This window comes from Heterocephalus glaber, unplaced genomic scaffold (genome assembly GCF_053883595.1).
Source record: "Heterocephalus glaber isolate CG9 unplaced genomic scaffold, H.glaber_assembly_v1.0 deba00001577, whole genome shotgun sequence".
Classification (NCBI taxonomy): domain Eukaryota; kingdom Metazoa; phylum Chordata; class Mammalia; order Rodentia; family Bathyergidae; genus Heterocephalus; species Heterocephalus glaber.
In genome coordinates this window covers 24,006,079-24,074,754 of record NW_028258358.1, presented here as the reverse complement: position 1 = coordinate 24,074,754, position 68,676 = coordinate 24,006,079, and the positions used below count along the sequence as shown (strand labels likewise).

Here is a 68,676-nt window from a genome sequence, read left to right as displayed (position 1 = left end):
CTTTTGTTACAACAAATATTAGTTGATTCCCAAGCTGCCAACACTGTTGATTTCACATAGGAAGAATTTAAACAGAAGTCAGCTAGCAACATCAAAGGTTAGGCATGAGCTACCTCCATAATGATGGACAGGTATTTCCTTTAGGTTGGTATTGTTTTTACTTGTTCTTTTTCATTTAATTGGATTGTCTTGTTCTGAATTGGTATGCTAAGTACTTTTTCCCGCAATTTTCTACAGCAATTTCTTTTCTACTGACACTTTAACAGTTCTGACCTATACTTTAATCCAGGATATTATATAATTTAGGAAGGAAATAAGCAGGAAAAAGAGTGTGGAATTAGTTGAGGCTGAGAGATTTGACTTTAGCTCTTCACAGATGCTTAGAAAATGAGAATTCTATGACTTTGCTAGTGTTAGATACATTATAACTGTTCAGTGATTAAGTGCAGTGTTTAAACTGAGCTCTTAGTGTTATGAAAAATGTCTCCGGGGCAACTCTAAATTGCAGATTTGCCAGGCTTTTCTCTCTGTGAGATTCTGAGTTTCTTTATATAATTCCCTTTCAACAAAGCTTCTGTACATAATATCAATGTAAAAACCCATATTTGATGAAAAGTACAGTCACAAAAGTGCATTTTTAAAGGTACTATTTGGTGCTACAAATTTTATAAGAATTATCTAATCTCTACCAAACTCCTGACAAAACAAACTGAAGAAAGTATAGAACCTGACAGAATATAATGAGTCTAATAATCAGCACTAATGGTGTTCATATCAAGGTTCTTTGAGAACATAAAAGGTGCCTTTTTAAAGCACAGTAACTAAGAACCACAATATTTGGCTGTCATACAGTATAGGATGAAGTATATTTTTCCTTCAGAACTAAATCCAAAGGTGTTCAAGATTTTACTCGAAGTTTCCATTACTAGAAAATGCATAACCATTGTCTGACCACTACAGTAAGATGGTAATTTATAGAATGAACTACAGGTGATTTGAAGAGGAGCCTTTATCATAAGAATAAGTTCAGGATCCATGATTACTTATGAAAGTGTATTCCATTGAATGGATAAAGATAATTTGGAATGCTATTGACCTTAAATGTGAAGGTTCACTAATTTTGTTATTTGTGACAATATGGATAAACTTATAGTATGCTATGCAAATTTAAATAAGTCTGGTACAGAAAGACAAAAACTAGACCTCATTTATATGTGGAATCAAAATGTTGAATTAGTAAATAAAGACAGAGAAATGAGAGCTATCTAAGCAGTGGAGAGAGAATGAAGAAATATTAATCAAAGTGTACAAAGTTTCAATTAATTAAGGAAATAAATTCTAAGGGTCCAATGCACAGTATAGAGAGAACAGTTAGTACATTATATGTTGCAAAATTTCTAAAAGAATAAGCTTTAATTGCATTAACTGCAAGTTAATGATATGTGTGGAAGATGATAAATATATAATATCACATTTTACCACCTAAATATATACAAGTTTTGTCAGCTTAAATAAATTTTATAATTTGATATCCTTGACAGTAACTGTTTACTGAATAGTACAATGCATCTGGTGAAGTGTCACTATGTTTTTATAGCATAGATGAAGTATTTTATCTAAATTGAATTGTACAAATATATCCCTTTATAACAGTTAAAGATTTCCAAACATTATTCTCTCTATACTTGAAGAGGAAAGTTTATGCCAGTCCCTGTGCCCACTAGTCATTTTCCTTCTATGATTCAAATAGCCTGAGGTGAGTTCAAGATACTCTTTTTCTTTTAATAAAAATCCTGGTTATTTTGAAATAAATGGTGGGTGAAAAGAACTTTTAAACATTGTTTTATGGCAGAAAAAGTGTGTTTGTAGTTGACCTTAGAATGTACACTTAGAGCAACATTTGTAATAATGTGAAACAGTTTAAATTATATTGTGTTGTTTATATTTAATATGTATTTTAAATCTTTCATATCTGGCAGTTATTAAGATTTTGAAACACAAAAGTATGCTGGTATAACTATATGTAAATATATAAAATGGTAATAACACAGAACTATTAATTCTTTAGTGATTAACCTGTTTTTCATAGAAAAAAATCAGTTTTAAATTGCCACTTGATGTGACAAAATTTGTCTTATTCTATTTGGTATTCTTTTTGGACACTCAGAATTAAAACTTATTACACAATTTTTTAATGATATCAAATTTATACCTAGGAACTATCATCAGTACAAGTAACAATACTACTAATAATTTAAACATGAAAAAAAAGGAAATGACATATCTGAGTCAAACTGCTAGGTAACCAAAGTTAAACAGAATTTTTCTGCCAGGTGGGGAAAAATGATAAAATATACACAGAAGAACAAAGAAAAAATTAAGCTAAAATTTCATCAAAACATAATTGAAATAACTATTGAAAGGTAATTAAAAATGCAAAAAGGACAAAATATCAAGCAGTCAAGGCTAGAATTCTATATACAGTGAAAATATCTAGCAAAAATGAAAGCTAAACCCGGGCTGGTGGCACATGCCTATAATCCCAGCTACTTAGAAGGCAGAATAATATCAAATTCAAGGCAAGCCTTGGCAATTTACCAAAAAATTGTCTCAAATAAAGGTAAAAATGGCTGGGAATTTAATGCTGTGCTTCTGGAATTCAATATTTAATTCCCTAAAAAAGCTAAGCAAAGAGAGTAGCAAGGCTGAGAACTGGGAGAATGCAACTGCAATAGATTGAATCTTCAAAAAGTCTTGAAAAAAAAATTTTTCTGAAGAATTTAGTATAAAGATGAAACTTTTGACTCTGAATCTGTAAGTATTAAGATGCATTACAAAGTATTAACAGATAAATACTTGGGTAAGTAAAAAAGATTGAAAATATTAAAATACATATTTACTGATATATTAAAGTGAAACTAATAACATACTATGCATTTATATTTATTTATAATAAAGTATATTACCCTAAAGGTGAGCTTTGGATAAGAGACAGATACACTATTTCAATATTTTAACAAATTTCATAATCAGACTTTATAATGATACACATATAATAAGTTAATTACATGCAATTAAACCACTCTACAAAATATAACCATTCATTAGCAGACATAAAATAAACTACTACAGCACTCAATTTATCCTGATGGGAATCATTGAAGAAGAAAGTCAGAAAGCAAATGCTTAGATGAATTGTAAATATCAATAGCCATGGTAAATGTAAATATGCTAAAAACAATGACTATGGTAAATCTCAGAACACAGGTAGCAGAAAATGGTCCTTGGATATCGATAGATATCCCTATATATTATCTATAAATAATTGTTTTCTTTGATGTAGTTAGGTGATATAGTGTAATAGATAATTTTAAATACCAAACTACTTGTTCAAATTAAAATAATCTTCCTATTAATAATTATTTTTATTGTATTAATGGGTTCACTGGGATGTCAAAGTATTATTTGTATATATATTCATAAAAGAAGCATTACGTTTGTATTTTGTTACATCAGAGTTACATTAGCTCCACAATATCAACTGAAGAGAAAGTATGAATATTCTGAAACTATTTCTAAAAGTTTGAAAAAATTTTCTCACATTTATTCCTTATTTCTGAAAGAGGTTACATTTTATTGTGGTGTAGAATTTGCTAAATGAAAAATTCCTCCACAGCTATTTTTTGGTGTTTTTTTTTTTTCTTATCTTTTTAAACAATGAGTTTTGGAAGGCTTAACTAGGAGTAAATGAAATTTCACCTTGAAGTAGCCCAGAGCCCTTTATTTTAAGAAAGTGCTATCTATTTAGAGTTAATATTTTTCTTTTCCTTTTTTATTATCTGTGATTTGTAAAGTCATGATACTTAGGAATATCTTCATGAACTGTAGATGATTGAATTTCAATCTCGAAAGTAAAGCCTGAGTTTATTGTGGATTTTATTAGCTTTCCATAAGTATAAGAAAATTTTGAGATGTGTCATGAAGTAAAAAGATTTCTTTTGCCTCACAATTTTGAAAGTTTTGTTTCATTATCATTTGGTTCCATTGCATAGGGAGAGTATCATGGTGGAAGCAGATGCCAAAGCAGAACTGCTTACCTCACAGCTAGAAGCAAAAGACAGAGGGAGGGGAGAAGCATTCACACTGCTCTTTAGGATACAGCCCAAAGACCTAAAGGTGGCCTACTGTTTCCAACAAATCACAGTAGTGTCGTTCTGGGGACCAAGATTTTGCAACATGAACCTTCGAGGGGACACTTATATTCGAAACTGTAGCTAAGGCCTAGTATTTTAGAGGTATTTGGGTAACTTAACCTGTCTTATATAGTGTAGCATGTCTGCATTCCTCTTTTCTAGAATTATAATTGTTATGTTGAAATGGTGACATTGACTTAAATTTACAACTAATTTTGAAGCTCTGGCAAACATATATATTTTTATTGTCTAAATGTATATATTTTAATACTGCACTCAGCATTTATTTAATTTATTAAAAATACAAAATTTATAATAATTTAATTTACATATTTTATTAAGAAGCATCCTTTCATCCTAGAAGGTATGCATTTAGTACACATTTACATTTAAACTTTATTTTTGTGCGCTGTGTTTTGCTTTATTAAAAATGAGAGGAGAATACTTTCCTGTCGCCTCAGGAAAACAACTTCGCTCTAAATCGTACCATAACTAAGAAGCATCAGTTCCCAGAGGGACACATAGAAGGAGTCTGGCTTTTCTAAAACTATTTCCAATCAATAAGCCTGGAATAATATATATTCTGCTTCTTCCAAGAACATTCTGATAGCTTTATTTTTTTTCCTATTTGTGAAATTCTGAAGGAATAAACTGAAAAGCAGTATTAAAATGATTATAAAAATTATCTTAATGTTTTCTGCTCACACTGCCATTTTCACAATAGTAACTGGAATATCTAATTTTTAAGCCTCCCTTGAAGCCCTCAACGTTTGAGTAGTAAATGGAAAAAGAAAGGAAGATTTGAGATTAATACAAATATATTTCAGCCTAGGCTGAAGGATGTGATTTTCTTTTTTGGTACCAGGGATCAAACTTGGGACCTTGCACTTGCGCGGCAGGCGCAGGAACCACTGAGCTAAATCCCCGGCCAGATGATGTGATTTGTGAGATTTTTATCGCTACCTTTAAGGTAGTATAGCACAAAAGTTGATACAGAAGGGGCTGGGGATTTAGCTCAGTGGTTTCTCCGCCTGCTGTGCAAGCTCAAGGACCAGAGTTCGATTGCCGGTACCAAAAAAAAAAAAAAAAAGAAAAAAAGTTGATACAAAGAAGCTGACAGGAATTAATGACTCAATAAAATAACTCAGTTGAAAAACAAACAAAATCCATAATCCTATTTCCTGGTGAAGAAATAGGCATGCTTTTGGTTTTCTACATTTTTTCACGTGCTAATTTGTGTCAAAATATATATGAAGTAGGTATATCTTTTCCTTCTTCTCCAAACAAGTAGCTTTCCTCACTAGCTTTATGCCATACAATAAGTCAAGTTTTTGCTTTGTTTTATTTTCTTGTCTTTTCTTTCCCTCATTTATCTTTTCAGTGAGGGTGCTATATCTGAGGTCCTTAATTATGTTCCTATATCCTCTCATGAGACCGCTCATATTTAGCTTGGATTCTAGGTGTTTTTGTCTTTTTTTTTTTTCGTCTTGTATTCTTCAACACTCAGGTAAACATCACAATTTTAGAGCTCAAAAAATATAATTCTACTTTTTAAAAACGTTTGCTTTCATCTCACACTATATGGTTCCACATCACTTCGGGTCATCTCCTTGACATCATCTACTCATCTATACACAATTATTTTACCATTTTCTTGAAAGAATGCAACTAGCACATGTCCTTTGGAATCACTTGTATTTTCAATATTGGCTTGAATGTCACTGTTTCTGTGAGTTGAGGAAAATGATCTGTGTAAAACTCAGATATCTTCTCTTCAAAACTGGGTATTTCTGCTGACTTTTTTCCACAGCCTGACTGGAGACAAAGGCTTTCAGAAGTTAAACTAAAAGAAATATTTGGTAAACTTGACAAGAAATAATTAAGATATTTTCATGAGCGAAACACCATAACCAAAGACAAATGACAAACATTAAGACATCATTTTTAAACATATTTTAGATAATAGCCTAATATTTCAAATAGAATGCTTGTTACCAGATCCTGGGATGATTTGAAAGTGTGGTAGGTAGATATCATCAGTAAAAGGGCATAAAAAATACAGTTGAAAAGGAAGAATATGTTTACGAGAACTATTGTACAGCATGGTGACTGTGGATATTATTTGATATTCATAGGAATACTACAAGAGTAGATGTTAAGAGTTCTTGTCATAAAAATGATAATAATGTATAATAGATATATGTTAATTAGGTAGATTTAATCATATGATGTACATGTGTTTCAAGGCACCATGTTGTAGAGGAGAGATACTTATTGAGAGTTTTATAATTCAGCCTTTAAAGTTCAGTAAGGTATATTGTTCAGTGACTCCTCTGACCAAATTTGGGGAATCGGCCATTCTCCCTTGGTAAAAAAAATAACTGCTGAGAATGTGCACCCTCTCCTTTTGGAGAATAGAACTTCTCCACTAATGAGAAGGATTGATGTATTAAGTTTCGATACACATACAGGGTTTTTCTTTTGTAATAATGATTTCAAATATAAGTAGTGAGCTGAATATGGGAGCTGAGTAACCAAAAAAATGCTTTCCCTGAATTTAATTACATTGTCAGTTATCAACACTTTGCCTCTCAGTAAATGGTCTGGGATAAACAACAGAATTTTTAAAAATATTTCTCATGTGAAGTGAGTATGCTGTGACATTTTCTCAGGAAAAAGTTCCAAAGGGACATTGCAGGAGGAAGAAGATCATTTAGTAGTTATGTTTTCAGCAAAGGAGGGCTTGCGCCAACCTTTCTGTAGCCACTTGCACACTTGAAAGGCTTCCTGCTGAAGTTGCGAGCAGACACCTTTGCGATTACTCACTGTGAAGATCTTTGCCTACCTAGGCATGCTTAAGCCTGTGCACAGCCCACTCACCGTCTGCAGTCAGAACAACCACTCACCAAGTAGACCCTCTTTCTGCAAGCACCACTCAGCTTGCTTGCTTTGAAGGCCATCTGTACCCATGAAGGTTCAGACTCATGTTGCACACCCGCGACACCAATATGTATCCTCTCTCCTCAAACCTGTGCTTCAGAAGGTGGCCTACTTTTTTTTCCCCTGCAAAAATAAAACAACTACAACAGGCAAAACAATGTGAATTACATGTCTCAGTCCTCTCCTAGTCCCCCTAGGGAACACTGTCATATTGAGCTTCTTTACATGCTATCATTACTCTTTTATCAAGCTATTAATTTCTTAAACACTCCCTGACTAACCTACTCTGTGGATTCTATATCTTTTTGAACCCAGACTGATATACAAGGTTTGAATAAATTATACAAAGCCTAAGGATATTTAATATAAGAAAATGGGAACTCTATGAAAGTTGTTGTTTTTGTTGTTGCTTGTTAATTTGTCTTCCTTAGATAAAAAACTCAGAAAAACATTTTGTATCAGGTACATTTCATAATATTAATTGTAGTGGTGTCAAAACTTTATTGCATCCTACACCTGTGGGACTGGGGACACAGGATGTTTATTCTTATAAAGCAGTTTTGGTGTAAAGTTCATTAACATTTTTTGATTATTGATACACAGTTTGTACTGAGTTAGATAAAATCTGTTTTAAAACCTTCACTGAGAGAAAGAACTTGGACAAATTGCCAGGTTAAACCTCTGCATGAACAGTGTTTCTTTCAATAATCTATTTCAATGCTTACACAAGGGAAGGCTGATTAGAAAAAATACTAACTATAGAGATGAATACTTGTTATGTGAACTTTGTACTTTACTATGGAAATATTTTTCATGAACATATACTGAAAACTAATGAATACACCGTAATAGTAGAATACTCCATTGCGCTGCAAGTAAAACAAAAATACCTCCAAATTTTTAACATATTCTTGGTTCTGTTGCTGTAAACAAACGTATCTCTTGATGATGGTAAGAAAGACATTCAAACTATAATAGTTAGAAATAAAAGAAGTAAAATGCAGTCATTATAAAACCATCTGGTTTTAAAGGAATACTGCTTTAAATTTCAGTTAATAAAAGAGAATTTACTTAAATTCTTAGTTCTTTCTATACATTCTTAAAAGTTAAAGAAATTAAATACAATGAATACTAAAAATGGCAAATAAAGCCAGGCATTCTAGTCCAATCATATAATTTCAATTATTCAGGAAACTGAGGCAGAAGGATCCTGAGATCAAAGACTCTCTGGCCAAATGAGACTGTTTCAAAATAAAAGTGGGTGGGGACGTAGCTCAGTGGTAAAGCACTTGCCTGGCATGTCAAAGGGCATGGGTTCAAAATCTAGTGCTGTCAAAAAGGCTAATGAAATCACAGAGGTTTTAACTTTTTACAGTAAATTATTAGTAGAAATATTACATAATGGTGTCTCCTAATTTTATTTTATACCACACCATCAAGATACTACTAATATTGTCAGTTTAATGATACTTTTAGAATAAATTATATTAATAATTTATTAATATAAAATGTTCATTAACTGTGCTCTAGACAGAAAAGTCATACTGCTGTTCCCCCACCCTCCTCCACACACAAACAATCACGCACACACACACACACACACACACACACCCTTGGATACTAGGACGCAGGATGCCTGCCAACACGAGTCTTTGCCTGCTAGTGGTTGTTGTGAGAGGGAAGGTATTGAGCTATATTCCATGAAGCCTTGTAAGTACCAATTCTATTACTATCTGATATGTGAACCTGATATAAAAATGTGAACTGATTTTCCTCCAATAACTTAGCCACTCCTTTTAATTTAAATTTTTCTTTAATCTCACTTTAGGGAAATTCTTCCATAATGTGTCTTCTTCATAAAATTTAGTGTGTGGTTCTTGTTAAGTCAGTCAAAAGGCACAGCCTATGGATTGGGATATCATGCAGGCTAAGGGAATAATGCTCTTGGTGCATTGCCAATTAAGTGACTGAAAGAGTCCAGGAACAAAAGAATTTCTCTGTTGTAGTAACAGCTGTAATGTGTGGACCAGTTGGCTTATCTGTGTACATTTTGCTGTAGTTTCTGCTACTGAATCTCCCAGAGTTTCTTTGGTAACTGTCATTTTCTTAAGTCCAGTCCTATGTCTTCCTAATGATTCTAAGAAGCTCAATAATTTTCCACTATTTTTTCTTAAAAATACATAGAGGCATTCTGTCATTTGCAGCCCATTATTTAAGCTGCCTTGCTCTATTTGTCTGTGCATATCAGATACATAGATCAGTTCTTAACCAACACAAGTGAAGCACAGATTAGAGGATGATATAAATTATATTTATACTAATGGTTTGCTACAACATGTTATTGGTTCTCTACATTTTTTTAATTTTTGTGGGACTTCACTGTCTTTATTTAGCTGAGATTTTCTAGTGACTTCATTTTGCTTCAGTTACCAATATTTAAAATAGAAATTATTTTATTAGGTACTTTGAAGTATTTCATGATTTTATCTACAATCTCCAGACAAAGAAAGTTTGAGGCCAAAAACTTATGCTTTAAGGAATATTAAGTTCCCTTCTGCTTGTACTCATCAAGTTTGAATTTGTAATTTTACTTATACCTTCTTGAATTTTTAAATTCATTTATTATTTCACTACATAAACTATATGAAAGAGTGAGGGGGAGAGAAAGAAAGACAGAGAAACAGAGAGCTATGTTTGTAAATAAGACAAAGGAGAGATTAGTCAGTTTGTCTTAAATAAATTTAATTAATAGGGTAAAATCATTCTACCTTTATACATTAATTATTTATTACTGCTTTTGGTTTTTTAAACTTAAAATTTTATTATATTATTGAAATATTGTACCTCTGTTACATTTAAAATAGATGCCAGGTACCACAACAGTAACAGAACTTTGCTGTTTTCTGGGTATTTTACTTTTCTTTCTTTCTTTTTTTAAATGGAGTGTGCTGGATAGCTCTATAATTTTGTTCACATGACTGCAGAACCTAGAAAAGCTGTTGCTGCTATTGATGCATAACATACTGCTATTATTGGTCTCTTTATATAAATATAAATCTATATATACATATATATACAATTTGAATTTTTGGAAAGTTTAACTGTGCTGTCAACTTTGGAAAAAGTTATCCCAGTTTACTGTGTTGAGTTGGCATTGTGCAGAAATTAACAGCCATATTGGTCTAGAAATGTTAAACTTAATTTTTTTTCCATTTGTACAGGGGTCATACACTGTATTAAACATGTAAGGTCTTATCTACATGGGTTTGATTACAGAAACTAATAAAGTATTCTCCAAAATAATAAAAAAATAAAATAAAATAGATGAGTAGATCAAAGTTGATAGTTATAAAATGCTACTATGCACCTTCAAATAACATCACATTAAAAATGTACAAAAATTTTTGCTGAATATACTATATGCAGGTCCAAATCAATCATCAACTATGAGTCTCTCAAACAGACATCTGAAGAAATATCCAAGTAGATTTTTATTGCCTTAGAAATCCATTTGTCACTACTATTCAATGTAATCTCTATTAAACACATTGTTTTTCCATATTAATGTGTTAAGAGCATCAAAGTTTTATTTTATTTGTATACAAACATAGTGGCAAATCCAATAACACACACTTGTATACACATATATATTTAGTTTTTCCCCTCAGTGTATTATGATTTTTTAGTTAAGATACAAATGAAAGGTAAAAATTAAACAAAACCAAAGACATAGTTTTCAATCATTATACACTAACCTAGCAAAAATAAGTACATGAAATAATATGGCCTATTATTATGGCTTTTATCTAGATGTCCTCCCAAAGCCTCATGATGTCATAGGTGGGGCTTTTCAGAGGCAGCTGGTTTTAGAGTAAGTAATGCTGGGATTAAGTGTGTGATGCTGGGATTAAGGGTGTGTGATTACTAAATTAGTTTACTGATTGGTTCGGAATAGTTCTAGAGGTGGATAATGAGAAAGCCCACTCTGAGTGTGAGTGCTACCTGCTCTAAGAATATGCAGCCTGGATAGAAAGAGGAAATGAAAGAGATGCTGCCGTATTTTTCTGATTGGTGCTACTGCTGCCTTCTGGCAACCATGAGCTGCTTCTCCTCTGAGACTCCCCTCTGCCATGCCACCCTGACTTGGAGTCAGCCAATTATGGACTGAAACCTTTACAAACCGTGAGCCAAAATAAACTTTCCCTCCTTTAAACTGAGGGTTGGTATTTTGTCTCAGCATTGAGAAAAGCAATTATTATATCTTCTGACACTACATAAATGGCCAAATAGCATAAATACCAAATTATGTACCATGAACAAAAAACACATAGTGTTTGTCATTTATTTTTTACATTATATTATTGGACATTTTATACTATATATTGCATATTAGAAAAGGCCAATTGTAATTTCTTGGGTTTGATGTTAGTTACCTTAAGGTTTAATAAATCCTATGACAGGAAGAATATGAATCTGCCTTTGTCATGTTTATATTTCATATGTAAAGAAAAGCAAATTTTCTTCATCTTTCAGAGACATCCTGAATGAGGATGTATGTTTTACTCTGTTAGGCATCACTTGAGCTGGAGGACTTCCTGAAAGAAAGGATTCAGGACAAATGCTGATGGGGCAACAGTAACAAGTAATGCAACAGAAGGTTCTCTATGCAAGTAGAAGTTAGAACCACCTGCCAGATATGCATGCTGCTGATTATTTAAAGACAACAATTAGTGAACATGTGAATATCTCATCCAGATTCAGTGTCAAAGGCAATATCTATAATTTTTGATATAATCAAATCATGGTTATGGATTGTACGTGAAGTACTCTGTGTCAATAATAATGCCAACAATAAGTAGTACATATAGAATTTAAATGTTCACATTGCAGCAGTACTTGCCAAAATGAAAAGGTGATCATACAACTATAACAGAGGGATATAAAATCAGATAAAAGCATTGTAATAAAAAATTTGAAAAATTTGGGTGGCTGAGGATATCACTCAGTGGTGCAGCACTGTCTGAAAAATTTGGGGAAGTGGGGAATGTTTACTAAACAGAATTTTTAAAATAATCATTCAAACTACATGCATAGTTGAAATAACATTCTGACTTTGCATATAATATTGTCATATGTTGCAGATATTTAATTCTCAAATTAATCTTTGAATCAATATTCTAGCTGGGTAAAACACTTCAATATTTTTCTTTAAAAACATAAAAAATAATGATTCTGAGGTCAACTGACAACAAAACTGGATTTGCTTAACGGATAGATTAACATATACTACAAAACTATAATATACAATAAAATTTTGAAAAAAACAAGAAAAATAAGAGTTCCTTGAGCAAAATTTTTAAAAATGAAGAGAAAGGGCTGGGGATTTAGCTCAGTGCTTTCACCGCCTGCTGTGCAAGCGCAAAGACCCGAGGTCAATCCCCGACACAAAAAAAAAAAAAAAGAGAGAGAAAATTATATGAACAAGTATATATGTTCATGATGATTTTAATTATGTAAATGCAAATTAAAACAAATATGTGATACGTACAAAAATGGAAAACTCCTTGTGTTGATGGGAAATATGGTAACATAGACACCTATACCCTGAGAGTGGAATTATAGTCTTCCACTGTGGCAAAGTCATCTTTTTTACCAAAATCTTACTCCTATTTATGAGTATAAATCTTTCTGGAAAATTCTCATTTAAGGACATTTAAGAGGGAGATAATTGTAATGTTAATTTCTTAGAACATTTTGGAGGAAAATTTGAATTTATCACTATAGGAAAAGATTATTACAGCATTTTAAGTATATACCATGATTATATTACCCCAAAAATATGAATACATTTTAAAACTCTGAAAGTCAGAGGGAATTTTATGACTCATTATTTCCATATGAGCAAAATTTTAAGAAAGTGGACCTATATGGCAATTATATAATTATAATGTATTATGTATATCATGATAACAATTTGGAATATGGCAATTAATATTAAAAGTAATAACTGAAATAGGATGACATACAATGGGAAAAAGTTAGCTTCTTCAATAATTGATGCTGGAAAAACTGGATATCCACATGCAGAAGAAAGAAATTAAATTCTTATCTCTCCTGATACACAAAAGTCAATTCAAAATGGGTTGACGACTAAAGATGAGACCTGAAATGATAACCTATTGTAAGAAATCTTTGAGGAAATGTTCCATGACATTATTTTGAGCATTTTTTCCAAACAACACTTAATTCAGAAGCAAAAATCAAAAATATGTGAACAAGACTACATAAAACTGAAAAGCTTCTGTACACAAAGAAAATATTCAACAGAGTGGATAGACAACATACAGAATGAGAAAAAAAATTGCAAATAATGGATGTGAAAAAAGTTCAATATCCAAATTAAAGAAGAAACACTAGCAATTCAGTGAAAATTCCATTAATTGGATTAAACTGGAAATAACAAATGTAAAATATTTCTCAAAAGTCACTCTAGTGACACAATTATATGAAAACATGTTCAACATTAAATTTAAATGGCAAATGTAAATCAAAACCATAAAGACAAATGTAAATAAGAACCCTAAAGAGATAACACCTTAGTCCAATTAGAATGACTACTATCAAAGACAAAAAAAATATGGTAGGTTGAAGATGGAGAATGGAAATCTCCTATACACTATTGGTGGAAATTAGTAAAACCATGTGGAAAACAGAAGTTCCTCAATGTACTAAAAATATAATTCAAATATTTAGGGTTCACTAGGGGAACATATTATCATATCATATCAAACCATATATCATACTATACTATACATAAAGGATATATAAGGTAGGCCTACAATGGCTGCCTGTAGAGCCAGGTGTAGAAAAATACAAAATGGTCATCTTCATGCTGGAGAATCAGAGGGTCCAGTCAGAAGTCAATGGCCTGGAACTCACTGCAGAGTTTCTGAGTCCACACCTGAAAGTGCAAGGGTTTGTGATGGAAGCCTGTAAAAAGACATCCAAAGGGCTAGGAAAGATTGGAACCTTTCAGAAGAAGCAGAAGCAAGACTCCCTACTTTGTATTTTTATTCCTTCTAGGAATTCTTTAGCTTATTCTTTTGTGCCTTCCATATCCATGGTGGGTCTTCTCTTTCCAGTAAGTCAATCATCCAGACACACCCAGGAATTAATCCACTAGGCACTTCTTTTTATTTATTTATTTATTTATTTATTTATTTATTTAGTGGTACTGGGGATGGGACTCAAGACCTTGCACTTGCAAGGTAGGCACGACACCACTGAGCTAAATCCGGGCCCTCAGCATTTCTTATTCAAGTTGACACTACAATGAACTACCAAAAATGTGATCCATCAATTCTATCATTATGGATATACATTCAAATCAAATAAAATCAATGTACTGTAAATATATCTGCATTCCCATGTTTATTATTCACAGTAATCAAGATATGGAAAAAACTGAAGCATCCATGTACAGATGAATGGATAAAAAATGTTATATCTGTTTATTCAGAGAAATGAAAGAAATCCTTCTGTCATTTATCGTAACATGGATGAAACTAGAAAATATTATGTTAAGTTAAATAAGCCAGTGACAGAAAGATATATATTGTGTGCACTCACCCATAGTGGAATTTAAAGTAGCTAATTAGAAGAATGGTTACCAGAGAGGCTAGAGGGAGTAGAGGGAAGGTGAGGATAGACCAGGATTAGTCAATGATACAAGGTTACACATAGATACAAGAAATAAATTCTGTTTTCCTAAATCACAGTAGGGTAGTATGTTTAATTATATTGTATTTAATATGTCAATACAATAGAGAAAAATTTGAATGTTCTAACCAGAACTGACAAATGCATGAGGTGATGAATATGCTAACTGCCCCAATCTGTGTATTACACAATGTCCATACATCAAAACGTTACACTGGACCCCATAATTTACCCAGTTGGGTTATTTTTAAAATAAAATAATACATGAGTTGGAAAAAATAAAATTTCTATAATAAAATAATTATGAAAATTTTAAGAATTGTTACCTCTATTACAAAAAACAAGTCAAATACAAAGAATGTTTATCACTTTATAGTTTAAATCTTCTCTTTTCCTAATAGTAAGTTGGACAAAGATCATAGAAATACGGTATTCTGTTTTTATTTAGCTAGCTGGGCTAGTGCTGTCCAGAAACTGTAGACATCTTTGTGCATTCCTGTTATCCTGTCCAGCCTCCAGCTGCTGCTATTCCAATTCATACAATCACCGAGGGCCTCTGGGACAGTTCAGGAAGTCTGGTGTAAACTTGATTTGTGACTTAAGGAATTCAAAAATTTATATGTGATGCCAGACTAAATGCAGCATTTATGTGTTTGTTAATGTTTGACTGACTCTTTTCTTATTATCCTTATTCTATAGGAAATGTTTCCAATTATGCAGTGGTATGAGCTTTAAAAGAAGCTACATGTTTCTTCTTTTCAATTAGAAAAAGAGATTTTAATTCTCCTGATTTAATTCACTTGGGTTTGTTGAGCACTCAGCTGTCTAATGTTTCTTAAAAACACACACAATTTAAACAACTGAATGAGCAAAAAGCACAATCCCACCTGCACAAAAACTAGCTTATTCAACTTGTTGTCAGTATTACAGTGGAAATTGTGTCCTTTGTAACTTCAACATCTTGAACATTATATAAAACAAATATGACACTATTAGAAATCTCCCTTTAAAACATGTAGACAATAGGTAACTTTTATATAAAGCTAAAAGTATTAAACAATAAATGACAGAATACTGAAAATTAGTAAGAATTAAAATATTAAAATATAGATATAAAAATGTTACTGTACCACAAAGCCTCTTTCTGTCTTGCACTTCCTCATAAAATAAAGAAAGAAAAAATTGGAAAAATGCACAAAATGTAAATAGCAGATATACTTAATATAATATGAATGTTTCTGATTTTCCTTTTATATATTTCTGCACTTAATATTATATTTTAATGAATAGGATTCCATTTTTCATGAGAATAAAAGTAGTGAGATACAAAATGTATGTTGATGTGAGTCAAAATATAACATTAATTGCTCAATATCACATCAATTAGAAATTATAATTTGAACAAACCTAAATTTTTACTATAGTCATTTTAAACTTTAGTTTGGAAATAACAGATATTTTTATGCACTGATATATCAGTGTTTTTCTTTACTTTTGATTTATTTTTAGATAAAATGCTCTATACATAAAAATTTGTTTCACTATCATATCAAGATCATTTTTATTTCAATCCACTTCAATGTTATACTACTTGCTAACCCATCCTAATGCAAATTTAATCTAAACATTTACGGTCACTTCCAAGTTTTACAAATCAATGTGTAGACAAAACTATAATGATAGTTAAATGTATTGGGCTCACAAGTGTTATGCATTTTATATGGGTTTTGTGTATTTTTATATTCTCATAGTAAATATGAGGAAATATTTTTATGCTGACTGATTTGGAGGATAAGGAAAGAGCAGTATACACTGTACATCTGGAAGGTGGTAGAGCTGTAATTCCAGTAGACTATTGACTTCATGTCCATTACATTTGTATTTAGCTGTATTATCAAAGAGTTTTTTTCTGTAAGCAAGGTCTCCAAAGTGTTTATGTGATTTGTCTCAGTAACAATTTAAAAACTGGTTTAAATGTAATATACTTATTAAGAAGCTTATTTCAAACTATTTTTGCTACGGTGAGAATATGTCCCTTCCAACATTCAAGTCTTACCAATGCTATAATTTTAAATGGATCTTCAAGAAATGATTATGCAATGAAGGATTCTTCGTGTAAGTGGGATTAAGGCCATTATAAAAGAGGAAGATTGTTCAGGCCAAACTCACCTCTCTTCGCTTTCTGCTTTCCACTATGTAAAGATGCAGTCTTCCTCTCCTTCAAAAGATACAACATCGAGGTACAACTGTGGGAACAAAAAGTAACCCTCACCAGAAAATTGAACTTGTTGACACCCTGGTCTTGGACTCCCCAGTCTAAAAACTGTAAGAAATACGTTGCTGTTCATTGTATATTTCCTAGTCAGGAATATTTTGTTGTAGCAACACAAACAACTAAGACATTCCATGAATGTGATTGGAATAACAATTATTGAACAGCTCTTTCAAGGAATTGAGAGTCTAGAGAAATAAAAGTGGTAAATGTAAGTACATCTAATGCCAAATCACCAATGAGAAATAAATGGATCCATTGGATATCATCAAATTTAAAATGTTTATGTTTCAAAGAACTGCATAAAATGTAAAAAAACAAAACATACCACTGTCCACGTAAGAGAAACAATTATTTGGTAAATTATATATGCAATGGGGGACTTTTTTTCTATAATATATAAAACAAATCTTATAACCCAATAACAAAAAAATTAATTCCTGAATTAAGATCTGAATAGACATTTATAAAAATAGGACTTCAAATAGCCAAAAAAGTACATGTAAAGATGGTCAACATTATAAGCCACGTGGATAATGCAATGCAGTCTTCCACAATACCATTTCACAGCCACAAGGGGAGGTACAGGAGAAAATACAGAAAGTTACAAGTATTTAGGGGGAAGAGATGTGAAGGAATTTAACCACTCGTATGTTTCATATGAAAATGTAAAAGGATGCAACCATTTGGAAAACAATCTGATAATTTCTCACAAGATCAATGCTTACTATATGACCCAAAATATTTACATCTAAATATATACAGTGGAGAAATTAAAGAATACCCATTTCACCCAAAATAAGATCTCACTGGAAAATAATCAGCCTTCAAAACTACAGATCAAAAATGCTAGCCCCAATCACCTTACCTTACCTGCCATTACAGGGTAGCCAGGAAAAACAAAATAGCGAGGTTTAATCTGCATAACATTGGCCATCACCATGGTAAAGATCAGAGCTTATTTTAAAGTTAGGTCTTATTTGTGGAGAAACATGGGTAGTTTTACAGGAATATTCATAGTAAATGATTTGTATAAGCCAGAGTGAGAAAAAATAAAATAAATGATCAGCAGAGGAATGCAGAAGCAAATGTATAATATACATAGGATATTGTTCAGTCAACAAACTACTGATGCATTCTACAACATGCATTAACTGCGGAAACACGATGCTAAGTTAAGTCTGTTACAAAGAACCCTGCAATGTACAATTCTGTTTCCATAAAATGTGCAGAATAGGCAACATTGAGCAGATCTGTGCTTTCCTAAGACAGGAGAAGTAAAATAGAGAGAACTGACTGCTAATGGGTTTAGAGATTCAGGGTGATGAAAATGTAAACATTTTGAGAATGATAATTGCAAAAACAATATAACTTTATAAATTCTTGTAAGAAATTGAAACATTGTGTCCAAATCTAGATTATACAAACATCAACATGATAATGATAGCTAAACATGTTACATATACCGAAGTACACGTTTTTGCCTATGTTTGCATTTCCAATGGATAAATTTTATGGCAAGTGGATTATATTAATAAAATTACAAAAAGAGAGACAGACAAAGAGACCAATAAATGGAGTGTGTTGCTTAGTTTGAGGCTTTGTTCATGGTGAGCAGGACCCCCAGTAAAGTCTGTGCACAACGCGGCAAGGACAAGGTTAGACTTCTCCATTTCAGCATAATTTCTGCCTAGTGATTCCTCTTCCCAGATCCCATCCATCAAGGAAATGGTTATTTCACTAACTTTTATTGCCCCCATCCCCAGAAGAATAGTTCTGAGAATCAGTTGGGTATAACACTGAACCCCAGCCAAGGCCAATGAAAACACCATCTGTTGACCGATTAGAAAGGGAAATAATGTAAATAAAAAGACTAAAACATAGTGAGTTATAATAATACTTCATTGCATAAAAGAAAAGTTAATTATTTGAAGGCAAATTTCCTTTAATTTATAAAGTCTTTATCCTTAACAAAAAACAAACTCACAAAAGAAATATGGTAATACAAGTATGAAATGTAAGAAGAAAATTTGTTCATATAGATTTACGTTAATAACTGCCATTATTACTCAGATCAAAAAAGTGGACTTGACTAAATTATTTAATATCCTGAATATTTAATAAATGGAACCATCATTTTCTCAGTGATGATACAGAAATAATAAAAGTACTCTACTTTCGTATTTAGTGACAACAAAAGTTGGATCATTAATGAAATATCTAGCAGAGGCATAGCACATAGACAAAAGTAATATTTTTGGTCCATTTCTTTTCTTTTTTTTCTTCCTCTTGACAATATTTATTATACCAGTTTACAGAAGGAAAGGTAATAGTTAAGTGAGGTATTTGATATAAAGATACATCACAGGTAAAAAATATGAAATATATATATATTTTATATATATATAAATATAAATATTTTCCCATATATATTTATAGTTTAAAGATCCATAACCAATAGAAAGTTTAAAAAGTGTCAAAATATACTTCCCTTAACTTTTGCTCAGCATAGATTCACATCAACAGTGTGAGTATATAAGGTAATTGCAAATGAGAGAAGAGTAGTGAATCTAATAATTTTACCTATCAAATCATGAACTTTTTTCAATAATCCACTACACCTGGTTTATCCCTGAATGAAATATAACTAAAATTAATGTTTCCTTTGCCTTATCTTTCCAATGGGGACACCTTGACGCTCATGTAAATGTGTTCTACACTTTCATCAAATTTCAAACCATCAGTAAATTCTTAGTCTATTTTGTTACCAAGTAACTCAGATATACTGAATTTACAATTTTGTAACACCAAAAACAGTTTAATGTGAATTCCCTGGACACACATTTTAACATCAAATCAAATTTGATTCACAAAGAATGATACTTTGGAGTGAAAATCCTATAATTTAAAACATCTATACACCTTTCATAATATCATTCAGCTTGTTTAGTTGCATATAGCTTTGAGCATTGGTTAATAAATACAGTGGTAATCTTATAACAGATTGTCATGTTTTATTTCACAGAATGCAAACCTTCACTGGCTTATTTAAAGTCTCAGTCATATTAACTCCACTGCTTTCAGACATCACTTCCACCAAAAAGATTGTAATATGTATTGTTACCTTAAATATGGTTTAAAAATTACTTCTTAAAGCTATCTTCCTGAGCTTTCTTTGCTGGTTGTATTCAATCTAAACACAGAATTTCATAGTATTTTCCAAGGTTTGCTAAAATTGGATGCTGTAACTAACATTCTCTCATCTCTATAAAACTGTGTTTCATGCAGATTTATCCCCAAAGGGTTCAGGATTCTGAGATTTTTTCCCACTGTCAAAAGTAATAGGACTTTCATTTATTATACTTGCATATATATCCTATTGAGAATGAGATCCTTATTTCACAACTTTTGCATTTTATTTCTTTTACATATTTTGCCGTGTAATTATAATTTGTCATTGCATTGAAATTTTAAAATATGTCTATCAGTGCAATGGCTTTGGGAAAATATTATTATAAGGGCTTAACTAATAGCTTGCATTAGAGAGATGAAAACATTTTTCTCCTTGAAAATATATTTGGTTAGAATATCTTTTAAGCCTCTCATTATTCTCTAATGCTGTGTCTAAGTTATTTATATCACAAGAAGATTACATCTAAGGTGTTTCATTTGTTGTCCCTGCTTCAACTTCACAAAAATAATTTAACCAATTTGAATAATGGCTTTATTATTTGTAATTATGAGTTATAGTAAGGTTTATTTTATAAACATATGCAAACTACTGAACACACTACATGTATTTATGATGGAATTTAGGTATTCTCAGATGTTGGATATTTTCAATTTGATTTTACATCTTCCTCACTTCATCTAAATACACAAAGACAAAGTATATAATGAAGCCCTTACCCGATGATGCCATTATAATACCATAACATACAAGTGTTTTCAGTGTATTAACTTACAAAGCCAACAAATCAAACTGAATATTTTAACATCACTTATAAGATTAAAGTTTAAGAGATGTGATGAGCAAAAATATTAGTGAACAAGAGAAGTAACAGCAAATACCTGCTCATGTCTATCGAATTCTTGCATTATTTTGTGATAACTTTGTTGTAATTCTTTATATGAGTAAATATGTGACCTAGTAAGCATCCATATTAACATTTCTATGTAGTGACTCTCAAAAAGGAAAAAATAAACTTGAAGTCTTTGCTAAGAATTAATGTCATGAGAGTTAGCTATGGAAGGTGTGACTAAGGAAAAAGATGATTCACCTCTGTTAGAGTGTACCAGTAAATTATGATAATTTTTTAATGGGAAAAATAAAATGAAATACAATCACTGTTTTAACCTACCAACAAATTTTAATTATATGCTATTCAATTTCCTACTATAATTCAGTTTTCCAACTACAAAAACCATACTTAAGACTTAAAAAGCTTTCATTACAAATTCAAGTTCAAGGAGAAAAACGAATCACGATAGAATATTAATAGCAGTTTCTCTTTTATTTCTGTCATACTTCCGATTGAATAAGTATTATGTGAAATGACTATTTTTATTAGAAGACATGATAATGATTTATTAAAAGAAGAATTCTATCAGTCACAAAAATAGATCACAGATCTCACAGTTTTGTACTTAGCTCCCATATAGAGTAGAGGAGTATGTTCTTCTTGCAATTTTTATTATATAAAAATGTCAGTAAAATTACTAGTATTTTTTCTTATGGTCTATGTAATTTTTTCTCCTTATATTTTTTATAGGATAATCCTGGTGGAATTATGCCTCTATGACTTAGAAAGAGCATATTTTCTTTCTATATGCTTAAAAATAATTCTGCTTAAAAAGCACACGAGAAAGGAGACATGTCATATATTAATTAAATTTTATAATCATTATAAACAGCAATATTTCAAAGTGTAATAAATGTAAAGAGAGTAAATATAATGATTTAAAATCACATAGACAAACTACCTACAACTTAGGATATAAATTCTTAATTCTGAAATGCTATTTTCATTCACCTTCAACTCACAAAATACAATAAATAAAACCACATATCCACTTTACAGGAAAAACGTTTTTCTAGATAAAATCATTTTTGAGATCTTTATTCATTTATCTCACAATCTACTCTTTGACAGACTGTAATTGATGTGGAGATGAAGAAATGACTGATCTTTAGATAATTTTAGAAGGTGCCTTTATACTGAAAAAATTTATTTAGTACAGAGAAAAAATACATGGTGAAAAAAGAAAATATTTACTGAAATGGAATGCTGTGGAAAGAGAGGAGGTGTCTGGACTAAAAGGAAATGAATCTTCTCCAGAACAGAACAGAGCATATTGAAAGAACAGACAAATCAATGAATACAGCAAAATACTCCTAGAATAAGTATATTAGCAAGGAAAAGTGAAGAACATCCTGTATAATAATGAGCCTATTTTTTTCAACAAGCTCATTCAGTTACTCATAAACATGCTTTGGATTAACACTCTGGAAAGAAAGGAAGAAAGACAGAGAAAGAAAGGAGGACAAATTGCATGCAATGCAATTCTAGTTGGAGGAGATATAAAATTTAAATAACATATAATGGTACTTGAGCTCATTAAAATGTGAGAAAAACAAATTTCGGCTAAAAAGACCATGCTAAAACTATTATTTTATATATAATGTTTGAAGATGGCATTTGAGAAGCACTGAATGAAAAGAGAAAAGTCATGGGGTTATCTGAGGACACAATATTTAAGGGGAGAAAATAACAAATAGAATACTGAGGGCCAGCAGTAGGTTTCCAGATAAGAAAGTTCAAGAAGTGAGGTAATTGTGTTTTCAGTGGAAGGGGAAATTGGAAAATATGGTAGGAAAGGGAATCAGAGGAGTTGTAAGAATTTCTTTCAAAGTCTTACAGGTCAGGCAGTTAACTGCAGTATTTAAAGTAATGTAAAAAAAAAAATTGGAGCAAAGTAGTGAAACACTTTGATGCACTTTAAAAAATAATTTATATGATTCATGAATGAAAATTTCTTTTAGGAAAGAAAGCTGAAGTCCAGTGGTGAATTGTTGAGAAATGAGGAGCAGATAACTAATCAAAGAAAGTAGCTATAAGTAGAGAAATTTATGAAATCCAATGGCTACACAAAGATATCTCTTGTGTTTGGCAGGAAGTGTTGCCTGATCCAGTCATGTGGAGACATAGGGAAGGAAAGATGGATTTAGAAATGTATCAGTTTGGGGTTTTGAAAAGTGAGATAATTCCTTCCTTTTACTCTTTTTTTCTAGCGTAACTTTTAAGGTCACCAATTTCCATTTTGAAATGTATCTAGGTCTAGAAATTATTTCTGTATACATTGTCAAGACTATCAGCAAATAAACACAAGTCATTTTTATAATAAGAAGCAAAAAAAAAAAACCATGCTAATATGTGTTACACTATATTTCTTTTTGTATTTGTGTATGTAGAATGTATTTTAAAAGAAATTGTGTACATTGTACAATTTTGGAATAAATTTTGGTGAATAGTGCAGGTTTTACAGATAGATGCATATCTTTGAAGGAATATGTGCTGCTGGTCTATGTTATTTAAAAATATTTTAAATCAAAGTATGATCATAACCAAAAATATAGTTCAAGAATTTGAGAGCTAATATTACTAATGAAATATTATTTTTAAATTACAGATAGGAGGAATATTCTTTCCAATGTGGTTATTTTTGTACATCTCTAAGACAATTTATTTTAGTGGACCGATTGGATGAATGAGTTCCTCTTTTTCATAGATGTGGACTTAACTGTACATTTATTGAAACATGCATTTTTGAAAATCATTTATATTGACATTATTTGTGTATTTTTTGTTCATTCTGAAATTTTATGTTTTATGGACCTATTGCAAAAACTTAACAGGTCTTCAGTCATCAATTTAGGATGATTTTTGATTTATTTATCTCCAGTAGTAATCACTGTTAATACTAATTCCAACATTAAAATGACTCAACAAAAGCTTTAAATATTCTTTTATTTAAATTAGTAAGCTTACATGTCAACATTATGTGTATGTGATTATGCCTATAACTGCTTACTAAAGAAGAGTAAACATTATACAATATATAATAGAATTCTATGTGTTAGACATGATTAAATTTATTACAACATTTTCAGTTACATATTGGCGGCATCTGCTAGTACATAAATAATTTTGTACTCATAGTGAAGTAGCTGGAGGGAAACAATCTGCAGACTTAACTATACACTAAAGAACACATTATAAATATCAAAGGCAGAAGTTGCACTGAAATCAAGAATAAATAAGCCTTTTCCAAAATTGACTACCTAAAAAGAATATATTTTAAGGAGACATTTGAAGAAATTGTTACATTTTTATGTGTGTTTGCCTAAAACTACAGTGTATGAAAATGCTCAGAATCACAAGAAAAGCTCTGATTCTAATATACAAAAGCAAGATACATTTGGAAGAATGTATCTTTTGGAACAAATTAAATTGTGTATGAATAAAGAAAAGAAATAGTTAGAAAATATATTTAAAATCTTCCATGATTACTATAAAGTGTTTAATATAAACACACCTGTTTTGCTAAAATTAAGTGGCATATTCTCTTTGAATAGTGGAAAACACTTCAAAATATATAAAATTTAGTACCATAGCATTTCCTAATTTCTGTATATGGCATTAATTGTTGAAATATACGAGATGTATGTTTGCAATTCTCATAACTAACACTGAGATTTGTAGCACTTTTCATATGATGAAAAGTATAAAAGAGACTTTATTTAGGGAAGCACAGACGGGTATAACTGGGCTATGACAACTATAATAACATTGATAATTGAATTTTAAAAGATCCATTTTGAAAGACCAAATTTAAAAGAATTAAGAACAAAACATCCAGATTACTGGTTCTGAAATTTCTATGACATATATGTGATACCTAACCTGTACTTTTATCATTATCAAGAAAGAATGTCATTTATGTGGAAGCATAATTTTAAGGAGTGTTAATCTACTATAGTTTCTGAAAGGGTGTGCTTCTTTCTAAGACATTTTTCATAATAGCTAGCCTCACAAATATTTTTAAATGTTCAAAAGTGAAAAAATATTATTTATAGGACAAAGCACTATCGGTTCCATGAAGTCTAGTCTTCAATACAATTAATGACAGCATAGGCAAAAGCTAATCTTTTTATATTTCAGAATTAACAAAAGTTTAAAAATCTGGAGCGCATTTATTCACAAAGCATCAACTAGCAACAAAAAGCAAAATGAAATGTATAGTGAATTTTGCAGCTTTTAAATTTGTGTATTCTCATACAATTCTTTTTAGCTCCATGGAACCATGCAAAACCAGAAGAAAAACAGCAGCTGTGAAAACCAACAGCCTAGTGACAACTGGGTCTGGGTGGACAAATGGTGTGCAGATCACGTCTGAAGCACTCCCAGAAGCCCTGGTACCAGAGTGATGTCCATATTTGATAAATATGACTGCTGTCTGGAAAAGTACCTTTTTAGGGGCTTATCTTTATTTGACCTGACTCAAAGTTGAAAGAATTCAGTGGCTATGGTTTACTATCAGAGGAATATAAGACTGGGATAATCGTTTAAAGAATTAAAAGGTTTGCCTAAAATTAAAAAAAAAAAATTTGAAAAATAGTGTTGAAAAGTTTTGACATAGTCCTTGAGATCCAAAAGTCTGTGAAAGACCTATAATATTCTAATGTTAAATATTTGGTTATCTTTGGTGTTCTATATAAGTACAAAGTTAAAAATAAGGAAGAGATACAAGTACCAAAACACTGAAATAATTTCTCAGCACGCACTCATGGGTGCTCTTGGCAAGGACCATGAGATTTGTTTTTTCAATACTTGAAGTGACTCTTTGTCCAAACATTAGATGACAATTACTCTGACCAAAAAGCTGGAATCAGTGCCTGCATATAAAAATAATGCATAGTTTACAAAATTATTCCATGAAAATTGCTATTAACATAGCCACAGCAGCACATACTGAGATTAGGAAATAGATTTTCTGACTTAGATGATTATATTATTTAAAACGTCTAGCTTTCAACTATAATTGATAAGAAATGCAAGAAAACGATGGCCCATGTACAGAGAGATGGAGCAACAGCAACAACAAATGAAACTTATTCACAAAGAAACCAAAGCAACAGTGCACAGAAATTGAGGAAGCCCAAATGTTGAACTTGTGAGACAACAACTTTATATAAGTCATATTGAGTTTAGAAAAAAGTAAAGCAAACCATGACTGAAGAACCAAAAATGTATGAGAATGATCTCCATATGGAGTAATAATAAAGTGACTGAAAGCAATATAAAGTCATAGATAGCGATTTGAGAGTTAAAAATATCACCAATATGAAAAACCCACTACATTGATTCTACCTGAACTGGCAGAAAATCAGAATTCAGAAAAATGATCCAAAGGAAACTGACCATTTTCTCTACCAGGAAAAAGAAATGAAGAAAAATTAGCAGTTTAACAACATATGTATACAGCAGTCTCAGAAAGACAGACAATCTGGAATTCACATCATTACTTGTGTTTTGAAACATTTATAATAGATATTCTTGCTGGAGTAAGATGTGACTGTGGTGTTATTTTGTTTTGCATTTCTCTAATGGTCAAATATGCTGAACATTTTTCAGATACTTACTGGGCATTTGTAGTTCTTCTCTTGTGAAGTATCTGTTCATTTCAATTGACTTTTTGTTTGTTTGTTTGTTTGTTTTAGAGATTTTTTTGTTAGCTTTTTTTTCTTTAACAAACCCTAGATATTAGTTCTTTGTCTACGGAATAACTGACAAAAAAAAAAAATTCCCCTTCTGTAGATTGTTGGTTTACTCTGTTGGTTGTTTCATTTGTAGTGAAGATTTAAATTAGGTATAAAAATTTCCAAAGATGAAGGAGTGAAGGGAGGGGAAGGGGAAAGGAAAAGAGCAAAAGGAAAAACTATGAGAAAAGAAAAAATAATTGGAAGTGAAATCTATGTAAATAGGGAAGGGCGGAGGGGGTGAAGGGTGCACAGGTAATGGGGGAAAAAAAATAAGAACTAAGATATATCATGTACAGGCACAAGCACCCAATGATAAATGTAAACGAATTATATATCTAAAATGTACCAATAAAAGAACTAAAAAAAATAAAAAATAAAAATAAATAAATTAGGTATAATTTTTTTTGCTGATTTGTGGTACATATTTTTGTTCAATTAGGGTTCTGTCCAGAAAGTTCTGCCTACATCTATGTCTTCAAGAATTTTATTCAGTTTTTTCTTCCACTAGTTTCAGTATTTCTATTTTAAAAGTAGGTCTATGGTCCATTTCCAGATGATTTTAGTACTGGGAGATATGGATTTAGTTTCATTCTTCTGCATGCACTCTCTGCAGTCCTCATGTGTCAACAAGGCTTTCTCTGACATATATTATTGGCCCCTTTGTCAAAAAAATCAAAAGAATTAGAGTGCTTGGCACTATTGCTATATCTTCTATTTTATTGCATTGGTCAACATGTCTTTTTAAAAATTACTTCCATGCTGTTTTTATTACTGTAGTTTTGCAATATGTATTGTTTAGTGCATTTGTATTTATAGTTGCTATCATTTCCTACTGAATTGTTCCCTTTATCAGTAGGTAGCAACCTTTATTTCTTCTGAGAAGTTTTGGCTTCAAGTCTATTTTGTTTGAAAATAGAATACAGCAGATAGTCCTACTTGCTTTTGGGCTCCTGTTGTATGGATTATCGTTTATATGAATTGTTTTCCTGGAAATTGAGTTCTTTCCCTAGACTTAAAATATTCTGAATGATTTTGATAATTTTTATAACATCTGTGTCATCTTCTAGTCTTTCTTTATTTCCTATAATTCTTAGGTTAGTTTTTTTTTTTTTTTTAGTCATTTCTCAGCTGTTACATCCTGCTTCCTTGGTTTCTTGTTTTTAAAATATCATTGAGTGCAAGACATAAACCAAAAAGATTCATACAAAAAAGAAAAGAAAGACAATAACTCAAATTTTTTTTTCCATGAACTAAGATAAACTAGTAGCAAAATAATATGTCAGGCCAAGTAACTAGTTTGAAGATAACAATGAGCAGTATAGTAACTTTTGTTATTTTCCTTTATTTGATTATAATTTTTTCATTGTTTCATAAAATAAAAGATAAAATTTTCAAGTAGAAAATATATCATTTTAAAGATGTAATATGGTGCTGAATTTTTATTTACCTACTTATTAGAATGGGGAGGACAATAAACGATCAGGAGTAACATTTTGGTATATGTTCAAAGGTATGAAAAGGAAGCTTGGAGAATATCAGACATCAATACACAATACAATTAAGTACTGCAAAAAGTATCACTGACTACAGGATCTCCTGCATAAATCTTGTCTTCTGTTTCTGATATTCTGTCCTCATATTGGTCATTTCTACAGCTTATACTTTCAATTGAATTTTTATATATTGAATTTCTGTTTTATTATTTAACATGATTTCTAATTCTTTACTGAAATTGTCTTCCTGTCTGTATTGCTTTGTTTATTTACTCAATTTTTTTTTGTCTTCTTTAAGCTTATCGATCATTTTATCCACTTACATCCTCTTTCAGCTCTTTGAACATCTTACGGGCCATTTTATGTGTCTCTGTTAAATCTCTTCAAACATTTTATCCATCTGGTTTTTTAATTTATCCACTTCACTTCTTGTGTGATAAGTTTTGGGGGAGTTAAGAATTTTAGAGGCATCATTTTTCAATTGCTTTTGTACTGAGAGTTGAAGATCAATTAGAGTAGAAAAACTCTGACTGCAGTGTGGCGACCTCATTAACGATTAGTGCATGTTTCCCTTTGATGTAATCAGGGCTTTGGTGATGGATTCACATTTATAAACCTCTTCAACCTATTCAGCTTAATAGGGGCAGTCCTGGTTGCTGTGTTTCAAGGAGAGAAGACTATTAGTTATGTCAGCATTTCTAGGAGCCAACTGTATCTCAGTCATGCAATTTAAAACTTGTTCTAACAATTTCACCTTTTTTCAATAGCTAGGAAAAGTATATACTTCTGCTGAATGGTAAGCTGGGATGTGTAGAATAGGGGGAAGGACAAAGGAAGAGAAGAGAAAGAGCAAAGATAAGAAGGAAGAAGGTGGGTAAAAAAGATAGCGAGTGATAGAAAAGAATGTAAGGCTTTGTCAGTATAGGAGGCCTGAGAGAATATTTGCAGGGGAAGGAAAAGGGATACAGAGAAAGGGAGCCATTGGACATTGAGGGAAGCTGGGAGATGGTCAGAACCAGCTCATATGCCAACGACAAGGTTATATTCGATTCCTACGTACACAACATTTTTGGTGTCATTAACCTAATATGCCCATGAAAGGTGTTGTTTAAACTAAAGCACTACTTAATTCTTATTTTCATTTTCACATACAAATATCTCATACACATACAAAATGAGAAAAAAAGAAGACAAAAGGAATAAAGATAACCACATGCATACAAATGAATATACAAAAGTATAGAATACTCTCAAACCTCTTTAACTGTAGTAAGAATTAGACCAGTGTGGTCTCCCCCACGTGTTCATGAATGGAGAAACTTTGACTTTTTAGTGTGGGTTCAGATGGATGGCTGAGCCTGCCTCCTTTCTTCACAGGTGATGTTCTGCTTAGTTTACATTTTGCTCTTACTGTCTTGACCAGCTGGAAGTTTTATGCCTCTGTCTAGGATGGGAAAACTGTAATTGTGCAAATAGGAGAGGGTGCAGCACAGCTGCTGATTACCCAAGCGGGTTTTCTCAATTTCTACCCCCTTTCCTCCAGGACAACACCCTCGGGTATTGGACTTTCTATGAGCCCGTGGGGGACCCTCACTGAAAATGCTGCTCCCCTCTAGTTTTCTGTTAGTGCCTCTGCACCCCAAAAGCATCATTCTCTACCCAACAACATTGCAGCCCCCCCAGGGCCCATGGCATTCAGTAGCTTTTGGCTGGAGGTGCGAAGATTCAGGTGTGGGCATTGAAGGGTGACAGTTGGGCAGTGTCTCAAGGTCATGCACAATTCTAGCTGGAGTTTGAGGAAGTGATAATGAAGTGCCTCCTCTGGTGTGGTGTGGTGCCTGGAGTTTTCCCACTCCCCTGTGTCAGATTAGGGAGCTGACTCCCCTCCTACAATTTGTTCTCTTCCCTGCCAGTGAATAAAGTGCCTTGCCAGTCCAACTGGGCCACTGGGCCTTTTTCCATCCCTTTACAAGTAGTGCTTTGCTTTCACTTTTGCTGATTTGGGCATGGCTACCAAGAGGCTTTTGCCTTTGCCTTATGTTGAAACACCTTCAATTTAATGTGTGTGGGGGTTCAGTGTATCTGGTTAACTACACAATCTTTCTCTGATTTCCAACAGGGCCTCCTCAAGCTCTTCCCTTTTCCCTCCATGTTAATTCTGGCAGCTACTTAAGTAATTGCTTTCCATGCGGCTGCAAAGGATCACACTGTGCCACACCCTGGGGGTATGCAGCTCCTCTCCTGCTCTCCAGCCACATCCCCACACTCCAGAAAGTATCACAGTCCAAGCTCTCTTCTGCCTAAGGCTTGCATCACTCAGCTGGGAGTGGGAGGCTTTCCATCTGGGCTGGAAGAGTAAGTGGTGGGGAGAGTATCCCAAGGATGCAGAACTCCCTGGTGTGTAGGGGAGAAATGCAACAGTGCCTGCCTTGGCACTGCTCAACTGTCTTTCCTCCCTGGGATCACACAAGTTACAACCACTGCTCACCTCTGCACTACTCTGAGAGTTGCTCTGTGTATGGTTCTAGGTGCTAAGGATCCTGCCCTTGTTTTTAGTTTCCCAAAGTCCACCAGTCCTAACTCAGTCACTGCCCTCTGAGTGATACTCTGGATTCTGGTCCCTCCAGTGTCTTCATCTGTGAAGATTCACTTTGCCATGCTCTCTCTCCCCATGAGCAGGGCTACTGGCCCACTGAAGAGAAGATTAGGATGAGTGCCTGGCTCCTTCAGTCAGGGCATTAGATCCTCCCCCAGGATGGTGTGTTTGCCATGCTGAAGGAATAAGAAGGGCTCCATCAGTTCCTTCCTGTATATGGGTCACTTCCCCTTTTCTGAGGGTTCATACTTCCCAGTTCAAGCTTCCAACCTCACCATATGCACGGCCACCTCTGGCCAGCCATGATTGCATGATTCTATTTATGAGAAATGTGCAAAACTGACAAAAAAGCTAATTGATGGTTTCCAAGGACTGGAAAAGAAAGTAAAAGGAGAATAACAGTCTAGGGTAAAAGGATTTCAGAGGAGTGAATACGTTTTTCTAAATTTATATCATGTTAATGGTGGAACAACTCAATTAATATAACAAAACTGTTTTTACAATTTGCTAGAGTAATTTTAAGCAAGTAATAAAGAGTTCACTAGTACACATATATGCATAGACACACACATGCACTCATGCAGGCGCCTATGCATTTATATGCAAATGAATCGAGATGGTGTTGGGTCTAGTTTGCTAAAAAGCTTAAATATAATTCTCATTCATGCCCTACCGAGGTCCTGAGTCGCACAGAACATGGTGAATCAGCCCTCCTCAGACAGACAGGTCTGTCCATGCCCTACTGAGGACCTGAGTCGCAAGGAAGACACTGAATCACCCTGCTGCAGATAAGCAGCCACCTGGTTCCACACTAGGAAGGGGCAGAGGACACCAGACCACCAGACCAAGGTACTGAGTCCCGCTGTTCATGGCCCAGAGGTAGGGGCTTCCTGGTCACCATTCCTCCCGCGGCTCCTAGCCCAGAGGAAAGGGCTTTTGGGCCATCTTCTGTCCCGCTGCTCCTGGTCCAGAGGAAGGGGCTTCCAAGCCACCATCCCTCCCGCTGCTCCCAGCCCACAGGAAAGAGCTTTTGGGTCACCATCCCTAACGCTGCTCCCGGCCCCTGTCCCACCTCACCCAGCTCAGAGGAGGCAATCCGTGCAGGTGCTAACAGCCCCCCACCCCAGTCAAAATGACAAAACACATAAATAAGTCTCAAAACCAGACTTCCAGATCACCTACAGCAACCCCAAAGGGACATGAGATGGAACACTCTGATACTCAACCACCTGGACCCACTGAACTGGCAACAAAAGGGGATCTGGAAAAAATGAAATCAGAAATAATTTCTCAGATAACAGGAGAAATTGTGCCCCTAGTGCAAGACATGATTCATAAATCTAGAGAGGAGCTCAGGAACATGGTGGAATCCCAACATAAGAAACAAATGGAATCCATAAAACAGATGCAAATAGATTTCCAGGACATGAAAAACTTCACTGAAAGTCTACACAGCAGAAAGAGCCAATGTGAGGACAGAATTTCAGATATAGAAGATAAGATTGCAATTAGTGACTGGGAAAAGAAAAATTGCTTCAAAATTATAAGGGAACATGAGAAATCAATCCAGCAGCTGCTAGATGATGCAAAGAAAAATAACATAAGACTGATTGGGCTCAATGAAGAAACAGAAGAGAGTGGAGATGACATAAAAAATCTCTTCACAGAAATAATGGGAGAAAACTTCCCAAGCAGGGGAAAAGAGCTTGACATACACATAAGTGAGGCATACAGGACTCCAAATAGCCTTGATCAAAAAAAAATCTACACATAGGCATATAATTGTTAAGATTCCAGAAACACAACAGAAGAACAAAGTTCTCCAAGCAGTCAGAGAAAAGAAACAAATCACATACAAAGGAAAACCCATCAGAATCACAGCAGACTTCTCAACACAAACCATCAAGGCAAGAAGAGCTTGGAGTGACATATTCCAAGCCCTAAAAGAAAACAGCCTCCAACCCAGATTGATGTACCCTGCAAAACTGTCTTTCAAAATGGATGGAGAAATAAGATACTTTCATGACAAAGAGCACCTTAGGAACTTCGTGAATACCAAACCAGCACTCCAAAGAATTTTACACAATATCCTAGGAGCAGACATTGAGGATCACAACCCCAGGAAGCAAAGCAGAATGAACCTATCTGGCATGACAAGAAATTAAATGTAAAGGGGGAGAACCCAACAAAAAGAAAAAGTCATGGCAATGATAAGTCAATATGTTTCAGTTATAACCAGCAATGTTAATGGTCTCAATTCACCAATCAAAAGAAATAGACTGGCAGAATGGGTCAAGAAGTAAAATCCAACAATATGCTGCATACAAGAAACACAATTCAAAAGGAAACTCATAGACTAAAAGTTAAAGGGTGGAAAATAATATCCCATGTGACAAGAACTCAAAAAAAAAGCAGGAGTAGCTATCCTCTTTGCAGATCAAGTAGATTTCAAACCAATACTGATTTAGAGAGACAAAGAAGGACACTACATCCTTGTAAAGGGAAGAATCCAAGAGGAAGAGATGACAATCATAAATGTCTATGCACCAAACACTAGTGTGCCCAACTATATAAAACAAATACTAACGGACATGAAAAGTCATATATGCACTAATACAATTGTAGTGGGGGACCTCAATGCCCCACTATCACAAATAGATAGATCAACTAGACAAAAAATAAGTAATGAAATACTAGAACTCAATCAAACTCTTGAACAAATGAACTTAACAGATGTTTACAGAGTCTTCCACCCCACAAAATGAGAATACACATTCTTCTCAGCTGCACATGGGTCATTCTCCAAAATAGACCACATACTTACACATAGATCATGTTTAAGTAAGTGCAAAGGAATTAAAGTTATTCACTGAATATTAACAGACCATAGTGTCATGAAATTGGAGATCCATAGCAAAAGAAACTCAAAAAATTTCATAAACATGTGGAAATTGAACAACAAACTTCTGAATAACCAATAGGTCACAGAGGAAATTAAAGAAGAAATCAGACAGTTCCTTCAATTAAATGACAATGACAATACAACATATTGGAATCTATGGGACACAATGAAAGCAGTCTTATTAGGAAAACAGAATGAGCCCAATTAAACAACCTGATGCTGAACCTCAAGCTTCTAGAAGAAGAACATGACAACCCCAAAGCTCATACAAGGGAAGAAATTATAAAGATCAGAGGAGAAATCAATGCAATGGAGACTAAGAGAAAGATACAAAAAAATCAATGAAGCCAAGAGTTGGATCTTCGAAAGAATCAACAAAATTGACAAACTTTTAGCCAACCTTGTCAGAAAAATTAAAGAAAAGGCCCAAATCCATGCAATTAGGAATGAAAAGGGTGAAATGACAACAGACCCAGCAGAAATCCAGAGGATCATCAATATTTACTTCCAGAACCTATACACCAATAAGATGGACAACACAGAAGAAATGGACAGATTCCTAGATACATATGAATTACCCAAGTTGAATGAAGAAGACCTAACAATTCTGAACAACCCAATATCAACCAATGAAATTCAAAATGTAATTAAAAACTTATCAACTAAGAAAAGCCCTGGCCCTGGGGCTTCACTGCTGAATTCTACAAGACATTTAGAGAGGAACTGCTGCCACTACTGTTTAAAATCTTCAATGAAATTGAAAGAGAAGCAATAGTCCCAAATTCATTCCTGGAAGCAAGCATCACCTTGATCCCCAAAGCAGAGAAAGACCCAATTGAAAAAGAGAACTATAGGCCAATCTCATTAATGAGCATAGATGGAAAAATCCTTAATAAGATACTGGCAAACAGAATGCAGAAGATCATCAAGAAGATCATACACCCTGATCAAGTGGGATTCATCCCAGGGATGCAGGGATGGTTCAAAATATGAAAATCAATCAATGTAATACACTATATCAATAGAGCCAAGGACAAAAACCATATGATTAACTCCATAGATGCTGAAAAAGTATTTGACAAAATCCAACATGTATTTATGATACAAACCCTACAAAAAATTGGAATAGATGATCTCTACCTCAAACTGATAGAAGCCATCTATGAAAAACCACAGCCAATATCATACTAAATGGTCAAAACTGAAATCCTTCACACTAAAATCAGGAACAAGACAAGCATGTCCACTATCACCACTCTTGTTCAATATAGGTCTGGAAACATTAACCTCGGCAATTAGACAAGAGGAAGAAATAAAAGGAATAAAGACAGGTAATGAAGAAGTCAAATAGTCATTATTTGCAGATGACATGATACTCTATATAGAAGATCCCAAGAACTCCACCAAAAGTCTTCTAGACTTAATAACCAAATTCACTCAAGTAGCTGGTTACAAGGTCAGCACACAAAAATCAATAGCTTTCTTCTACACCAAAGACAGACTCACTGAGAGAGAAACAGGGCAAATAATTACTTGCCCAATAGCATCCAAAAAACTGAAATACCTAGGAATCAGCCTAATGAAAGAAATCAAAAGCCTCTTCTCTGAAAACTATAGCACTCTGAAGAGAGAGATTGAAGATGATATCAGAAAATGGACAGACATCCCTTGCTCCTGGGTAGGAAGGATTAATATAGTGAAAATGGTCATATTTCCAAAACTGCTGTACAGATTTAATGCAATTCCAATTGAGATCCAGCAGCATTCTTCATGGACCTTGAGAAAACAATCCAAAAATTCATTTGGAACAAGAAGAGACCCAGAATAGTAAAAGCAATTCTAGGTAACAGAGATATGGCAGGGGGTATCACAATCCCCAACCTGCAACTATACTACAAAGCTACAGTGATAAAAACAGCATGATACGGGCAAAGAAACAGATTTGAGGACCAGTGGAACAGATTAGAAGATGCAGATACACTCAGCCATCTCATCTTCCACAAAGGCACCAAACACCCTCACTGGAGGGAAGATAGCCTCCTTAATAAATGGTGCTGGAAAAATTGGACTTCAACTTGCCAAAGATTAAAACTAGACCTGTATCTCTCACCATGCACTAAACTAAAATCAAAATGGATTAAAGATCTAAATATTAAAATAGAAAAGCTGAACCAGTTGGAACAGAGGTTAGGTAGAACCCTTGAAGACATCGGTGTAGGAAAAGATTTTATGAACAAAACCTCAGTTGCCCATGAACTAGCACAAACAATCAACAAATGAGATCTCTTCTTATTAAAAGGCTTCTGTACAGCAAGAGGAACCACCAGCAGTGTGAAGAGACAACCCACAATGTGGGAAAAAATCTTCACCTGCTCTTCCTCAGACAGAGGTCTACTATCTCAAATCTATAAAGAACTTAAAAAGATCAGACCTCACAAATTTAAAGACCCAATCCAAAAATGGGCGTCTGAAATGAACAGACATTTCTCAGACAGAGAAGTAGAAATAGCAAATAAATACATGAAAAAATGTTCAACATCACTGGTCATTCAAGAGATGCAAATGAAAACAACACTGAGATTCCACTTCACTCCAGAAAGAATGGCTGCTGTCATGAAACCAACCAGTAACAAATGCTGGTGGGGCTGTGGGGAAAGAGGAACCCTGCTCCACTGCTGGTGGGAGTGTAGACTGGTACAAGCACTGTGGAAATCAGTATGGAGATACCTCAAAGAACTAGGACTGGAAGTCCCATTTGACCCCACTATTCCACTGCTGGGGATCTTCCTCAAAGAATTAAAAGAATCAGACCACAGTGATATATGTGTTCTCATGTTCATAACAGCATGGTTCGTAACAGCTAAAACTTGGAAACACCGCAAATGCCCATCAACTGGGGACTGGATAAAGAAAATGTGGGGTTTTTAAATAAAATGGAGTACTACTCAGCCATAAAAAAATGAGAAATTAGAGACATTTATAGCTAAGTGGGTGCACATTGAGGCAATACTCTTAAGTGAAATAAATAGGACACACATGTGTAAATACCGAATAGTTTCTCTGGTGTGAGAAACGGAAAGTGTAAATAAGGACTAAATGTATAATAGGTAATGTGAAATAGGAAGAAAAGGGGCAAAGGGGAAGGAAGTGGGAGGGCTAGGGGAAAGGATAGAAGGGAATGGGATTAATATGAGAAAATGGAAAAATAGGAACAAAATCTTTGTAAATAGGGAGGACTGGAGGGGTTGAAGGGAGGGCTGGGCAAGGGTGAAAAATAAGAACCAAGAGAGACTATATAAAGGTGCAAATTTCCAATGATGAATGTCATTATATTGTATACCTAAAATGTACCAATGATTAGAATGAATAATCGACAATGCAAAATAGGAAGAAAAGGTCCAAAGGGGTAGGGGTAGTGGGAGGGGCAGGGGAAAGGATAGAAGGGAAAGGAAAAATGCTGAGAAATGGAAAAAATGGAAATAAAGTCTTTGTAAATAGGGAAGGGTGGAGGGGGTGAAGGGAAGGCCAGGAATCGGGAAAAAATAAGAACCAAGATGCATTATGTAAAGGTACAATTCCCAATGAGAAATGTAATTGTGCTGTATACCTACAATGCACCAATAAAAGAATTTAATACAAAAAAGTAATTCTCATTAACAAAATTTTATTAAATTTTATTAAAATATAAAAGGCATTTAAATGTATAAAGCTATTTAACATGATATGTATAACCACCTTTCATGTAAACATGGTAGCTTCATGACAAGTAAAATAATAGAAAGAAAGTTTTATTTATTTTCAAAATATTTGGGAACCTGAACTATTGCCTTTGATTCAGTTCTTTTTCCTACTCTTGACTTTTTATTTTTGGCCCTATCTGTTCTTATTATATTAATGTAGCTTCTACTTGACATTAAAATCTCTTCCTCAGCAAACACAGACTTTTATGTTCTGTTTTGAGATTTTTTTTTATCTGCTTTTCTCTAACTTTCCAGGAGAACTGACCTTAACCTTCCCAAAGCTTTGGGAGGACAAAAGATTATTTGTTTTGTTGGATTGACCTTATTACTTTGTTAAATCTCAACATAATAAAATAAAATGAGCCTGATTGCATTTATTCAACACAAAATATTCTTATTTATTTATTTTCTCACTGATTTTTTTTTTTTTCCTAGAATGAGTTCATTGTGTGAATCAGGGACAAAATGACTCTTAGGGTCTTTATAGGACAACAAGTCAAGTTGTCTGATCACTAAATTAAAGGCACTACTTTCTTCCATTACCCTCAGAAATGTATACACTGGTAAAATGGATCCATATACAAAGAGAAAGTCTGACACTCCAATATAGAGTGAGGAAAGAATATTGAATTTAATTCTCACATCAAGAATATAATATGGCGATTTGGACAAGATCTATGCAATATGAATGAATATAACCTCTTGATGGAAAATTTAGAGCAAACTTTTATAGTAAATAATGCAAATAGAATCCTATAATATATTTGTACTGAAAATATCTGAGAAACTGAAAGTCACTGACATTACATTTTAAATGGCTGATTTAACGATAACAAATATATGCATATACAGGTGAACTTGCAGTTCATTTTCTACTTGCGACTTACGTCAGTCAGCAATGGAGGGAGAGAGAATGCAGAAAATTCACATTTCCGAGAGAAATCAATAGGCACTTCTCAGATGAAGAAGCACAAACAGCCAATAAATACATTAAAAATGTTTAACATCCCTGGCCATTCGAGAGATATAAATTAAAACAACGAGTTCCACCTTAGTTCAGAAAGAATGGATATCATCAAGAAATAAACCAACAACAAATGTTGGAGAGGCTGCAGGGAAAAAGGAAACTTTCTGTACTGTTGGGATTGTAAATTGGTACAACCACTAGGGAAATGAGCATGGAGATTCCTCAGAAAACTAAAACTAGAATTTCTGCTTGACCCAGCCATTCCACTCCTAGGTATCTTCCTGAAAGAGTCAAAGTCATCATACCACAGTGATACATGAATATCCATGCTTATAATGGCACAATTTATAATAGTTAATCTTGAAAACAGCCCATGTATCCAAAGACAGGTGAGTGAATAAAGAAAATATGGTATTTATATACAATGAAGTACTACTCTGCCATAAAAAGGAAAAATGTGAGGCATTTTTAGGTAAATGGATTCATCTAAAAAATAATCAGAAGTGAAATAAATCATGCACACACACACATGTTTAAATATTGCATTAATAACTGATTGAGTGGTGCACGCTTGTAATCTCAGCACTTGGGATGCTGAGGCAGGAGGATTGCTGCCAGTTTGACCCCAACCTAGACTACATAGTGAGTTCAAGGCCAGTCTGGACCCATAGTGAGACCCTCACTCAACTCCCTCCAATCAATCAATCAATGGTTTGCATGGTTTCTCTTGTGTGAGAGGCCCAAAGTGTAAACAAGGAACAGAAGAGAGGATAGATATTAGGAAGTAGGAGAAACTTCTTTAAATGAGAAGGGGAATTAAAAGGGGAGAGGACATAAGGAAGGGAAAAAAGTTGAAGGAAAGAAATGGAAATAGAATTTGTGCAAATAGGGGGAGGAAAAGGGTTGGAGGAAAGGGAGAAGGGGACAAAAATAAATAAAACAAAGAATGAGAAAATATGGCAACACTTTCGGAATTAAGCCACAGGAGGAAGAAGTTGGATAACAAATAATCTATGTTTTTTAAATTTTTGGCTACTCTGTTTTTGCACTCCACTTTTGATACTATACTGAGTGGATGACCAATTATATAATTGAATTAGATTATAATAGAATATGTACTTAGTTCATGACCCTACTTTTCGAGGGAGACAGTAAAATCTTACCAACTTAAATTGAATAATATCAGTTACCTATAAGTTGCTCTGAAAAAAACACCTGACATAATCAGCTTATAGAGAGAAAGTGTGTATTTTGGCTCACAGATTTGGATGTTCCCAATATTGATCAATGGCTGCATCACATCATGTGCAGAGACAGACATCACTTCATGCAGGAAGACAGTGGAGGGAAATCTCCCATTTTATTAGGTAGGAAGTAGAAATAGAAGAAATGATGGAGCACTCCAGTCTTCTTTCACAGGACAACTTTAATGAGCCCCACCTTTAAAGTGTTCCTCCATCTGCCAACAGAATCATCCTTGGGACCAAGCCTTCATAGCATGGGCACTGGGAGAGGAACTTATCCAAACCATTGCAGTGAATAAAATGTGCATGCTTAGAAACCCAAATATTGCCCACACCTAAGCACCTGCATTATTTTTGGATTCTTATGGACTGAAATAGTATAATTTTTGGTGTTATTTTACATGTGTATGTATCAACAGCTCAAGATCTTTTCATTGTAAGACATTATTCAAATTCACATTGGGGATTGATGATTTTGTCTGAATTGAATCCACCATTGCTGCAGAAAATCATTGTGTTTATGAACTATGACCATATTTTGGACTGTGATCTGTTTCCTTTTGGAGGCATGGAATTCAGTGTTTTGTAGAAGCTATAGTGTCAAAAGTGTTTCATCATACACAATAAAAGTGTGGAATGTGTTCATTTTCTATTCTAAAGTTCATAACATAGTCATGCTTTTTCAAAAAAATCTCTTTTTCTAAATTAAGTCACTTTTAATTTAGGGAGAGAAATACTACAACATAGATGTATAAAAAGATTGATAGCATACATATTAATCATTTTCAAGGAATTTGTATGCACATGTACAAGTAAAATAAGAAACATACTTTACCATCAGAAGCTCTGTTTTAATGACAGTGTTTCAGTTGAACAGGAAATTGTTATTAGTTTATATTTAATGGATGTCACTTAAAATATTACTATTGGTTAATATTTATAAGTAACCTACTGAGTAGAGAAAATACAAGAAGACACAAAATTAATTCAATATGACCTCAATATATTTCACATGCACTTGAACTACTTTAAAAATATTTTAAAAATCTTGAGTTACTTATGAAAACATTTATCATTCTAAAAGCCTCATCCTCCTACAAAAATATACATGAAAAACAAAAACATATTTTATAGAAGAGACAATTGACTTGTACAACCTTTATTTATTAATTTTGTTGTATATATGTTTCTATATTCCTGAAATACAGAACTTCACAATTATATGATATGTTCTAAAATATTAACTGCCTATATTAAAGTCCAATTTCCACTACTGTAGTGGCTTATGTATAAATGTCCTCCAAAGCCTCATGTGCTCAGGTGGGGCTCTGGGGAAGTAACTGGATCAGGGGCCTGACAGTCATCAGGGGATTAGTCTGCTTATGGTTTATGCCTGACATGCTGCTAAGAGGTGAGATAATAAAGCTATTCTTCTTTAATTTATAGGTGATAGATATTGTCTCTCAGTGGCAAGAAAAGTAAGACAATTATGTACTAGACTTTGGGTATGTATGAATTAATTTTTCTTAAAAGTAACCCCAATTTATCTTTCCTCATGGCTGTGTAGTACTCAGTTGTGTATATTTACCACATCTTCATTTGTTCATCTGTTGATGGTCATATACACTGCTTCCATAATTCAGCTATTAAATTGTGCTGCTATAAATATAGGTATTTATAAACCTCTGTAATATGATGCCTTTAAATCTTTTAGTAAAATACGCAAAAGAAATACAGATGGGTCAAATGGAATACCTACTTTTAGTTTTTTTCAGAAATACCCAAAATATTTTTCATAATGGTTGTACTAGTTTAGCTTGCTTTGAAAAATGGTATTTTACTTTTTCCTGCAACTGTGACAGGATTTCTTGTTTTTGAGTTCTTGTTGATAACTGTTTGTTCAGGACTGAAGAGTCTCAGTGTTGTTTTGATTGTTTATGTTTCTCTAATAGTTAAATTTGTTGAACATTTTTAGTGACATTTTGGCCATGTGACTTCTTTTGAGAAATGTCTTTTTATTTCAATTGCTCATTAATTACCTCAACCTCATTGCCTGTTACTGATATTTTTCTTTTATGTTTTATTACTTTCTATTTTCTTATATTTATCAGTGATTTTTTGTAGATAATTTGTGCAATAAGTGTTTACTGAAATTATTTTATTGAATATACCAAAATGTATGTGGTATATTAAAAAATAATTATTCTATAAACGTGTCAACTTCCTAAGTGGCAAAGAAACTTTGTTAGAAGTACCTAGATGATTTAGAACAAGGCTCCAAATTAGAACTATTCTGATTCCATTATACAATGGCAAGAGAAGTCCTATGAATTTCTTATTCAATCCTAGAGACAAATGTTAACTTTGTCAATCTCCAAACTCCTGATTACTCATAGAAAGGTGACAATAAATCTGAATAAATGAGATCATAACAAAATACAACAAAACAGGTAATAAGTGAATGTAAGTGTCACTGCGGAACCTAATTATTTTCTCAGAAGTGATTTAGAGCATATGCATGAAACATGAAAGTGGAAAATAATTTCCTCAGATCCATTGCTCATGATAAGCAGTATTGAGGCACACTTTGACTTTCTTTGGAGAAAGAAGATTTCATACCTAGTAATCTGTAAATTCTCTGTAACAACTCTGAGTAGATTATCCAGTATAAAATATTGACAAAGATTTCTCAGATGACATAATTTGTAAGCAGTCAACTAATGGAGATTATTTTTCATTGTGCTGATTTTTCACATGTCCTGAGAGAATTATGACCAATTAATAGAATACAAATAAGATGGGTTAATGTTAAGCTTCTACACTGACATGAGTTACAGTGATACTTTGGAAAACCAGCCTTGTGAATATGAGGCATAACAGTTTATAGCTATCTATTAATTTACACTGTAGCATTGACACTCCTCAATTTCAGTGTAATTTGTTTAGGAAAAAATTATATAACCCATATATCGGTGGCTAGATTTGGGTGCGCCACTGTGGCCTGAACACTGCAGATATTGATTTTCTGGAAAAACAAAAGCATCAACATACAGACTGTGGGCATAATATGACAGGAGTACTTAGGAGGTAGAATATATTAAAGAGTTAGTCTTATTGGATACATAGTATTTCTTAGTATAATATATTTTGAAATAGTATGGATTTCATTAGTATTGATATAAATGTGATTTGATTGAGACTAACTCCAAATTACCAAATGATTTTAGAGAGAGGTTAAAAACTGCTAAGTGTTTTGATACAGGCCAAAAGAATGTCTTTTTTCTCTTTTTCTTAGAATATATTTTAATTTTTTCTTTTATTTCATAAAAAAACCTGTTTCATAAACAGATAATAAGAAAATAACAGTAGCTAATACATAGTGTATTGTTGTCTTCAAAGTATGAAGTACTTTGAAGTACGAATATGAATACTTTGAAAGTATTCAAAGTATTCAGAGTATGAGATATACACCAAAAAGATTCTATGTGTAAGTACTGAACAGTTTCTCTGGTGTGAGAAATTGAAAGTGTAAATAAGGATCAAAATGTATAATAGATAATGTGAAATAGGAAGAAAAGGTGCAAAGGGGAAGGTGAAGTGAGAGAGGTAGTGGAAAGGAAAGAGGGAATGGAATTAGTATGAGAAAATGGAAACAAAGTCTTTGTAAATAGGGAGGGATGGAGGGGTTGAAGGGAGGGCAGGGGAATGAGGAAATAATAATAGCCAAGATATATACTGTAAAGATACAAATTCTCAATAATGAATGTCAGCATATTGTATACCTAAAATGTACCAACAGAATTAATGAATAAAAATAGAAAAAGATAATAATATCACATCGCTTCTAATGTATGGAAAACACTTTAAATATACAAATAAAGAGCAAAATAGAAGAAAGACAAATAGGAAGAAGTTAATATACTTTCCCAAATTATATATTTTCCTGTTGCAAAAATATTTTAATATATATGCAAATTTGTTTCATTTGTACTACCAGTTTAAATCTTCAATCATTCTAAGGAATTTTCTGGAAGATTTCATTTCATGATGAAAGAAGCTTGATAATGGAAGCCAAATAAAAGGAAGGAAATTCTCTTATGGGATGCAGACTGTGCCTGGCATTGAGATGGAATGTAAAACCAGTTCTAACTGAATTATCAAATGAGTATTGAATTTAACAAACCTCATACTGATGAGCACTGCTTGGAGTAGATGTGTATGACAGCCTCATCTAAGAATGAGTACTGAACATTAGAATCAACTTAGCATCACATGTCAGTAGCAATCAAAGACTGCTTGAGGTAGACAACAAAGTAACAGACAAGACTTTGTTTAAAAATTAAGATATATAAGATTTTATTAGAAATTTCTTATTTTATTTTTTTCTTTAATAAACTAGTTAGTAAAGATAAAAGAGAGAACCTAATTTCCTATCTGTGCAACTAGTTTAGATTGAAATTATAAATAAATACTATAGTGCCATTCTTAATCAGGTGTGAGACATAGATATCTACAAACCTGTAGCTGTAAAAATCTATTCTACATATTTTCTATATCTGAAATATGGTTATATTAAAAAACCACACAGATAAGGAAATAATTAAACAATGAATTGTAGTCAGAACCCTTGTCATTTGAAACAGGCAGTATATAGGAAAAGTTCGCTTTTGTTGGCAAAGATTGGGAAGTGACAGTATATTTAATTTGTAGGTTGTCCATCAAATTTAATTGCTTTTAAACAAATATGTTAAATAAAGCTGTAATCTCATTGGTAGAATTAAATAAAAATGAATATTATTTAAAATGATTCACAAGATAAAAAATATCTTGGAAATTGAGTAAAAAGTCAATTTCAGGCAGAACCTATAGAAAATAGTCAGACAAGGGCCAGGGATTTAGCTCAGTGGTTCCACCACCTGCCTTGCAAGCACAAGGACCCGAGTTCTATCCCAGGTACCAAAAAAAAAAAAAAAAAAAATAGTCAGACATAAAAAGTAGAATTTCAGTTTACAATTTATATAAATTATACACATAAACATAAATTGTACATATATATATGCAGAGCAAAAACATATAATTTAAATATTAAAATAGATAGTATATAGATTCACCATTATATAAAAATATATCATGTCAATACAAAAAATGATTAAAATACCTGACAAAGAAAGAGGGATTGACATGGTTAGACAGATAAATAATTTCAGAATACTCACAAAGGAAGAGTTCTGATGCCATGAATTTCGCAGTTGATATTCAATAGATACATGATGAATTTCTGACTTCTTATTGGATGACTTACATTTTGATGACCTTTGGAAATATCTTGACTTATTTGGATAAAAGATTTACAAAAAATATTTCATGATAAAGAAAGGTATATATCACTATGTCTTAAGACATTCACCAAATTTAAGCATGGCTTGAAAAGGAAATTGTTAAAGCAGCTCCTCAAAGATATATTTCTCATGCTAGTAGTATATGGGAGCAGTTTTAAGGAAAGTGAAGGCAGGAGGATAAATCTAATTTTTTTGAAAATATGCCAATAACCTAAAATGTGATAAGTATTCTAATGATACTGTTAGGAGGAGAGTCTATATTTTGGAAGATTCTTAGAAAGGCACACTTGAGTTTAATATTGTTTATATTTAATAAACCAAGTATCTATGCATTTATGAACAATGGCTTACTGGAAAAATTCATGTAAGCCCCTTACGTGAACTGGATATAAAAATGAAGATGTTTCTTTACCAAATTTTTAACACTGTAGCATATAATATGTCCTGCTCACTTACTGATCTTATCTATTCCTCTGGGCAAAGGCTACGTCAGGTCTATAAACTAAGTTCCCAGGGACTCACTGGAATGTCACGGATGTCTTTGTGCTTTGCTTGTGCTCCATGACTTCAGATGTTCTTGCGTGTCATAGTAAAATTTGACTGAAAATTATTAAAATTTTGTTATTTTTAATTAGGAAAGCCTGAAACAACCTTAAAAAATTGTGTTAGATATAGAAACTTTAAATAAGATGTGGTAGAAATAATTCCAGGAAAAGCAATAGTCATTGCTTAGAAGAAAGGAGGAAAATAATAGCTATGGTTGATTTTGAAATAATCTATAAATTTATAAGAAATTTTTTCAGGTTGATCATACACTTTGGTAAGGTCAGTACAATCAAATTCCATAGAATTTGAAAAGTTTAACTTTTAGTGCAGTTTGAATAAAGTAATTTAACAACCTTGTGAGACTCTGCTTCATTAATCTTATCCTAATAATTTAAGATCCATTTATCTGCCCACAAATGACTGTAGCTTGTGGCCCCAAAACCTATGGCAAATTTGATTGTGGTGTAAATATATCAGTATTAAACAGATTGTCTTGAAAAAAACTTTCTGTTAATGAATATTATGACCATAATCTGCATGTGGTCACACACTTCTCTAGTGAGAACTCTAATTATGGTTCCCTATTCAGTGTTCTAGTTTGCATCTAGAATGGAGATTCCATTCTGACCCTCTGGCCAATTCTGCCAGGAACTCTTTACTTGGAAGAATATCTTAGTTATGCTACAAATCACCACTTTCCAGTCAGGTTCACTGTACTGCTGGCTCTTGACCCTAGGGATAAACGAATTAAAATGAAGTTGGTTGTCATGGACTAACTGAACACATTTAACTCTATTTTATGTCTGTTCTTATCACTGCTGTAAAGGAATTTATGTATTCTTTCCTAGCAATATGAGAATTCCTAGGAAATTTTATTTGCACAATAAATATCATCTCTTGACTCTAATAGATATTTGTTTCACATATACTCTTTGTTGGATATGCTTTTATTCACCTATTCACCTCTCCTCATTAGTACTGTGTTCAGAAAAGGTTTTCCCATACTACATTTAAACCAATTTCTAATTTTAAGCACATTAATTTCATTAAAACCTTACTCATGGTAAAAGTTTGGAAAGACATCAGGGGATTTCCTTCCAAATCTGCAGTGGTACAATTTTCCTATGGTATCCTCTCATAGCTCTTAAGCTTTAGGATGCAAACTGATTTTCAGTTCTAGATCCAATTTCAACTTCTGTTGTGACTTAGTAACTGACATGTCTTACCAGGGAAGAATAATACAAAGTTATATCACTACAGTGGAAGACATCTGTGCTGCTAAGGGTTGTAACTTTCAAAACTTGGATACAATGCAGAAGGATTTAAGGATATGAAATTACTTTGTATGAATAGGACAGATATATGCAGTGAATCTCCAGGAAATGCAGTCATTGAGGTTGAATGCTACACTACTAGGGACCTACAAAATATATATCAGTGTTAACTGCAGATATTCGAAATATGTACATCAGGAAGGAATTGAGTGTTGTAATACATGTGTATAAATTACATGCCTAGAGAATCATATACTATCCACATCTGAAGAGCTTCATATTCTAGTATTAGCTCATATATTTAAAGTTTTTGAAGACAAAAAATGAATATTAAGTTAAAGTTGAAAAATCTTAATGACATTTTGAGAAAAAAATTAAGAATTATTTCAATGAGTGATGCTAAAAATTAGAGGACTCAGATTACAATATTTTAGTAGCAAATTAAGGCAAGCAATTACCCAAAAATTTTGTGAGTATGAATATCTTTCCAAACCACATTAGGATACCATACACTTATTTGAGTATAACACCATTTCTAAACAATTAAAGATAATGTTGATGGCTAACATAATAAAACTTGAGAAGCTACAGATCAAGCTAGAGATAACCAATTTTAGGAATTCTTGGGGGTTAATTTCAAGAGAAACATTAATTTTGTTTGCATAAAAGCTATAAATAGCTTTAGAGTTCATATACAAATTTTCTAAATCTCTCAAAGCCAATAGAATTCACCATGAACTTGAGCTAAAATATATTTAATTCTATATTATCTAGTTAAATTAACAGCCACCATAACTGAGTGAAAAAATTGAACTTGGATTAGAAATATATCAAATGATACTTACATGTAACCTTGTGAAGTAATTTTTTATAAATAGTGTTAATATTAATATTAATGTTAAACAAATTTTTCTGAAGAGTAAAAAATAATATTTCATCTCTTTTGCCTTTAAGAAGGATCTGTTTCCCTACTTTGTATTATATACCATTTATTTTAGTCTTTATTTTTATTCTTGCATTCTCATATAAGAGAAACAATGTGATATTTAAACTGTATGTCTGATTTATTTCACTGAACATTATGGTCTCAAGGTCCATCCATTTTTCTTAGGAGATCAGAAGATGGAGGGAGGGGGAAGAAGGGAAGAAATAAAGGATGAGAAAAAAGAATTTGGATGTGTTATGTACATATATGAACTTCTTGCAACAAATTTAAATATGCAAAAAAAGAAGGGGATCTAAATATAAGAAGGGTGAGGTAGAGAAGGGAAAGATAATGTAAGCTTTACATAGTACCCACGTGTACTAATAGACTAAAGTAAAATTTGAAAATTTAAGCATCTGACTGTAGAGGAAGAAAAATATTTGAAATCTCAGATTGTTAAAGGAGAGATTTAATCTTATAGCCTGATAAACTGTTGCATTAAAAGATTCATAAATTATTTTGTAGGGTATTTATTAAAAAATAATATTAACATGTGAAAGTAGTCAAGACACTATAACACAGTAATATTTATTTTTTTTAAATAATTGACAGTATTCAACAAATCTTTAAGAACATGAAACTTGGAATAATAACTGGCCAAATAGCATTAGATTATTTTTATTTATTAATGTATTGTACAATCATACAACTTATAAGTACAAAATATATGTGCAAGTGAGAAAGCTTAAATATAATAAATTCAATTCATTTATTTGAAATAAATTCCTTTTTTTGTGTGTTCCAAGGATTGAACCCAGGACCTTGCGTTTGTGAGGCAGGTGTGGTGCCACTGAGCTAAATCCTCAGCCTCTATTTGAAATAGATTCTTAAAATTTCAATCCTAGTGTTATAAGCCCACAGCACACAAAACACTTCTAAATTAGACAATACAGAAAAATATTAGTCAAACGATTGGAAACTTTAAACACATTTTTCAGAATTAGCAATCAATATAGTTTTTCTTAGGAAATATGCAATCTTTTTTGAATCTTTAAACCTTTAGATTCAATATATTTCTGAAATTCATCACATATATTTTTATAAATACTGTTTGAAATGTCAAATGGAATTTTGAAAAACAAATGCCAATGGATATAAGTAAAGGATAGAAGATTGTAGCTGCACAGCTCACAAGACTATAAACAAAATATGCAATATTCATGATTGGATAGACAGCATTTCAGTTTACCTACATTCTTTGCTGGCTTGGACAGTTGTTGTTGAGACCGCCTGCACATAAGTCCAAAAAACCCACAATTTTGCAAAGTCGCTTAGCTTATAAAATCCTCCTCGAATCTAGCAACTCCTTCTGAAAATCTTGCAATACATACAAAACAAAAGTAAAAACACCTGTGTGAATTATTGCTAAATTCCTAGGTGTACCTGTAGTTTTCCTAGAATCATGTTTGAGGACTGAAACACAGTTCTGTCCATGATGGAGCTCGGTGAACACTTTATGTCTATGGATTCTTGCCTTGTTCTGACACAAAGGTAATACAGATGTGATGAAGACAGTACAACATTCCTTCTACTATGCTATTTTCCCTTACAAAATACTTCTTACAAATTTAAATGAGAAGAAAAGGCACTGGAACACTTGTTGGGATTTGAAACTGGCTTATGAAGTTTGAGATGGGAATGTGAGTTCTATTGGAAAATAAACCAAAAGTCATGCATATTGTATACTGGATAAGAACTTGTCTTCATTTTGATCATATCCTGATACTTTGAGGAAGATTGAAATTAAGGGTGATTGATTAATTGATCTGGCAGAGGAAATCTCAAGGCAATCCAATATTCAGGCTGGGGCATAGGTTCTGCAGATTACTTTTAGCCAGATTCACAGTGAGAATCAAGAAAACAAGTGAAGCTGAGTAATTTAAAAATTTTCAACCTGGCCAAAAATAAAGCACCTGTGAGGTTAAGGCCCAGGAGACTAAAGAGAGCATGATTGTTAAAAAGATTAGCATTTAGAAGGTAAGTTGTGCTCGCTTCAGCAGCACATATACTAAAGAAGGTAAGTACTTTATATCAAGACAATAGAAGAGACAGCTTGACTGTATCTTAGAAATTGTCCAGACCTTACCATCCCAGGATCAAAGTTGTAAAAGAGTTATCTTTGTTGAGTTTTTCTTTCCTTTTTTATCTTTCTTTTTACTTTTGGAAGAGAGCCTCAGGGTGTCCTGTTAATTCACGGACACGTAGGAAAGTGTTTGGCTGAGAGCAGTCATCCATGGAACCAGGATCCACTGCAGCCTTGATCAAAGGGGATCAGCAGTGTCATGCATTTGGTGCTGGTTTTTATAGGCATTCAGAAACATTTTTGCCAAGGTTTCAAATGAAGAAATGGGAGGCCAACCAATGTGACCCTGAGAGGGTGCTAGGGTGCTAGGTGAAGCTGTGAGAGAAGCTGAAGAAGAAGCAGTGGAGACCTAGAAAGTTTGATATATCAGGAATAAGGTAACTGATAAGGAAAGATGTATTCAATAAGTAGATCCAGCCAGAGAGACAGAGAGAGAGAGAGAGAGAGAGAGAGAGAGGGAGGGAGAGATCATGTGCAACCCAAAGGCCAAAGAGATAGGGCTGGTTAAACTTTTTGAAGTTCATATCTTACCACATTCAGGTGCTGGACATAAAACTGTTCTGCTGTTTTGGGTCTTGCTTTCATTTCTATTCACTTACCCATTCCTTTTGCAATGGGAATGCTTACCATTTTCCCTTGTATGTTTGAAATGTTTAACTTTCTTTTTTGACTTTTCTGGGACTCACACTTAAGAGTCTGCCTTAAGTCTCAGAGGACACTTCAGACTTGGACTTTTCACAGACTTGGACTTTGCATGGTGCTTGAACTGTTAAGATTTTGGTAAATCTTAGAGGTTGACTAAATGCATGCTGAGAAGTGCATAAAGTGTGAAATGTTATGGTTTAGGTCTCAAATATCCCCCAAATGTCTAATATATTCTAAAATAGGGCCTAGTCAGAAGAGGCAGGTCACTGGGGATATGAATTGGAAGGATGTATTCTTGTCCGAGAAATCACTTATTTGTTTCCTCTCTGCCATAAAGTGAGAAGCTTTCTTCCTCCTGGTCCTGGAGCCAACTGATCATGGACTTAGTTTTCCCAGTGAACCAAACTAAACTTCTCTTCTCAAAATTCTGGGTGTTGGTATTTTGTTCCACTGTTGATAAAACTAATACCTTAAATCATGATACTTTTCTGAGGTATTTCCAAATCAAAGTTTATTCATTATGGAAATAATGGATAATGTGTTCATAGCTTTTTTTTGGTGGGAAAGCATACATTAGTTGTGTTCTTGATTGAGACACACCTTGGATAAAATAATAATGTAGAAGGGGAAATAATAGTAATAAGTAAAATAAATATAAGTCCAGGTATAACTATGTTATTGACACTTTTGTTAAAGATAAGGTGGCAGAGTGTTTTTGGAGTTGTTTCTGCAGCTACTAATCTGTGCCACTGATTCTCAAGTCTTTTTTTTCCTTGCCAGTATCATTCTGTTTTGATCACAGTAGCTTTGTAGTATAATTTCAAGTCAGACATTGTGATGCCTCTTGCCTTGCTTTCATTGCCCAGAATTGTTTTTTCTATTCTAGGACTCCTCTAATTTCAAAAAAATTGGGGAATTGTTTTCTCTAATTCAATGAAGAATGCTATTGCTATGTTGATTGGAATTCCATTAAATCTGTATAAAAATTTTAGGAGTATGACCATTTTCACTATGTTGTTTCTTCATATCCATAAGAAAGGCATATCTTTCATTTGTTTTATATTCTCTTTAATCTCTTTTTTCAGAGTACTGTAGTTTTCAATGTAAAGATCTCTTACTTTCTTTGTTAGAATGATTCCTAAGTATTTCATTTTATTAAATACTATTGTTAAAAGCCTAGTTTCCATATTTTTTCTCTCAGAAGGTTTGTTATTCATGTACAGGAATGTTACTGATTTTTGATTGTTGACTTTGTTTTCAGCTATGAAACTGAATTTGGATATTAAATATAGAAGTCTTTTGGTGGAGTTTTGGAGGTCTTCTGTGTAGAGTATCATGTCATCTGCAAATATGGATATTTTCACTTCTTCCTTTCCTATCTTTATTCCTTTTATTTATTTCTCTTGTCTCATTGCTGCAGCTAATTTTAGAAGTATATTAAACAGGAGTGCTGATAGTGAAAGCTTTCAGATTTTGTCCATTTGGTATGATGTTGGCTGTTGGTTTGCTATACATGTGTTTTATCAGATTGAGAAAAGACAGTCTTTCTAATTTTCTGTAGGGTTTTATCATGAATGAGTGTTTTGTCAAGTGCTTTTTCGGTGACTATTGAGATCATGTGATTTTTTTTTTTACTTTGGCTTGCTTGATATGGTGTATTACCTTAATTGATTTGCATGTGTTGAACCATCCCTGGGATGAATACTACTTGGTCATGGTATAAAATCTTCTTGATGATTTGCTGTATTCTGTTTGCCAGTATCTGTTTTTTTTCACTTTCCATTAAGTTTATTGATACATTTTAGGTATAAAATACATTTACATTGATCATTGGTATCTTGTATTTTCTTTACATGAATATCTTGGTTCTGAATTTTCCTCTTCCCCTGCCCTCCCTTCAATCCCTCCACCCTTCTCTATTTAGAAAGACTTTGTTTCCATTTTTTCCTTTTTTCATATTTTTTCTTTCCCCTTCTTTCCTTTCCCCTAACTCTCCCACTTCCCCAACTTCTTTAGACCTTTCTTCCTTTAGACCTAATACACAATATCAATTATACATTTTTTAAATTACATTATCAAAACTTAGAGGACATTACCAGAGATTTTACAGAATTTAAAAGGATATAGAAAGCATATTACAAAAATCTTTTTTGAAATGAATTTGACAACTTCTAAGAAGTACCTTGGAAGACAAATTAATGAAACTGACTCTGGAGGAAATATAAAATTTGAATAGCACCTATTAAAGAAAATGTATTCCTAGCTTGAAAAACCTACCCATATACAATAGGAGGTTCATATACATTTTAACTGATGAACTATATCAAACATTTAAAGCAGAAAAAAGAAGGAACACATCTCCCCTCATTTTAGGAAATCAACATTGTGCTAATACTAAAACTGGATAAAGAAAATAGAAGATAAAGGTATGAACATAGATAGAAATTTGTTTAACAAAAAAATTAGAAGTCAGATCTGGCAGTATGTAGAAAGTTGTTTTACTATAGGGAGGGCAATTTTGGTTCAGCATTGGAAGATCCACCCCCATAAGTATTCATTTTAACAGAGGAAAGGAAAAAGCCATATGATCCTTTCAGTTGTTGCAGAAAAAGTATTGGACTAAATTCTACAACTATTCACGGTAAAAGCTATCAGGAGACTAGAAGTAGAACAGAAGCTTCTCAACTGATAAGACATGTACTCCATACTTGAGCAAAAATGCCTTATGTGAATGGAAAAGATACAATGCTTTCTCCATAAGGTGGGGAACAAGAGGAGATATGCATACTCTTCAACTGTCCATTAAACTTCGAAACATAGGCCCAAACCAAAATAGTCTGGCAATAAAAAGAAACAATTAGAATAGGATTTGGAAGGTATAAGTAAAATCTTTATATGTAGATGAAATGATCATCTAAAGAGAAAATACTAAGAAATGTCTGGGAGCCCCTAGAACTTGTATTTGAATTTAGCAGGATTAGAAAACACAAGGTATATATAAAAATTCAGGTCTATATATACTTGCTATAAATGGAGAACTGGACATTGAAATTTAAAAGCTATGTAGGAGTACAAAGGACCTGGAAAAAAAAACAATATTGAAAGACATTTATTACCTAATTATTTTTTATACCAGGGATTGAACTCAGGACCTTGCGCTTGTGAGGCAGGCAGCAGAACCACTGAGGTAAATCCCTGGCCCTTATTATGTAATTTTAAGACTTACTCTAAAGCTGCAGTAATCAAGGCAGTGTTAGCATAAGGAAAGACATATAGATCATTAGAATAAAACAGAAAATCTGGAAATAGAACCACACATACATTATTCACTGAGGGTTTTTTTTTTTTGTACCAGGGATCGAACTTGGGTCCTTGTTCTTGAGAGGCAGGCTGCTGAACCACGGAGCTAAATCCCCTGTCCACTGAGTTTTGAAATTATTTAATATTAACATTTTATAGAACATAAACTCAACTCAAAAGAAGAGGAAAAGATAGTGTTTTGGGCAAATGGTACTAGAATACCTGTTAACGATATGTAAAAAATTAACTTCAATCCTTTATTTCCATACATAAAGATAACTTGAAAGGATCTATGAAACTAAATATGAAAGATTAAAACTATAAAATTTTAAAAAGAAATTATAAGGGAAAATGTTCATGGCAAGAATTTCCTACAATACAAAAAACATGTTGTATAAAAGAAAGAAATTGATAAATGAGATTCCCTCAAAATTTAGAATTTTGAATGACATTGTTAAGAAAATGAAAAGTAGTCCTTAAACAGACCATATTTATATTTCATATAACCTATGGCCAGAATATATAAGGAACTCTCACAGCTCATTAATAGACAACCCAATTAAAAAGTAGACACAAGAAGATGATAAATAGCCAGTACAGCACAAGGAAAGGAGTGCAACACTAGAATCAGAAAAATACTAATCAGTATGATAACAAGATTGTATTACACATTCATTAGGGAGATGAAGTTAGAAGTTTTAAAAGAACAGATGTCAGTTTAGGTGTGAACCAGTTAGGACTCTGGAATACTGCTAATGTGAATGTAAAATGATAAAACCATTTTGGAAAACAACATAGAAATTACTTGTATTACTGTTAAGAACTAACAGTTCTGTTCTTTAAGTTTTTAAGAGGAGTGAAAACACATGTTCGCAACAGATTTGTGACTATCGTACAAGTTGACTATACCTTATCTGAAATTTTTGGAACCAGAAGTGTTTCAGATTTTAGTTTGAAATCCACTTGATCAGCAAAGAGGATAGCTACCCCTGCTTTTTTCAGGCTCCTGTTACATGGAGTAGTGTTTTCCACCCTTTAACTTTCAGTCTATGAGTTTCTTTTTGAATTAAGTGTGTTTCTTCTATGCAGAATGTTTTTGGATCTTGCTTCTTGACCCATTCTGCCAGTCTATTTCTTTTGAGTGGTGAATTGAGACCATTAAAATTCATGGTTATAATGGATATGTACTGAATTATCATCGTCATGACTTTTTCTTTTTGTTAGATTCTCCACCTTTGCACTTAATTTCTAGTTGTGCACTATGGATTCCTTCTGCTGGACCTCCTAGGGTTGTGATCTGCATTGTCTTTTCCTAGGATATTGTCTAAAATTTTTTGGAGTGCCTTTTGATATTCATGAAGTTCTTGAGGTGCTCTTTATCATGAAAGTGTCTTATTTCTCCATCAATTTTGAAAGATAGTTTTGCAGGGTACATCAATCTGGCTTGGAGGCTGTTTTCCTTTAGGGCTTGAAATACATCACTCCAAGCTTTTCTTGCCTTGAGGGTTTGCACTGAGAAGTCTGCTGTGATTCTGATGGGCTTTCCTTTGTATGTGATTTTTTTCTTTTTGCTAATTGCTTGTAGAATTTTGGACTTCTGTTGGGATTCTGGAATCTTAAAAAATTATATGCCTATGTGAAGAATTTTTTTGATCAAGGCTAGTTGCAGTCCTATATGCCTCACTTATCTATATGTCAAGTTCTTTTCTCCTACTTGGGAAGTTTTCTGGCATCACTTTTGTGAACTTTTTTTGTTATCTGCACTCTCTCCTGTTTCTTTCTTGACTCTGATCAGTCTTATGCTATTCTTTTTTGCATTGTCTAACAGCTGCTGTATTGTTTTCTCTTGGTTCCTTAAAATTTTAAAGAAATTTTTCTTTTCCTGGTCACTAATTGCAATCTTATCTTCTATATCTGAAATTCTGTCCTCACATTGGCTCATTCTGATGCATAAACTTTCAGTGGAGCTTTTAATCTCCTGGAAATCTATTTGCACCTGTTTTACGGATTCCATTTGTTTCCTATGTTGGGATTCCATCATGTTCCTCAGCTCCTCTATCTTTTAATCTATGTCCTCTCTAGATTTATTAATCACATCTTGCACTATGGGCACAATCTCTGCTGTTATCTGAGAAATTATTTGACTTTATTTTTTCCAGATCCTCTTTTATTGACAGTTCAGGGAGTCCAGGTGGTTGAGTATCAGATTGTTCCATCTTGTTTCCCTTTGGGGTTGCTTTAGGTGATATGTGAATCTGGTTTTGAGACTTTTTTAAGTGTCTTCTCATTTCAGTGGGTGGCATGTGTGCTGTTGGCCCCTGCGTGGCTCACCTCCTGTTTGCTGGGAGCAGTGCTGTGGCTGGCACCCCAGGATCCTCCTTCGGGGCGCTGGGATTGGCTCACCTCCTCTGTGCTGGGAGCAGTGTTATGGGGCTCGGAAGCCCCCTCCTGGGTGCTGGGATTGGCTTCTGTTTGCTAGTAACTTATTGAGGATTTTTCCATCTATGTTCATTAAGGAGATTGAGTTGTATTTCTTTTTTTTTGGTTGGATCCTTCTCTGCTTTTGGTATTAAGGTAACACCTGCTTTCAGAAATGACTTTTGGAGTATTGCTTCACTTTCAATTTCTTTGAAGAGTTTGAGGAGTAGCAGCATTAAATTTTCTCTAAATTACTTGTAGAGTTCAGCGTGAGTCCATTAGGGTCTCATATTTTCTTTGTAGGTTTTTAATTTTTAGTTTTATTTACTGATTTTGAGTTCATTAGAATTTTATGTCTTCTTGATTTAGTTTTGGTAATTCATATTTGTCAAGAGTCTATTTCTTGTTTTAATTCTTATTTGCATACAAGTTCTTGAAGTTAAGTATTGATGATCTTCTGGATTAATGTAGGATACATTGTGATTTCACCCTTTCCATGCTTAATTACATGGATTTGAGTTTTCTTTCTTTTTTTTATAAGATTCCCAGGAGTTTGTAAATGTTATATAAACTTTCAAAGAACCAACACTTACATCATTTATTCTTTGTATTTTCTTAGTCTCAATTCCATTATTCTCTGCTCTGCTCTTTATAATTTCCTCCCTCATATGAGATTTGGGATTGATGTGTTATTTTCTAGAAGTCTGAGGTTCAAATTTAGGTTGTTTATTTGAGATACCTCTGTTTTACTAATGTACCAATTCTTTGCTGTAATATCTCTTATAGCATTGTGTTCATTGCATCTCAAACATCTTCACTGGAAGAAAGATAGCCTCTTAAATAAGTGGTGATAGAACAACTGTCTTTCCACTGGTGAAAAACTAAAAATAGACCCATGTCTTTTATCATGAACTAAACTAAAATCAAAATGGATCAAAGATCTAAATATTAAAACTAAAACACTAAATCAGAGAGAATAGGTAGAACTGTTGAAGACATAGACATATGCAAAGACTATCTGACGAAACTCCCAATCCCCAGAGAAATATTGCAAAGAAGCAACAATGGGTATGTCTTCTCATTAAAATTTCACAGCAAAAGAAATCATCAGCAGAGTGAAGAGACAATGCACAGAGTGGAAAAAAAATGCCAGCTGTTCCTCAGACAAAGGACTAATCTCTAGAACATATAAGAATTTAAAAAAATGAGTCCCCAGTTTAAAGACCCAATCCATAAACGGGCATCTGAAATGAATAGATACTTTTCAGATGAAGAATTAGAAACAGCAAGTGAGTATATAATAAAATGTTCAAAATCATTGGTCATTTGAGAGATGCACATTAAAACAACTCTAAGATTCCATCTCACTCCAGAAATAATGGATATCATCAGAACATTAATGAATAACAAATGGTGGTGTGTCTGTGGAGAGCAAGGAACACTTCTCCATTGCTAGTAGGAGTGCAGACTGGTGCAACCACTGTGGAAATCAGTGTGGAGATTTCTCAAAAAACTAGGACTACGGGTTCCATTTGACTGTGCTATTACCCTTCTTGGTTTCTTCCTAAAAGAATTAAAAGGCCTCATACCACAGGCAAATAGGCATATCCATATTTATACTAGCATATTTTGAAAAAGCTAAATCTTAGAAATAGCCAAAATGTCAATCAAATGATGAATAAAGAAGATGTGTTTTTTAAATGTAATGGAGTAGCACTCAGTCATAAAGAAAACAGATATTTCTAGGGAAATGGATGCACTTTTCAATCATATTCTTCAGTGAAATTAATTGGATACACATTAATTAATTTAAAATATAAATGTGTAAATATTGCATTGTCTCCCTGTTGTAAGAAACCAAAAGTGTAAATGAGGACCAAAATGTATAGTAGATATACCATGACATTCATCATTGGAAATTTGCACCTCTACATAATCTCTCTTGATTCTTATTTTTTCCACATTCCCCTGCCCTTCCTTCAACCCCTCCATCCCTCCCTATTTACAAAGACTTTCTTTCCATTTTTTCATTTTCTCATATTAATTCCATTCTCTTTTTTCCTTTCCACTACCCCACTCACTTCCCCTTCCTCTTTGCCCCTTTTCTTTCTTTCTCACATTATCTATTATACCTTTTAGTCCTTATTTATACTTTCAGTTTCTCACACTAGAGAAGCTATTCCACTTATACACTATGTGCCCTATTTATTTCACTAAAGGGTATTGTTTCAATGTGCGTCCATTTAGCTGTAAATGTCTCTAATTTCTCATTTTTTATGGCTGAGTGGTACTTCATTTATTTAAAAAACACATTGTCTTTTTCCAATCATAGGTTGTTGGGCAATTGGGTGCTTCCAAGTTTTAGTTATTAGAAATTGTGCTGCTATGAACATGGGTGCACATATATCACTTTGGTATGTTGCTTTTAATTATTTTAGGAAGATACCCAGCTGGGTTACAGCTGGGAGAAATGGGACTTCCAGTCCTAGTTCTTTGTGGTATCTCCATACTGATCTCCACAGCAGTTGCACCAGTCTACACTCCCACCAGCAGTGGAGCAGTGTTCCTCTTTCCCCACAGCCCCGCCAGCATTGTTATTGGTTGATTTCATGATAGCAGCCATTCTTTCTGGAGTGAGGTAGAATTTCAGCCTTGTTTTCATTTGCATCTCTCAAATTACAAGAGATGTTGAACACTTTTTCATATGTTTATTTACTATTATTCCTTCTTTGTCTGAAAAATGTATCTTCATTTCAGATGCCCATTTTCAGATTGGGTCTTTAAATTTGGGAGGTCTGTTTTTTAAAGTTCTTTACAGATTCTAGAAAGTAGACCTTTGTCTGAGGGACAGCTGGTGAAAATTTTTTCCCAGATTGTGGGTTGTCTCTTCACACTGTTGGTGGTTTCTCTTGCTATGCAGAAGCTTTTTAGTAAGAAGAGATCCAACTTGTTGATTATTTGTGCTAGTTCATGGGCAACTGAGGTTTTCTTCATAAAAACTTTTCCAATACCAATATCTTCAAGAGTTCTAATTAACCTAGCTTCCAGTCAGTTCAGTGTTTCTGTTATAATATTTAAATCCTCAATCCATTTGGATTTTAATTTAGTGCATGTTGAGAGATACAGATCTAGTTTTAATCTTGGGCAAGTTGAAACCCAATTTTTTTGGCACTATTTATTAAAGACCCTCTTTCCTCCAGTGAGGGTGTTTGGCTCCTTTATCAAAGATGAGGTTGATGAGTGTATCTGGAGTTGTTTCTGCATCTTCTAATCTGTTCCACTGGTCCTCGGGTCTGTTTCTTTGCCAGTAAAATGCTGTTTTTATCACAGTAGCTTTGTAGTATAGCTTCATTCAGGGTGTTGTGATACCCCCAGCCATGTCTCTGTTGCCTAGAATTGCGTTTGCTATTCTAGGTTTCTTCTTGTTCCAAATGAATTTCTGGATTGTTTTCTCAAGTCTGTGAAGTATGCTGCTAGGATTTCAATTGAGATTTCATTGAATCTATATAGCAGTTATGGAAGTATGGCCATTTTCATTGTGTTGATTCTTCTTACCCAGGAGCAAAGGATGTCTTTCCATTTTCTGATATTATCTTCAATCTCTTTTTTCAGAGCGCTATAGTTTTCAGAGTAGAAGTCTTTGATTCCTTTTCTTAGGTTGATTCTCAGGTATTTCATTTTTTTGGATGCAATTGAAAAAGGTATTGTTTTTCCTATTTCTCTCTCAGTGAGTCTTTTTTTTGTGTGTACAGAAAATCTATTGATTTTTGTGTGTTGACCTTGTATCCAGCTACTTTATTGAATTTAGTTATTAAGTCTAGAAGACCTTTGGTGGTGTTCTTGGGATCTTCTACATAGAGTATCATGTCATCGGCTAATAATGACAATTTAACTTCTTCATTTCCTATATTTATTCCTGTTATTTCTTTCCTTATTTTAATTGATGTGACTAATTTTTCCAAAATTATATTGAACAGGAGTGGTGATAGTGGACATCTTTGTCTAGTTCTTGAATTTAGTGTGAAGGATTTCAGTTTTTGACCATTTACTATGATATTGGCTTTTGGTTTTTCACAGATGGCTTTTATCAGATTGAGGTAGAGACCATCAATTCCAATTTTTAATAGGATTTTTCTCATAAATGTGTATGGAATTTTGTCAAATATTTTTACGCATCTATTGAGATGATCATATAGATTTTGTCCTTGGCTATATTGATATAGTGTATTGCATTTATTGATTGGTGTGTGTTGAACCATCCCTGCTTCCCTGGGATGAATCCCACTTGGTCAGGGTGTATGATCTTCTTGATGATCTTCTGCATTTTATTTGCCAGTATCTTATTAAGAATATTTGCGTGTATGTTCATTAGTGAGATTGTCCCATAGTTCTCTTTTTCAGTTGGGTCTTTCTCTGCTTTGGGCATCAAGGTGATGCTTGCCTCCAGAAATGAATTCAGGTTTATTGCTTCCCTTTAAATTTCATTGAAGTGTCAAGGTGATGCTTTCTTCCAGGAATGGATTCAGGAGTATTGCTTCCCTTTAAATTTCATTGAAGTAGTGGCAGTAGTTCCTCTCTAAAGGTTTTGTAGAATTCAGCAGTGAAGTCCTGAGGACCTGGGCTTTTCTTAGTCGGTAAGTTTTTAACTACGTTTTCAATTTCATTGATTGATATTGGGTTGTTTAGAAATTTTACGTCTTCTTCTTCCAACTTTGGTAATTAAAATGTATCTAGGAATCTGTCCATTTCTTCTGTGTTTTCCATCTTATTTGCATATAGGTTCTCGAAGTAGGTATTGATGATCCTCAGGATTTCTGCTGGGTCATTGTAATTTTATCATTTTCATTCCTAACTGCAGGGATTTGGAACTTTTCTTTTTCTGATATGTTTGGCTAAGAGTTTTTCAATTTTGTTTATTCTTTCAAAGCACCAACTCTTGGCTTCATTTATTTTTTTGTATCATTTTCTTAATGTCCGTTACATTGATTTCTGCTCTGGTCTTTAAAATCTCCGCCCTTGTATGAGCTTTGAGTTTGTTCTGGTCTTCTTATTCTAGAGGCCTGAAGTTCAGCATCAGGTTGTTTAATTGGACTGCTCTGTTTTCCTAATATGAGTATTCACTGCTATGAATTTCCCTCATAAGACTGCTTTAATTTTGTCCCATAGATTCTAATATGTTGTATTGTCATTGTCATTTAGTTGTATGAACTGTCTGATTTCTTCTTTAATTTCCCGATTTTTCAGAAGTGTGTTGTTCCATTTCGATGTGTTTTTGAAATTTTTGCCCTTTTTTTTGCTATGGATCTTCAATTTCATCTCACTGTGGTCTGATAATATACAAGGGATAACTAATTCCTTTGTACTTACTTAAACATAGTCTATGAGCTAGTATGCAGTCTATTTTGGAGAATGACCCATGTGCAGCTGAAAAAAATGTGTATTCTGATTTTGTGCAGTGAAACACTCAGTACACATCTGTTAAGTTCATTTGTTCAAGAGTTTGATTGAGTTGTAGCATATTGTTACTTATTGTTTGTCTCATTGATCTATTTATGACAGTGGGGTACTGATGTCCCCCACTACTAAAGTATTAGTGCTTATACGATTTTTCATGTCTGTTAGTATTTGTTTTATATACTTGGGCACAATAGTGTTTGGTGTATATATGTTTATGATTGTCATCTCTTCCTCTTGGATTCTTCCCTTTACAAGGATGTAGTGTCCTTCTTCATCTCTCTTAATCAGCATTGGTTTGAAATCCACTTGATCTGCAAAGAGGATAGCTACTCCTGCTTTTTTTCAGGTTCCTGTCACATGGAGTAGTGTTTTCCACCCTTGAACTTTCAGTCTTTGAGTTTCTTTTGGAATTAAGTGTGTTTCTTGTATGCAGCATATTGTTGCATCTTGGTTCTTGACCCATTCTGCCAGTCTATTTCTTTTGAATGATAAATTGAGGCCATTAATATTGATGGTTATAACTGATGCATATTCGCTTATCATTGTCATGACTGTTTCTTTTTGTTGGAGTCTCAGCTTTGCTTTAATCTTCTTGTCATACCAAGTGGATTCATTCTGCTTGGCTTCCTGGGATTGTGATCCTCATTGTCTTTTCCTAGGATATTGTCTAAACATTTTTGGAGCACTGATTTCATATTCATGAAGTTCCTAAGTGCTCTTTGTCATGATAGTATCTTATTTCTCCATCAATTTTGAAAGATAATTTTTTAGGATACATCAGTCTTAGTTGGAGGCTGTTTTCTTCAGGGCTTGAAGTATTTCCCTCAAAGCTCTTCTTGCCTTGAGGGCTTGCATTGAGTAATATGCTGTGATTCTGATGGACTTTCCTTTGTATGTGATTTGTTTCTTTTCTCTAACACCTTGTAGAATTTTGTTCTTCTTTTGAGTTTCTGGAATATTAAAAATTATATGCCTATGTGTAGTTTTTTTTAATCATAACTAATTGGAGTCCTATATGCCTCATTTATCTGTATGTCAAGTTCGTTTCCATTACTTTGGATGTTTTCTGTCATCACTTCTGTGAACAGTTTTTTTTATCTAGTCTGGACTCTCTCCTGTTTCTTCATAGACTCTGATCAATCTTATGTTATTCTTTGCATCATCTAGCAGCTGCTGGATTGATTTTTTGTGGTCCCTTAGAATTTTAAAGAAATTTTTCTTTTCCTGCTCACTAATTACAATCTTATCTTCTATATCTGAAATTCTGTCCTCACATTGGCTCATTCTGCTGCGTTAACTTTCAATGGAGTTTTTAATCTCCTGGAAATCTGTTTATATCTGTTTTATGAATTCCATTTGTTTCCTCTGTTGGAATTCCATCATGTTCCTCAGCTTCTCTATTTTTTATCTCTTTCCTTTCTAGATTTATTATTCATGTCTTGCACTATGGGCACAATCTCTGCTGTTATCTGAGAAATTACTTCTCATTTCATTTTTCCAGCTCCTCTTTCATTTACAGTTCAGGGAGTCCAGGTGGTTGAGTATCAGATTGTTCCATCTTGTTTCCCTTTGGGGTTGCTTAGGTGATATGTGAATCTGGTTTTGAGACTAGTTTAAGTGTCTTCTCATTTCAGTGGGTTGGCCTGTGCACTGCTGTCTCTTGCATGGCTCACCTCTTTGACACTGATACCGTGGCCTGCAAAGTTCACCTCCTTTGTGCTGGAGACAGCTCTTCTTTTGGTTGCTGGGAGCAGTGCTATGATGGCCCAGAATGTTCACCTCCTCTGTGCTAGGGGCAGCTCTGCTCCTTAGTGGTGGGGCAGTGGTATGGTGGCCCAGAATGTTCACTTCCTCTGCGCTGGGTGCAGCTCTTTTCCTGAGTGCTTGGGGCAGCTGTACAGTGGCCCAGAAGGTTTACCTCCTCTAAAATGTATAGTAAACATTGTGAAATAGGAAGAAAATATTTAAATTAGTAGAGGAACTAGAAAGAGGGAGGGGAAAAGGAAGGAATAGAAAAGAAAAATGAGAAAAGGAACAAACATTTAAACAAAGTTTTTGTAAATAAGGGGAAGAGAGGTCAAAGTGAGAGTAGGAAAACAGGAAAAAATGAATAATCAAGATATATTATATACAGATACAAATTCCCTATCATGAATGTGATCACAATGTGTATCTAAAATGTGCCAATAAACAATTAATTTTTAAAAGAATGCTATTGACCCCACAGGAACTCATACAGAAAGATTGTTAATCCACCTTGATGTGATACATGTAGATACTAAATGACAAGAAATAAGACTGATTGAAATAAAATAGAAATTATGAGATAGAGAAGAAAAATGCATGAGAGTAAAAATATTTTTTATAACCACATGACCTTGTAAGCATCATCAATCAGCAAGTCAAGTTTTCTTGTTTAGAAATTCAAGAAGTCTGACATTTTATATTCTTTGGAAGTATTGGCCAGAGCTGAAAATTTTTTAAAGAGAAACAGATACTCAAGAAAACTATTGATACCAATGCATGTCCAGTGAAATGAAATGACTCCATCAACAGCTCTTAGAACTAGGTCACCTGCAGAATGCTGAGTATTCATAAATGTAAGATAGAGGAGCATGGAATATAGGAAGGATATATGAGTTGTGCATGACAAAAGTAAGATGTGCAGAGATGCATATTTTTTTCAAACCTAAACAAGAAATAAAGATATAACAGAATTCTTCCTGCAACTATAACTATTTTTCAATGGGTTCAGCTTGCAAGTGCTAATTTACAAATGTATACTATGCTGGAAATTAAAGACTTTTAATAAATAAGTACAAGTCTAAAAATTTTTCTATCTGGTGGCAATTTATATAATATTTGCCTATATTCATTAATAACAATGTATTTTCTACTATATTAAAATTTATAGAAATTAGGAATAAACCTGAACTTTTCTGAAAAATATTCTGTTCTTCAGCATATTTTTTCCCAAAAACTAATATTTACTATGAACTGGTGATTGGATAAGGAAAATGTGTTTTTTTAAAAAATAAAACAGATTAATACTCAGTAATACAGAATGAAAAATAGAGACATTTATAGCTAAAAGGATGCACATTGTGGTGATACTCTTAAGTGAGATAAATAGGACACACATGTGCAAATACCAAATAGTTTCTTTGGTGTGAGAAACAAAAAGTGTAAATAAGGATCAAAATGTATAATAGATATAGTGAAAGAGGAAATAAAATGTTCAAAGGGGAAGGAGAACCAGGGTGGAAGGGTGGGAGAAAATAGAGGATAAGGAAAAAAGAATTAAAAAGAGGAAAAAACAGAAAAAAACTTATGTAAATAGGGAGGGGTGCAGGGTTTGAAAGGAGGGAGGGGAATGGGAAAAATTAAGAAGCAAGATATATCATGTGTAAGGTACAAATTCCCAATAATGAATGTGATGATAATGTATACCTAAAATGTACCAATAAACTTAAATTTTAAAAATTTGCTATGAACATTAAGGAGATAAATGTGTATCTAGATGTTTACTGCCATATATTTCACATTATTTTCCTGTTTGTTTCTTCAGAGTGTAGCACATATAATTTCTCCCTTTTATTTTTTAACTACCTTGCTTTCACTATGTGACAATTCTACATAGTATTAAGCTTCTTTCCTCATTTATCATCTCTACCCAGAAGTCAATTTATAGAGTAGAAAGTACATACATCATGCTTCATGCTGAATACTTATTGTTCTTTCTAACTTATATGATTCATAGATTAATTTTTAATATGCATCCTTCAGTCCCCAATCCATTTGATTATGTATAAAATACTTTATAAATAATGTTAAAATATTACAATTTCAATATACTTATTAACACATATACTAATATAACTAAATAATTATGTGATAAACTTTATTATTTATTTTAATTTTCAGGGGCTTCTTTTCCTTCTCCATCACTCCCTCTTCCTCCTCTCCTTCTCTTCATACATTCTTTTTCCTCCTTTTATTATCCTTCTCCTTCTCCTCTCTTTCTGCTCCTTCTCCTTTTCCTCTTTTATGTGATTTCAGCGTTCTGGAATATTTTAAACTTACCACCTAATTCAGATCACCTATGGCCCAGAGTACATAAGACTCAAGTCTCGTTATCTACTGTAGTTCTGCACAAAATTGCTTTTTTTTTTTTTTTTTTTTTTGCTACAAAATCAGAATGAAAATGTAACCTCTGTCATATTGGTAAGCTAAACACTGAAAGATAAGATTACAGTGTTTGAGGAAATTTTTGTCTTGTATCCCGTTACTGACAAAAATGAACTCTCACTGCGTGTTGCCTCAAGAAAGTAAAAATTCTATCTTAAAAGATAGACACTTATGTATATGCAAAGAGAGAGAAGTCTGTTTTGGAAAGGTCCCAGTCATGCAGATACTTAAGTGTGTAAGTTAATGGAATATGCTTTTACTAAATTGGGTTCTCAAAAATTTGAAAGAATGTTGAATGAAATAGAGATGTGGCCAAAGTTCTGAGCTCAGGCCATTTGTATGGAGAATTGGCCTTGCCCCACTCCAGGGGGATGCAGGGGTGTTCTGCAGAAAAATCTGATTATAAGGATCGCATGTGTGCTGGAGCAGGGATATGATGTATGGGTACAATTATTTTAAAGTTTTCTAAATATATTTTTGGTCTTCCACGTTGGAGAAGAAGGACAAATATTAAGGACACAGATGCGAAAGAGAAACCAAATAACTAAATTTAAAAAAATCCTTTAAAAATCCGGGAAACCTCCCTAAATCTTTACAAATCATAAATACATTATTTAGGACCCACAGTGACTGAGGAAGGACAGGAATATATATTACATTGAAAACAAGCTATACTTATGCATATCAGCTTCCTAGTAGTGTTTCTATTAGTTCCATATTTTTTCTTTATGCTTGGATGATGGCTGGAGTTACAGATTAAAATGTCTTTTCAATTCTCAAATTAAAGGTTGTGTATATTTTGAAAGCACATTGTGTTTTTTTGATCTACATATAAAAACAGTACTCTATTTGACAAATGCAGCCTTTTGAAGTTAAATTATTGAAAGGTTACAAATTTTTCAATAAATAGGGTGCAGGGCTGAATGACGTATAAATCGCATGCAAGTCAGAGGATTTATTATTGTTTGAATACATACATAGGTATATACAGAATCTCGATATATAGAATATAGATTCTATTTATATTCTCTATATGTTCAATATATATTCATGTATAAATTTATATATGTATATATTCAATTTAAACTTGAAAATACCATTGAATTTTACAGTCTTCCTGGTCTATATTTACCATTTGACTAATAAGAAAAGAATAAGCACTTTTCTAGTCTCTGTATTTTTGGTCTATTGATGTCATTGAAATTGTCACATTCTTAGTTGCTTAAAACAGCACAGATTTTTTTTTTCTCGTAATTATACATGTCACAAGTCCTGCATGAGTCTCCCTGGGCGAATACCATCATGCTGGCAGGGCTGTGTTCCATTTTAGAAGTTTTAGGGAAAAATTTTTCTCAGCCTTATTATCTCCTAGAAGCCATCAGTTTCTTTGGTTTGTGACCTGAGCATTTATCTTTCAAATCCCCAATATACCATATTTATAGCCCTTATTTCATAGTCACATATCTGCCGCTGACTTGAGCAGAGAGTGATTTTCTAATTTAAGGACTCTTATAGGACCCACTCAGATAACTTAAAATAATACAAGATCTATAACGACAATCACTTTTCTAAGTCCCTTTTGCATCTAAAGTATCATGTTAACAGTTTCAGTGTTTAAATAGCGGACATCTTGAAAGTGTTGGACTTTGGCATACAATGATTTGGAGAAGATAACCACTCAGAAGATAGCACTGTCAGGGTACCTGAGTCCTCCGAGGAAGCTGTATTCAACCTGATGCCCAGGGAGGTGCTCATCCTTCTTTTCTACTCCTACCCTCTTCATCCTTATTCTTCTACGATGAGTTATAGTAATTCAAAATAAGGTTTAAATTAAAAGTATTCTACACTGAAAAATTACTCTTTGTAATTTCCATACATCTATAGAACACATGTTTAAAAATACCTCTAGTAAGATGTCACTATTCTATTTTCCATCCCAATTGACATTTCCCCTTGTTCTGTGCTTTCCTTGGATACACTGATCCCTGCTAGAAAGGGTAATAAAATGAGTTTTATGTCATTGGGTGTACTTTAATATGTTGCATTAACCATGAAACCTATTTTCCATGTTCATAGTGTTTTCTTAAATATTTTGCCCCTATACAAAACTAATGCCAATACAATGAGTTCTCTCATTTTAATTTTATGAATAACGTTTAAAAGAATCATATTATCTCCGTTTCGTATTTCTTGCCCAACCCAGAGTTGTGTGTTTGGGTTCTTTACATAACTGATATGGGTCTATAGTATTATATTATAAGATCTTTTAACTTCCTAAAAACTTTCAAAATGTAAGTTTCCAGCTGAAAGACTCAAGTCTCTCACTTTCAAAAGTTTCAGCAAAGACTACATTCAATATATTTCATCCAAAGTCTGCATCCACTAAGTTTACAAAGCATGAATAAAAGTCAGAACTAAATACAACTGTTTCTGCTGTTTACATTCTAAATATAAATGTGCCTTACACATTACTATTCCCAACAAACTACAAGCTCTCTCAATACTCTTGCTGCCAACTGAGTTTTAATATTATCTGGAGCAGAATATAGATT

At 33.3% G+C, this 68,676-nt stretch overlaps 1 long non-coding RNA gene across 1 annotated transcript; it reads left to right on the top strand.

Annotated features, from left to right (window-relative positions):
* Nucleotides 1–8,710: 8,710 nt before the first annotated feature.
* LOC147823531 (uncharacterized) lies at nucleotides 8,711–52,452 on the top strand. The gene is made up of 3 exons (XR_015443720.1): nucleotides 8,711–8,843; nucleotides 31,714–31,885; nucleotides 41,336–52,452. It is a non-coding gene; the product is annotated as an uncharacterized LOC147823531 (long non-coding RNA).
* Nucleotides 52,453–68,676: the final 16,224 nt, after the last annotated feature.